Source organism: Henckelia pumila, chromosome 3 (genome assembly GCF_033568475.1).
Source record: "Henckelia pumila isolate YLH828 chromosome 3, ASM3356847v2, whole genome shotgun sequence".
NCBI classification, from domain to species: Eukaryota; Viridiplantae; Streptophyta; class Magnoliopsida; order Lamiales; family Gesneriaceae; genus Henckelia; species Henckelia pumila.
This window is the reverse complement of record NC_133122.1, coordinates 128,550,533-128,622,621: the sequence shown is the minus strand read 5'-3', so window position 1 is coordinate 128,622,621 and position 72,089 is coordinate 128,550,533. Positions and strand designations below refer to the sequence as shown.

General features: G+C 37.8%; 3 protein-coding genes across 8 annotated transcripts; 1 reads left to right on the top strand and 2 right to left on the bottom strand.

The window, feature by feature from the left end:
• Positions 1-31,368: 31,368 nt before the first annotated feature.
• On the bottom strand, positions 31,369-41,869 carry LOC140887785 (gamma-tubulin complex component 2-like). Of its 6 annotated transcripts, none has more exons than XM_073295261.1 (24): positions 41,671-41,869; positions 41,497-41,569; positions 39,981-40,086; positions 39,326-39,439; positions 39,104-39,162; positions 38,891-38,936; positions 38,254-38,388; positions 38,000-38,131; positions 37,325-37,408; positions 37,141-37,239; positions 36,919-37,010; positions 35,710-35,782; positions 35,485-35,637; positions 35,297-35,416; positions 35,150-35,203; positions 34,667-34,750; positions 34,460-34,534; positions 34,249-34,380; positions 33,593-33,718; positions 33,412-33,519; positions 33,231-33,293; positions 32,501-32,575; positions 31,863-32,050; positions 31,369-31,779 (listed from the first exon to the last, which is right to left on the bottom strand). In XM_073295261.1, the coding sequence occupies exons 4-24, from the start codon at positions 39,398-39,400 to the stop codon at positions 31,656-31,658; spliced, it is 2,097 nt and encodes a 698-aa protein (XP_073151362.1). In that variant the 5' UTR covers positions 39,401-39,439; positions 39,981-40,086; positions 41,497-41,569; positions 41,671-41,869; the 3' UTR covers positions 31,369-31,655. The 6 variants fall into 6 exon arrangements, with proteins under 6 accessions (XP_073151362.1, XP_073151363.1, XP_073151359.1 ...); XM_073295262.1 differs by having other exon boundaries at positions 39,981-40,034; XM_073295258.1 differs by having other exon boundaries at positions 39,326-39,456; positions 41,497-41,869.
• An 8,756-nt stretch (positions 41,870-50,625) lies between these two features.
• On the top strand, positions 50,626-52,463 carry LOC140886493 (GDSL esterase/lipase CPRD49-like). The gene is made up of 6 exons (XM_073293086.1): positions 50,626-50,739; positions 51,232-51,309; positions 51,386-51,526; positions 51,670-51,746; positions 51,851-52,000; positions 52,122-52,463. Exons 1-6 carry the CDS (start codon positions 50,629-50,631, stop codon positions 52,330-52,332), a joined length of 768 nt encoding a protein of 255 aa, XP_073149187.1. The 5' UTR covers positions 50,626-50,628; the 3' UTR covers positions 52,333-52,463.
• A 215-nt stretch (positions 52,464-52,678) lies between these two features.
• Positions 52,679-57,980, bottom strand: LOC140886494 (LIMR family protein At5g01460-like). The gene is made up of 15 exons (XM_073293087.1): positions 57,631-57,980; positions 57,445-57,530; positions 56,653-56,777; positions 56,468-56,578; positions 55,948-56,046; positions 55,711-55,833; positions 55,133-55,195; positions 54,906-54,981; positions 54,619-54,622; positions 54,434-54,543; positions 54,231-54,345; positions 54,066-54,131; positions 53,635-53,745; positions 53,487-53,553; positions 52,679-53,122 (listed from the first exon to the last, which is right to left on the bottom strand). The coding sequence occupies exons 1-15, from the start codon at positions 57,978-57,980 to the stop codon at positions 53,075-53,077; spliced, it is 1,554 nt and encodes a 517-aa protein (XP_073149188.1). The 3' UTR covers positions 52,679-53,074.
• Positions 57,981-72,089: the final 14,109 nt, after the last annotated feature.

The window sequence follows — 72,089 nt, the reverse complement described above, 5'->3', positions numbered from 1 at the left end:
CGTTAACAAGCCTACTCACCAACCCATTGAAACTTATGTTCAAACACATGGAAAAACATCAAAATCTCGAAAAAACGTTCACCCAAAAACATCAATCTTCAAAAGATTTGAAAAAAAACTTATAGTAAACCGACCAAATTTTCTAAAATAACATATGCGGAAAATTTTTTTTTTTTTTAAATACTAATTAAAATAAATGTATATACATGCCCATACATATATGCACAACAATAAACAGATTTTAAAATAACTTAAATAAAATGCAACATTTCATACTTAAATATCTGAGTCAAATTTAAATAAAATACTGTCAAAACAATTAACTTGAAAGTTTGCATGCAATAAAATTACTTAATAAAAATAGTATTAAAATTCGCCACTGAAAAGACTTAAAAGAAATAAATAAATAACAGAGTTTAAAATTCTTAAAAATATTCATAATGACTCAGACGACGGCCGCGGAGGTGTTGGAACACGGTCGTTCTCCGGATTGAAAAAGAAAGTGATACCCGGTGCAGCGGAAGTTTTAAATTTTTTTATATGGAACGATTCCATATGGGTATCAAATTCCTACGATTAAAATTGATAATATAAAATTTAAACAATATAAATTTTACCTTAAAATCTCGAAACGAGATTATGGACACCAACAGATTAAACTGCTCTTGTTGTATATCCCAGGAACTGATGAACGAACAATTCTTCAATCAGGTCCACGAACAGAAGTTTAATCCCTCTGATAGACTGCACTAGAAAGTCTATCAGAAGTTTCTACGAAGAGATAGAACAGATATGATCTGCTAATTTAGACTGCAAATTCGAAATTCGCAGACTGAAAATTCTCTAAGACAGATAGAGGGGGGCGGCCGAAATTTCTAGACTGGAGGCTAGGGTTTTCGAAAATCTGAGTGTAAGTTGTGTGTAATTTCTGTACTGCAATAACTTATTTATAATGTGGGCTGCTAATAGCTTAGGGCCCATTAGTCCTAAGTTCAAGCCTGACAAGCAAAGCCCGCATGTTCAGAAATTAATATAAAATTCATCGTGACTCAGATTGATAAATCAATTTCACCAATGTGCACAGAAACCATTTCTGCATCTTTTAAAGTCAAGATAAATTTTCTGAATCCGAATCAGTGGTTTCCAAAAATGTCCATCACTATGTCATTTTAGGAAATCTTACTCCCTCTACTCCTAAATAAGAAGTCCCACTTCTTTATTCACTAAATTTAACTCTTTAAATTTAATTATCTCAATGGGGATTAAAAATCCATTACTTGTGTGACCCTCAATGGTTCAGGGATACAGCTAGCCGTGGGCTCACAACTCCTTGTGACTCGGAACAACAATTTCCGACTTGCCCATCGAATCATGGTAAGAGCGCCTAGCAATATCGCCCCATGATTCCCTAGGTATCACTGATAGTGCCTGCAAGAACCAATAGATTTTGGTTAGCGTACAGTACGGTCCCTTCATCCAAATATCCCGATCGAATCAACAACCATTGGTAAATCGAGAGTCGTTCGAGATTCGATAACTATGCAATACATCTTGAAGATCAAATAGTGACATCGCATGTGCTACTAGGAAACCAAGTAACCTAAAACACATCATGTACTCTGGCCAGAGATTCGTCACACTAATATCTCCTCAGATTGCATAGGATATTCACACTAGCAAGTATGTGGTGAATCATTGACAACAAAGCATCGACTCCTATATGTGTCGTAACTGTACCCAATCCCGACACCTGATGACCCCAATAGAGTCGGTAAACGAGTCAAAGTACAGTACTAGCATATAGAGTCTCAATGATGTTTCAAGTAGTAAGGACTAATGGTGTACAACCAAAACCGCGGACTTTATCCACTCGATAAGTGATAACCACTTGGAAAGTCCGGATAGGGTAGTTCGATCATTCATCGTATGAATATCTATTTGCATGCTTTGAACATCTCTATGTTCCATACCAATGAAACGTGGTACTCGGCATCGCAAATGCTAGTCTCAATCTCGAGCGATCCTTATCCTTATTAACGGACGGCTCAATCGACTAAGAACTGTTTAGAATATACAGTGACTATAAGATGTGTTTCATGATAGCCATCCCCATGTGCCACCACATCTTACATACACTATAGTATATTCAAGGTCTTCATCTAAACATCTTATAGTATGTCACAACATAATAATATGATAAAAGATAAAGTAAATGTCATTATAAAAGTGTAAATTATATTAAACAAAAGATTGTTTATACATAGAGTCATAAAAGCCCTTAGCCACAAGTTGGCTCACCGGGCACCCACTCTTTCAATCTCCCACTTGCCCTAAAGCCAACTAGTCATATACGTAGTCCCATTGCTTCGCGATGTTTGTCAAATAATGGTCCTGGCAAGGGCTTAGTAAGTGGATCAGCGATATTGTCTGCAGAGGCCACTCTCTCGACAGTGATGTCTCCTCTTTCCACGATCTCCCAGATGATGTGGTATTTCCTCAGTACGTGTTTGGATCTTTGATGAGACCTTGGTTCTTTTGCCTGAGCAACGGAACCCGTGTTGTCACAGTACACCGGGACTGGACCAACAGCTTCAGGAATAAAGCCCAACTCTTGGACGAAATTCCTCATCCAAACGGCCTCTTTAGCAGCAGATGATGCCGCAATGTATTCTGCCTCAGTGGTGGAATCCGTTGTGGTGTCCTGCTTGGAACTCTTCCAAGAGACAGCACCGCCATTGAGCATGAACACAAATCCAGAGGTTGACTTCGAGTCATCAACGTCACTTTGGAAGCTAGAGTCAGTTCTCTTCCTCCATAAACCATGAATACATTCTTAGTTCTTCTCAAGTACTTAAGAATATCTTTCACGGCTTTCCAATGCATTTGACCGGGATTGGCTTGATATCTGCTCGTGACACTCAGAGCAAATGCCACATCCGGTCAGGTGGATATCATCCCATACATGATACTCCCTATGGCTGACGCATATGGTATGTGTGTCATTTTCTCTATCTCTTCGTCAGTCTTGGGACACATAGACTTGGATAGAGAGACTCCATGACACATAGGTAGATGTCCTTTCTTGGACTCATCCATTGAAAACCTTTTCAATATAGTGTCGATGTAGGTAGCTTGAGTAAGTCCTATCATTCTCTTAGATCTATCTCTATAGATCTGTATCCCTAAAATATAGGACGCCTCACCCAAATCCTTCATCGAGAATCTACCTGATAACCATATCTTAGTTGACTGCAACATCCCTACATCATTCCCAATGAGTAAGATGTCATCAACATAAAGTACTAAGAATGTCACAGCATCCTTAACTACTTTCTTGTACACGCACGGTTCCTCCGGGTTCTTGATGAAACCAAAATCCTTTATTGTTTCATCAAATTTCTGGTTCCAACTTCTTGATGCTTGTTTGAGACCATAGATCGATCTCTGAAGCTTGCATACCTTATGCTCGCTTCCCATGGATGTGAATCCCTCGGGCTGCATCATATAGATTTCTTCCTTAATGTTTCCATTAAGAAATGCAGTCTTCACATCCATTTTCCATATCTCATAGTCATACCATGCTGCTATGGCAATAAGAATTCTTATGGACTAGAACATTGCGACTGGTGAAAAAGTTTCATCATAGTCAACTCCTTGTCTTTGAGTATAACCTTTTGCCACCAATCGTGCCTTGTAGGTCAATACCTTTCCATCAGGCCCAAGTTTTCTCTTATAGATCCATTTACACCCTATTGGAACAATTCCATCGGGAGGATCTACTAAAGTCCAAACTTGGTTTGTATGCATCGAATCTATTTCTGACTGCATAGCTTCAAGCCATAAATTCGAATCTGCGTCAGAAATTGCTTCCTTGAAGTTTCTTGGATCACATCCAATGTCGGGTTCACTTTGATCCCCTTCAAGAAGAAAACCATATCTAATAGGAGGCCTATAAGTCCTCTCGGATCTTCTAGTAATAGGCGTGTCAATCAATGGTTCCTGAGGTGTAGGATCATTATTTTGTATCTTGGGTTCTTCTCGAATTTCTTCGAGTTCCATCATCTTGCCTTTCTTATCCAATAAGAACTCCTTCTCCAAGAAGGTGGCATTCCTTGAAACAAACACTTTTGTTTCAGTAGGATGATAGAAATAATATCCGATTGAATTCTTCGGATACCCTACAAAATAACATAAGGTGGATCGACTATCCAACTTATCTTCCACTGTCTGCTTCACGTAAGCAAGACATCCCCAAATCCTCAAGTACGAATACTTAGGAGCTTTGCCATTCCATAACTCGTATGGTGTTTTGTTCACTGCTTTAGTGTGAACGTTGTTCAACAACAATACCGCCGTTTCAAGAGCATAGCCCCAAAACGAAGGTGGGAGCTCAGTGAAGCTCATCATGGATCGAACCATGTCCAACAATGTTCGATTGCGACGCTCCAAAACACCATTAAGCTGAGGTGTCAGAGGAGGAGTCCACTGAGTAAGAATCCCATTCTCTTTTAGATAGCTCAAAAACTCGGTACTCAAGTATTCTCCACCTCGATCTGATCGAAGTGCTTTAATCCTCTTGCCTAGTTTGTTTTCTACTTCAGCCTTGAATTCTTTGAACTTTTCAAATGATTCAGACTTATATTTCATCAAATATAAGTACCCATACCTAGAATAATCATCAGTAAAGGTAATGAAGTAGGATGACCAAATTTTGTACCAATACTAAATGGTCCGCAAACATCCGTATGGATCAAATCCAATAGATTTTAACTACGCTCAGGTTTTCCTTTGAAAGGAGATTTAGTCATTTTTCCTTTCAAGCAGGACTCACAAGTAGGTAGAGAGTTAATATCAGACATATCAAACATGCCCTCTCCCACTAGCTTGTTCATCCTCCTTGATGAAATATGACCTAGCCTAGCATGCCAAAGTTTTGCCGGGTTTTGACTATCGATTTTCCTTTTGTTCGTTGTTACCGGTTTATCAACATAATTTATTGGAACGTCTTTTAATTTTAAGTTATATAGATCGTTTTCAAGTTGTCCATTTCCAATCAAACATTCATTCTTGTAAATATTGCAAATCCCATTCACAAAATTGCAAGAAAAACCATCTCTATCAAGCATAGAAACAGAAATAATGTTTTTAATCAAGTCTGGAACAAATAAAACATCTCTCAAAAGTAACTTAAAATCGTTCTGCGAAATTAAATAAACGTCTCCCACAGCTTTGGCTTCAACTCTAGAACCATTTCCGAGCCTCAGCTGGGTCTCACCCATTCTAAGCTTGCGACTTTTTGTCATCACCTGCAAATCATTGCAAATGTGAGATCCACATCCGGTATCCAATACCCAAGAAGTAGTATTAAGTGAAACATTTATTTCAATATAAAACATACCCTTCGCAGTTCGCAACTGCTCTAGATATTCCTTGCAGTTACGTTTCCAATGATCGGGTTTCTTGCAGTGATGGCAAACATCCTTGGACTTTTCCATGTTTGAAGCCTTTGTCTTGTTCTTCTTCTCGGGTCCGGTTTTCTTGGATGGGGCAGAACGTTTCTTACCCTTTGTACTTGGCTCCTTCTTAGCAGAAGAAGAGGAGCCCACCAAGAGAACCGGTTTATCCTTCTTTAAAGTGGCTTCATAAGTTACAAGCATATTGACCATCTCTTCAAGGGAGGCCTCTATCTTGTTCATATTGAAATTCACCACAAAACCGTCAAACGATGAAGGAAGAGAGAGAAGTAATAAGTCCACATTGAGTTCATGCTCCAATACCAATTAAAGCGTTACCAACTTCTGAATGAGCCAAATCACGCGTACCCCATGATCACGGACCGAAGTCCCTTCACGCATGCGACACGTCATTAACTCTTTTACAGTAGCGAACCTTTCAGCTCTCGATTGAGCCCCAAAAAGTTCTTTGAGTTGTACGTGAATGTCAGCAGCATTCACGGTATCCTCAAATCGCCTCTAGAGTTCATCAGACATCGAAGCTTGCATATAGCATTTGGCCTTGATATCATGGTCCCACCATTTATCAAGTTTGGCCAACTCTTCCGGAATTATATCAGCTGGTGCTTCCTTCGGAGGAGATTTTTCTAACACGTAGAACATCTTCTCCGAGGTCAAGACAATCTTCAACTTACGGAACCATTCCGTATAGTTTGCGCCAGTCAGTTTATTTTGTTCGAGAATAGAGAATAGTGGATTGCGCGAATTCATCTTAATAAAATACTGAAAAGAAACAGACAATAATCAGTGATTGTTTAATTAATTTACAAAGACTTATGCGAAATTTATTTTATGAATCTCACTTCCACTATTTTAACGATTTCACTACCCTCTAGTGAAAACGAGAAACATTTTCTTTAGTGGGAACTTGGAGTCCAATTGACAAACTATAGTCCCGAATAATATCAGCCAACCATAATTTTCAAAAGGTAGAGCCCAATTGCTTCCAAAGCAACCTCCATGTTTTTACCTCATGTCCAATAAGGGCCCAATAATATGACGCCGTTTATTGTGACATGTCAAGATGACCCATCAATATCAAGTTGTGATGGACTGTCGCCATGTGGATCCCCAATAATATGAGCCAATCCCATGGGAGTTCCATCCAACTTACAACATGTGTCGATCCAATGTACAGCTTTCCGACGAACGGGCCCCCCCAATAATATGAGCCGGACCGTATCCGCGGGTAGCATCTCATACATTGATAGTTGATGGAAGGTAGGAACATTTAAACAATATTTAAATTTCCTTTATTTATCTTGATATCAATTTTTAAATCATATTTAAAATGAGGGATTTTAATTTTGAAAATTTGTCTCATCATTTAAAATTTGTATGCTTGCGGGATTCATACAATTTAGTCTAAACATGCATACAATGATAATATCATATATTATATTTTAGGATGATCGATTCCATTACTAATCGACCCGTGGTTGCCAATCACGAGTCTAAGTCCAATCCTAGGTGATATGCAAGTATGCAATGCAATCCTATTACATTGTGCTTCCAATTTACATTTCTTCAGTCTTTATCATTGCTTGCTGGTCCCACCTCCATCTTCAAAATCTCCCACTATTTCTAGTGAATTTACAATAAATTACTATGACAAATAAAGGGATACATTATAGGGGTGGGAACGGGCCATAAACCAGGCCCATTTTTATTACAAATGATAAAATCAAATTTGGGCCATAAACCAGGCCCATTAATAAAACCCAACAATCAATAATAAAGCCAAATGTAAACAACCTAACATACACCTATAATATTGGTCATGGCAATCGATCATCCTTATCCAATAATATTTAATTCGAAAATTAATTTATTGGATATCATGCAATGGCAATAAATATAAATAGATAAAATCATATTTCATACATAAAATCTTATTTTATATATAAAATCATATTTTATCTAGTTTATCCATAAAATCATATTTTACATATAAAATCCAATTTTATACATAAAATCATATTTTATTATCAATTGTACCAAAATTAATAATTAAAGATTTAATTTATGGGATTAAATTTATAAATTTCCAAAATTCAAAATTTATCCAAAAATTAATTTTCTTAAAAATTTTGGGCTCAAACAATTTTGACCCATTGCCTCGTGGACCAACTGAAATAATTTTCAATCGGGCCAAAAATTGGGCCCAAAACCATTTTGGGCTAGAATTCATAATTCACGAAAAATTTTAATTTTTAATAAAAAAAAATTTCTGGGCAGCCCGGGACAATCCCGGGCTGCCCGCCCGTCGCTGGGCTGGACTCGTCCAGCCCAGCTGCGCGGGCTAGGGCAACGCTTGCCCTAGCTCGCGCAGGGCTGCACGCGGCGCTGCTCGCTGCCTTCGGGCAGCGGGCAGCCCCGAAAATATTTTTTTTTTTTCGTTTTATTTTTCTGAAAAATCGAGGCTTTGTACAATCGATAAAATTTTAATCGTAAAATCCGAGAACAGCCTGGCTCTGATACCACTGTTAGAACACGGTCGTTCTTCGGATTGAAAAAGAAAGTGATACCCGGTGCAGCGGAAGTTTTAAATTTTTTTATATGGAACGATTCCATATGGGTATCAAATTCCTACGATTAAAATTGATAATATAAAATTTAAACAATATAAATTTTACCTTAAAATCTCGAAACGAGATTATGGACACCAACAGATTAAACTGCTCTTGTTGTATATCCCAGGAACTGATGAACGAACAATTCTTCAATCAGGTCCACGAACAGAAGTTTAATCCCTCTGATAGACTGCACTAGAAAGTCTATCAGAAGTTTCTACGAAGAGATAGAACAGATATGATCTGCTAATTCAGACTGCAAATTCGAAATTCGCAGACTAAAAATTCTCTAAGACAGATAGAGGGGGGCGGCCGAAATTCCTAGTCTGGAGGCTAGGGTTTTCGAAAATCTGAGTGTAAGTTGTGTGTAATTTATGTACTGCAATAACTTATTTATAATGTGGGCTGCTAACAGCTTAGGGCCCATTAGTCCTAAGTTCAAGCAAAGCCCGCATGTTCAGAAATTAATATAAAATTCATCGTGACTCAGATTGATAAACCAATTTCACCAATGTGCACAGAAACCATTTCTGCATCTTTTAAAGTCAAGATAAATTTTCTGAATCCGAATTCAGTGGTTTCCAAAAATGTTCATCACTATGTCATTTTAGGAAATCTTACTCCCTCTACTCTTAAATAAGAAGTCCCACTTCTTTATTCACTAAATTTAACTCTTTAAATTTAATTATCTCAACGGGGATTAAAAATCCATTACTTGTGTGACCCTCAATGGTTCAGGGATACAGCTAGCCATGGGCTCACAACTCCTTGTGACTCGGAACAACAATTTCCGACTTGCCCATCGAATCATGGTAAGAGCGCCTAGCAACATCGCCCCATGATTCCCTAGGTATCACTGATAGTGCCTGCAAGAACCAATAGATTTTGGTTAGCGTACAGTACGGTCCCTTCATCCAAATATCCCGATCGAATCAACAACCATTGGTAAATCGAGAGTCGTTCGAGATTCGATAACTATGCAATACATCTTGAAGATCAAATAGTGACATCGCATGTGCTACTAGGAAACCAAGTAACCTAAATCACATCATGTACTCTGGCCAGAGATTCGTCACACTAATATCTCCTCAGATTGCATAGGATATCCACACTAGCAAGTATGTGGTGAATCCTTGACAACAAAGCATCGACTCCTATATGTGTCATAACTGTACCCATTCCCAACACCTGATGACCCCAATAGAGTCGGTAAACGAGTCAAAGTACAGTACTAGCATATAGAGTCTCAATGATGTTTCAAGTAGTAAGGACTAATGGTGTACAACCAAAACCGCGGACTTTATCCACTCGATAAGTGATAACCACTTGGAAAGTCCGAATAGGGTAGTTCGATCATTCATCGTATGAATATCCGTTTGCATGCTTTGAACATCTCTATGTTCCATACCAATGAAACGTGGTACTCGGCATCGCAAATGCTAGTCTCAATCTCGAGCGATCCTTATCCTTATTAACGGACGGCTCAATCGACTAGAAACTGTTTAGAATATACAGTGACTATAAGATGTGTTTCATGATAGCCATCGCCATGTGCCACCACATCTTACATACACTATAGTATATTCAAGGTATTCATCTAAACATCTTATAGTATGTCACAACATAATAATATGATAAAAGATAAAGTAAATGCCATTATAAAAGTGTAAATTATATTAAACAAAAGATTGTTTATACATAGAGTCATAAAAGCCCTTAGCCACAAGTTGGCTCACCGGGCACCCACTCTTTCAGGAGGATCACTGCCTGTCTGCTCATACGTCCTCACCGCCGGTAGGTACTACATCTTCCTCTACGTACTCACCTGCACCATATAAGTGTAGTGAGCCTAGAGGCCCAACATGCTAACATAACAAGGATTTAAAATAATTTAAATCACTGAAATACTAATACATAACATATACATTATTGGGCATGCTTAAAATAAATCATGAATCATAACTTAAAATCTTGCTTAAACTTGATCTTAAATATAATCATATAATACATACTTACACATCATTGAGCATAACATTTTTCTAACATCGCATGGTCATATCCATAGTGTAACCTTAAACTTAAATGGTTCGACTGATCAGTCTCTTAAAACCAACGTACACGGCGGTGACGAATCACCTCTTGCTGGTAGTAAACTACCCTTAAATTGACAGTAAACTGCCCTTAACATGTGGGGACTTGTCCCCCTTAAATTGTCGCACTACTTCAACTTCCAACATAAAATTATTTTCTTGCTCAACCTTAAACATGAAATCATGCCATAAAATTATTTCATAAATGCGTGTACTTAAATAAAATGTGTGTCCTTCATATATATTTAATTTAATTTTTATACTAACATATAAATACTAAAATAACTTTCATACATAAAATAATTAAATATATAATTAGTACACATGCAATTTCTCATGGTTTGTACTGAACTGCTGGCCCTAACACTCAAGCCCATTTTCTTAAATTCTGGCCTATTAACACTGAGACTGGTCCATTAACATACTTAAGCCCATTAACACATTTCTAAGCCCAATAAATCAATTAAAGCCCATTACAACACACTTGACCCAATAACAACTTAATATGGCCCAATGGGCCCAAAAACCCAAAGACTGGCCCAATAATTTCCATGGACTCCCAAGCCTATAAAATTATTGGGCTAACTTAATTTAATTTAATTAAGCCCAATAACAATTAAATTAATTAAATGGAACCCAATTAAATTTTTGGGATTTAGTTAGGCCCATTTAACACTTAATTAAACTTAAAACTTAAAAATAAAAATACCTGAGTTCGACTCACTTAACCCGGACCCGAACCCAACTAACATAACCCATGACTTTCCAGACCCGACCCGGACCCAACAACCCGACCCGGATCCACTCTAACCCTAAAACCCGATACCCTCTCTCTTGCGCAGCCCTCGGCCGCGAGCAGCAGCCACTCCATGGCTGCTGCCGGCCTGCTCCGGCCGCCCCTAGCCGGAGCTCCACCGCCCAGACGTAGCCCACGTCTGGGCGGTCCTAACCTGACCACAACCCCAGCCCCATGCAGCCCTAGCCACCTAGCCGATCACCCCTTCCTCTGAACCCTAAACTGCGTACAAAAGGGACCCGATCTTGCACCAGCCCTTACCTGGGCTCGTTTGGCTTGAACCACTCGAGCCAATTGAGTCCAGACCACCCTCACACAGCCTAGGAACCCTTGGCCAGCAGCTGGACGCACCCATGGCAAATAAAACGTGAGCATGATTCAACAAATACATGAACAAGGCGCATACATCCAAACCAATCTCGATTTCTCTGAAAATTCTTGAATAAAACTGATGCTTACACACACACGCGCATAAACACTGATATGGCATAAATAAAAACGAAAAGAAACATGCCTAGCACCGAAAGTTGAAGAGAAGTAGGCGTAGATAACGATTCCGGGACGACGGGACGATGATCAACCACCTTGGAAGCTTAAAATCGATCTTCTATGGGGTTTTCTGGGCTGGCACGATGAAGGAGGTGAAGAACAAGGGAGGAGGTGGCGGCTGAAAGCTTGAAGGCGTGTGTTTGGGTAGATTTAGGGTGTAATTTCAATAAAATAAGGTTTTGGATAATTAAAATATTAATAAGGGTTTTAAATATAAAATATATATAACTTAAAAACTCTAAGTAATAAGTAAGAATCTGATAACAAATTTAAAATCCCGAAATATAAATTTTAGGGGATTTTAAAGGTAATTAAAAGTCAATATTTTGGCTAAATTTGGATAAAAAGGGACTCCTAAAATTATATAAAGTCAAATACTGAAAATTTTGAGGAAATAAAACTCAAAATAATATTTTTGGGCTCTAAAAAGACTCATAAAATAATTTGGATAGAAAGTTGTCATCACGTCCGTCCACGGTCCCGTCTACGCGATAAAATAACTAAATTTCCATAAATCATGAAAAAAATCTCTAATTATGGGTTAAATGCTTCAAAATAACTTAAAACATGCACAAATAGTTTCACATAATTATTTAACCCAAAATCTAAAATTTTAAATAAATAAAATCCCTAATTATGCATGCGAATTTACGTACTAAAAATACTGGGTGTTACAATTCTCCCCCCCTTACTTTGAATTTCGTCCTCGAAATTAAAGTACTTACCCGAATAGCTCTTGGTAGCGAGTTCTCATGTCTGCCTCGGTCTCCCAAGTGGCTTCCTCTTTGGAGTGATTCAACCACTGGACTTTGACCATCGGTATGACCCACGTCCTCAATCTCCGCTCCTCTCTGGCTAAGATCCGAACGGGCCTCTCCTCAAATACTAGATCCGGTGCTAACCGCAAAGGCTCGTGATCTAGTACATGTGCCGGATTTGAGACGTATCTCCGCAGCATGGATACATGGAAGACGTCGTGCACTGCTGCAAGCCCCGGCGGTAGTGCTAATCGGTATGCCAAAGTGCCAACTCTCTCCAATATCTCAAATGGCCCTATATATCTAGGGTTAAGCTTGCCTCTCCGGCCAAATCGCACTACTCCCTTCATAGGTGACACCTTCAGGAATACGTGATCACCTACAGCAAACTCCAAATCTCGTCGTCGAGTATCTGCATAACTCTTCTGACGACTCTGAGCAGTCCTCATGCGATCCCGAATCTGAGTCACAATATCAGTAGTCTGCTGCACTATCTCAGGACCCAATAGAATCCTCTCTCCAACCTCATCCCAATGAATAGGAGATCCGCATCTCCTCCCATACAAAGCTGCGTAAGGAGTCATACCTATAGACGCTTGAAAAAGCTGTTGTTATAGGTAAACTCCACTAATGGCAATCTCGTCTCCCATGAGCCCTAAAAATCGATGACACAGGCTCTCAGTAAGTCCTCAAGAATCTGTATCACCCTCTCAGACTGACCATCTATCTGGGAATGAAAAGCTGTGCTGAACAGTAGTCGAGTCCCCAATGCTGTATGTAGACTCTTCCAAAACGCAGACGTAAATCTCGGATCTCTGTCTGACACAATCGACACTGGTATGCCATACAGTCTAACAATCTCCTTGATGTAAAGCTCCGCATACTATGTCAATGAGTAAGTAGTCCTCACTGGCAAGAAATGAGCTGACTTGGTGAGTCTATCCACGATCACCCAAATAGTTGTGCAACCTCTGGTACTCCTCGGTAAACCAACTACAAAGTCCATCGTAATGTTCTCCCATTTCCATTTCGGAATAGGAAGAGGTCTAAGAAGTCCTGCTGGACGCTGATGCTCTGCCTTGACCGGCTGACAAGTCAAGCACTCTGACACAACTCTCCCGATATCTCTCTTCATCCCGGGCCACCAATACAATAGCTGCGAATCTCGGTACATCTTCGTACTTCCGGGGTGAATGGAGTACGGAGATGTGTGAGCCTCTGCTAAAATCTCAGCTCTCAACTGATCGAAGTTCGGTACCCACATCCTACCACGGTACTGAACAATGCCATCCACAACTGTATAAAGAAGACCACCCTTGGCCTCATCTCTCTGCCTCCAACGCTGTAACTCCTCATCAGTAGGCTGTCCATCTCTGATCCGATCTCGTAGAATCGGCTGCACCGTCAACACTGACAAGCTCGGTGCATGACCACCCGAGTAAAACTCCAAATCAAACCTCTGAATCTCGCTCTGCAGTGGTAACTACACTGTCAAACACGATGCCATTGACGACTTCCGACTCAAAGCATCGGCCACTACATTAGCTTTACCTGGATGATAGCTAATGTCACAGTCGTAATCCTTCACCAACTCCAACCATCTCCGTTGCCTCATGTTCAACTCCTTCTGAGTGAAGAAGTACTTGAGGCTCTTATGATCAGTGAAAATCTTGCACTTCTCGCCATACAGATAGTGCCTCCAGATTTTCAAAGCGAAGACCACTGCTGCTAACTCCAAGTCATGTGTCGGGTAGTTCTGCTCATGAATATTCAACTGCCTCGACGCATAAGCAATAACCTTACCACCCTGCATAAGTACTGCACCTAAACCTAGCTTAGACGCGTCGGTGTACACCACTAACTCCTCGTGTGGTACTGTCATCGCCAAAACCGGTGCGGTAGTGAGTGCTTCCTTCAGCTGATCGAAGCTCTTCTGACAGTCTGAACTCCAAATAAACTTTGCATTCTTCTTGGTTAAGGAAGTCAAGGGTACTGCAATAGAGGAAAAACCCTTGATGAACTTCCTATAATATCCTGCCAAATCCAAGAAACTGCGAATCTCCGAAGCATTCCTCGGAATACCCCATTTTTGCACTGCCTCAACCTTCGACTGATCCACTGCAATCCCATCTCTCGAAATAATGTGGCCAAGAAATGCCACCTGCTCAAGCCAAAACTCGCACTTGCTGAACTTGGCATACAAACGTTGCTCCCTCAAAGTCTGCAAGGCTGTCTGTAGATGCTGCCTATGCTCCTCAATGCTCCTAGAGTAGATCAAGATATCATCAATGAAGACTATGATGAACTGATCAAGATACGGCTGAAATACCCGGTTCATGAGATCCATGAAAACCGCTGGAGCATTGGTCAGCCCAAATGGCATCACTAAGAACTCGTAATGCCCATAATATGTCCGGAAAGCAGTTTTGGACACATCTGCATCTCTAACTCGCAGCTGATGATAACCAGATCGCAGGTCGATCTTGGAGAACACCGAAGCTCCCTGCAACTGATCAAATAAGTCCTCTATCCTCGGCAGTGGGTACTTATTCTTCACTGTGACCCTATTGAGCTCTCGATAATCGATGCACAGTCTCATGCTGCCATCCTTCTTCTTCACAAATAACACTGGAGCTCCCCATGGAGAAAAACTAGGACGAACAAAGCCTTTCTCTAATAACTCCTGAATCTACTCCTTCAACTCTTTCATCTCGGTAGGAGCAAGTCGGTACGGTGCCTTTGAGATAGGCACGGTGTCTGGCACTAAGTCTATACTGAACTCCACATCTCTCACTGGTGGAATTCCTACAACAACCTTCGGAAAGACATCCGGAAAATCACGAACCACCTCTATCTCTGATAATGATCTGCTTGATGGTTCTGAGGCCGTGACAATACTCGCTAGAAAACCTCGGCAACCCCGTCTCAACAGCTTCCTCGCCTGAATATAAGATATCACCTGAGGAATATCACTGCTCTGAGATGCATGGAAAGTAAACGGATCGCCTTCCGACGGTTTCACTGACACTGTCCTCCGACGAAAATCAATCGAAGCTCCATTGACTGTCAACCAGTCCATACCCAATATCAAATCAAATCTGCTCAACGGCAAAACCACTACATCTGCGTGAATGGAGTGCCCCTGTAGCTCCAACTCCAGCTCTCGGATGACACTAGAGGTAGTAATAATCTGTCCTGACGGCATAGTGACATCATAACCATTGTCGGCAATCTCAGGGGTGATGCCTATCCGTCTGATAAACTCCAGGGAGATAAACGAATGTGTAGCCCCTAAATCTAGCAACGCAAACGTGGAGTTGCCTCCAACTAGAATTCTCCCTGCAAGCAGAAGAATCCCAACAATTTCATACTACTAACTAAACTTTCCCCCAAAGATGAGTCACTAATAACCCTTAATTCTAATCACAAGTAAAACATGCTTCTTATTCTAACATGCAGATAGGTAACCCAAATAACAAATTATTCCACAAACAAAAATCGAAAATCTTACCCAAATGAAGAAATCATAAAATGCTAGGGGTAAGATATACCGGTGATCAAGGAGGTATCTGGGTCTGCCTCCTCAGCATGCATCATGAACACTCTCCCTGTAGTGTTCTTCTTCCTCGGGCAATTGGCTATCTGGTGCCCTGGCTCTTTACAATGAAAATAGACGCCTGCTCCTAGAAGACATGGTCCCGGATGCATCTTCTGGCACTTCAGGCAAGTAGGATGTCCTCCAGTATTAGGGGCCCCGCCCCTAGGATGTTGTCTCTGGTGCTGTGGCTTCTGCTGGTTTGGGCCCTTAGACAGCCCAGTAAACTACTTCTTCGCAGGAGGCTGCGAAGATGGTCGCTGAAACCTGTTGGATAACGCGGCGATCATATCAATCAGAATTGATACCCGGTGCAGCGGAAGTTTAAAAATTTTATATGGAACGATTCCATATTGGGTATCAAAACTTTTACGATTAAATTGTGTGTGTAAAAATTAAATAACAATTATAAATTTTTACCTTCAATCTCGAATCGAGATTTTGGACACCAACAGATTGCTCTGCTCTTGTTGTATATCCCTGGAACTGATGGACGAACTGTTCTTCAATCAGGTCCACGAACGGATAATTAATCCCTCTGATAGATTGCACTAGAAAATCTATCAGAAGTTTCTACGAAGAGAATTAACGAATTTGATCCGTTAAACCAGACTGTAATTCAAAATTCACAGACTCGATTTTACCGAGCAGAGGGAAAGGGGGTCGGCCATTATCAGAGAAAATACTTAGGGTTTTTCGAAAATTTGTGACCTATTGTTTTTAATTTATGTACTGCAATAACTTATTTATAATGCAGGCCGCTAACAGCTTAGGGCCCATTAGTCATAAGTTCAAGCCCGACAAGCAAAGCCCGCATGTTCAGAAATTAATATAAAATTCATCATGACTCCGATTGATAAACTGATTTCACCAATGTGTACAGAAACCATTTCTGCACCTTTTAAAGTCCAGATAAATTTTTCTGAATCCGAATTCAGTGGTTTCCAAAAATGCCCATCCCAATGTCATTTTAGGAAATCTTACTCCTCTACTCTTAATTAAGAAGTCCAACTTCTTTGTTCATTAAATTTAACTCTTTAAATTTAACTATCTCAACGGGGATTAAAAATCCATTACTCTGTGTGACCCTCAATGGTTCAGGGATACATCTAGCCATGGGCTCACAACTCCTTGTGACTCGGAACAACAATTTCCGACTTGCCCATCGAATCATGGTAAGAGCGCCTAGCAACATCGCCCCATGATTCCCTAGGTATCACTGATAGTGCCTGCAAGAACCAATAGATTTTGGTTAGCGTACAGTACGGTCCCTTCATCCATATATCCCGATCGAATCAACAACCATTGGTATATCAAGAGTCGTTCGAGATTCAATAACTATGCAATACATCTTGAAGATCAAATAGTGACATCGCATGTGTTACTAAGAAACCATTTCTTAAAACACATCATGTACTCTGGCCAGAGATTCGTCACACTAATATCTCCTCAGATCGCATAGGATATCCACACTCGCAAGTATGTGGTGAATCCTTGACAACAAAGCATCGACTCCTATATGTGTTGTAACTGTACCCAATCCCGACACCTGATGACCCCAATAGAGTCGGTAAACGAGTCAAAGCACAGTACTAGCATATAGAGTCTCAATGATGTTTCAAGTAGTAAGGACTAATGGTGTACAACCAAAACCGCGGACTTTATCCACTCGATAAGTGATAACCACTTGGAAAGTCCGGATAGGATAGTTCGATCATTCATCGTATGAATATCCATTTGCATGCTTCGAACATCTCTATGTTCCTTACCAATGAAACGTGGTACTCTGCATCGCAAATGCTAGTCTCAAACTCGAGCGATCCTTATCCTTATTATCGGACGGCTCAATCGACTAGGAACAGTTTAGAATATACAGTGACTATAAAATGTGTTTCATGATAGACATCTCCATGTTCTACCACATCTTACATACACTATAGTATATTCAAGGTCTTTATCAAAACAACAATAGTATATCACAATATAACAATATGAAGAAAGATAAAGTCATTGCCATTAATAAAAGTGTAAATTATATTAAACAAAAGATTGTTTATACAAAGAGTCATCAAAGCCCTTAGCCACAAGTTGGCTCACCGGGCACCCACTTTTCAATCTCCCACTTGCCCTAAAGCCAACTAGTCATACTACGTAGACCCATTGCTTCGCGATGTTTGTCAAATAATGGTCCTGTCAAGGGCTTAGTAAGTGGATCAGCGATATTGTCTGCAGAGGCCACTCTTTCGACAGTGATGTCTCCTCTTTCCACAATCTCCCGGATGATGTGGTATTTCCTCAGTACGTATTTGGATCTTTGATGAGACCTTGGTTCCTTTGCCTGAGCAATGGCACCCGTGTTGTCACAGTACACCGGGACTGGACCAACAACTTCAGGAATGACGCCCAACTCTTAGACGAAATTCCTCATCCAAACGGACTCTTTAGCAGCAGCTTATGCTGCAATGTATTCTGCCTCAGTGGTGGAATCCGTTGTGGTGTCCTGCTTGGAACTCTTCCAAGAGACAGCACCGCCATTGAGTATGAACACAAATCCAGAGGTTGACTTCGAGTCATCCACGTCACTTTGGAAGCTAGAGTCGGTATAGCCTTCCAATTTTAGTTCTCTTCCTCCATATACCATGAACATATTCTTAGTCCTTCGTAAGTACTTAAGAATGTCCTTCACGGCTTTCCAATGCATTTGACCGGGATTAGCTTGATATCTGCTCGTGACACTCAGAGCAAATGCTACATCCGGTCTGGTAGATATCATCCCATACATGATACTACCTATGGCTGACGCATATGGTACATGTGTCATTTTCTCTATCTCTTCATCCGTCTTGGGACACATAGACTTGGACAGAGAAACTCCATGACACATGGGTAGATGTCCTCTCTTGGACCCATCCATTGAAAACCGTTTCAATATGGTGTCGATGTAGGTTGATTGAGTGAGTCCTATCATTCTCTTAGATCTATCTCTATAGATCTGTATCCCTAGAATATAGGATGTCTCACCCAAATCCTTCATTGAGAATCTACCTGATAACCATATCTTTGTTGACTGCAACATCCCTACGTCATTCCCAATGAGTAGGATGTCATCAACATAAAGTACTAAGAATGTCACAGCATCCTTAACTACTTTCTTGTACACGCATGGTTCCTCCGGGTTCTTGATGAAACCAAAATCCTTTATTGTTTCATCAAATTTCTGATTCCAACTTCTTGATGCTTGTTTTAGACCATAAATTGATCTCTGAAGCTTGCATACCTTATGCTCGCTTCCCATGGATGTGTACCCTCAGGCTGCTTCATATAGATTTCTTCCTTAATGTCTCCATTAAGAAAAGCAGTCTTCACATCCATTTGCCATATCTCATAGTCATACCAAGCAGCTATGGCAATAAGGATTCTTATGGACTTGAACATTGCAACTGGTGAAAAGGTTTCATCATAGTAAACTCCTTGTCTTTGAGTATAACCTTTCGCCACCAATCGCGCCTTGTAGGTCAATACCTTACCATCAGGCCCAAGCTTTCTCTTGTAGATCCATTTACACCCTATTGGAACAATTCCATCGGGAGGATCTACTAAAGACCAAACTTGGTTTGTATGCATCGAATCTATTTCCGACTTCATAGCTTCAAGCCATAAATTTGAATCCGCATCAGAAATTGCTTCCTTGAAGTTTCTTGGATCACATCCAACATCGGGTTCATCTTGATCCCCTTCAAGAAGAAGACCATATCGAATAGGAGGTCTAGAAGTCCTCTCGGATCTTCTAGGTATAGGCGTTTCCATCAATGGTTCCTGAGGTGTAGGATCATTATTTTGTATTTCGGGTTCTTCTCGAATTTCTTCGAGTTACATCATCTCGCCTTTCTTATCCGATAAGAACTCCTTCTCCAAGAAGGTGGCATTCCTTGAAACAAACACCTTTGTTTCAGCAGGATAATAGAAATAATATCCGATTGAATTCTTTGGATACCCTACAAAATAACATAAGGTAGATCGACTATCCAACTTATCTCCCACTGTCTGCTTCACGTAAGCAGGACATCCCCAAATCCTCAAGTACGAATACTTAGGAGCTTTGCCATTCCATAACTCGTATGGTGTTTTGTCCACTGCATTAGTGTGGACGTTGTTCAACAACAATACCGCTGTTTCAAGCGCATAGCCCCAAAACGAAGGTGGAAGCTCAGTGAAGCTCATCATGGATCGAACCATGTCCAAAAAAGTTCAATTACGACGCTCCGATACACCATTCAGCTGTGGTGTCATAGGAGGAGTCCACTGAGAGAGAATACCATTCTATTTCAGATAGTCCAAAAACTCGGTACTCAAGTATTCTCCACCTCGATCCGATCGAAGTGCTTTAATACTTTTACCTAGCTTGTTTTCTACTTCAGCCTTGAATTTTTTGAACTTTTCAAATGCTTCAGACTTATATTTCATTAAATATAAATACCCATACCTAGAATAATCATCAGTAAAGGTAATGAAGTAGGTGTGGCCATGTTGAGTACCAACTCTAAATGGACCACAAACATCTGTATGGATCAAATCCAACAGATTTTGACTACGCTCAGGTTTCCCCTTAAAAGGAGATTTAGTCATTTTTCCTTTCAGGCAGGATTCACAAGTAGGTAGAGAGTTAATATCAGACATATCAAACATGCCCTCTCCCACTAGCTTGTTCATCCTCCTTGAGGAAATATGACCTAGCCTAGCATGCCACAGGTTTGCCGGGTTTTGGCTATCGATTTTCCTTTTGTTTGTTGTTGCCGGTTTATCAACATAATTTATTGGAACGTCTTTTAGTTTTAAGTTATATAGATCATTTTCAAGTTGTCCATTTCCAATCAAACATTCATTCTTGTAAATATTGCAAATCTCATTCACAAAATTGCAAGAATAACCATCTCTATCAAGCATAGAAACAGAAATAATGTTTTTAATCAAATTCGAAACAAATAAAACATCTCTCAAAAGTAACTTAAAACCGTTCTGCAAAATTAAATAAATATCTCCCACAGCTTTAGCTTCAACTCTGGAACCATTTTCGAGCCTCAGCTGGGTCTCACCCATTCTAAGCCTGCTACTTCTTGTCATCACCTGCAAATCATTGCAAATGTGAGATCCACATCCGGTATCCAATACCCAAGAAGTAGTATTAAGTGAAACATTTATTTCAATATAGAACATACCCTTCGCAGTTCGCAACTGCTCTAGATATTCCTTGCAGTTACGCTTCCAATGACCGGGCTTCTTGCAGTAATGGCAAACATCCTTGGATTTTTCCATGTTTGAAGCCTTTGTCTTGTACTTCTTCCCGGGTTCGATTTTCTTGGGTGGGGCAGAACGTTTCTTACCCTTTGTACTTGGCCCCTTCTTAGCAGAAGAAGAGGAGCCCACCAAGAAAGCCGGTTTATCCTTCTTTAATGTGGATTCATATGTCACAAGCATATTGACCATCTCTTCAAGGGAGGCCTCTATCTTGTTCATATTGAAATTCACCAAAAATCCGTCAAACGAAGAAGGAAGAGATAGAAGTAGTAAGTCCACGTTGAGTTCATGCTCCAACACCAAATCAAGGGTTACCAACTTCTGTATGAGCCAAATCACTCGTACCCCATGATCACGGACCGAGGTCCCTTCACGCATGCGACACGTCATTAGCTCCTTTACAGTAGCGAATCTTTCAGGCCTCGATTGAGCCCCAAAAAGTTCCTTGAGTTGTACGTGAATGTCAGCAGCATTCACGGTGTCCTCAAATCGCCTCTGGAGTTCATCAGACATCGAGGCTTGCATATAGCATTTGGCCTTGATATCATGGTCCCACCATGTATCAAGTTTGGCTAACTCTTCCGGACTTATGTCAGCTGGTGCTTCCTTCGGAGGAGATTTTTCTAACACATAGAGCATCTTCTCCGAAGTCAAGACAATCTTCAACTTACGGAACCATTCCGTATAGTTTGCGCCAGTCAACTTATTTTGTTCGAGGATCGAGAAAAGTGGATTACGCGAATTCATCTTTATGAAATACTGAAAAGAAACAGACAAATATCAGTGATTGTTTAAGTAATTTACTAAGACATAAAATAGGCGAAATTTATTTTATGAATCTCACTCCCACTATTTTAATGATTTCACTACCCTCTAGTGAAAACGGGAAACTGTTTTTCTTAGTGAGAACATGGAGTCCAATTGACAAACTATGGTCCCGAATAATATCAGCCAACCATAATTTTCAAAAGGTAGAGCCCAATTGCTTCCAAAGCAACCTCCACGTTTTTACCTCATGTCCAATAAGGGCCCAATAATATGACGCCGTTTATTGTGACATGTCAAGATGACCCATCAATATTAAGTTGTGATGGACGGTCGTCATGTGGATCCCCCAATAATATGAGCCGATCCCATGGGAGTTCCACCCAACTTACAACATGTGTCGATCCAATGTACAGCTTTCCGACGAACGGGCCCCCCCAATAATATGAGCCGGACCGTATCCGCGGGTAGCATCTCATACATTGATCGTTGATGGAAGGTAGGAACATTTAAACAAATTTAAATTTCCTTTATTTATCTTGATATCAATTTTAAATCATATTTAAAATGAGGGATTTTAATTTTGAAAATTTGTCTCATCATTTTTTAAAATTTTGTATGCTTGCCGGATTCACACAATTTTGTCTAAAACATGCATACAACAATAATATCACATATTATATAGGATGATCGATTCCATTTCTAATCGACTCGTGGTTGCCAATCACGAGTCTTAGTCCAATCCTAGGTAATATGCAGTATGCAATGCAATCCTATTACATTGTGCTTCTAATTTATATTTCTTCTGTCTTTATTGTCTGCTGGGCCCACCACCGTCTTCAAATCTTCATCTCTCACTAAATCTAATGTATTTACAATAAATAACAATGACAAGTAGGGGATACATTTTTAAGGGGTGGGAACGGGCCATAAACCAAGCCCACTTTTATTACATATGACAATTCATATTTGGCCATAAACCAGGCCCATTAATAAATCCAACAACAATAAAAACAAATGTAAATTCCTAACATACACTTACAAAATTGGTCATGGCAATCGATCATCCTTATCCAATAACATTTAATTCAAAATTAATTTATTGGATAACATGCAATGGCAATTTAAATTTAAAAGGATAAAATCATATTTCATATATAAAATCTTATTTTACATACAAAATCATATTTTATCTTTTTATCAAATAAAATCATATTTTATCTATAAAATCCAATTTTATACATAAAATCATATTTTACTCAATATATCCATAAGATCATATCTTATCATCAATTGTACCAAAAATAATTAATTTCAAAATTCAATTTAACGGATAAAATATTTAAATTTTCCAAAAATTCAAATTTATCCAAAAATCAATTTTAAAATTTTCGGACTCGAACAATTCGATCCGACGCCTCGTGGACCAATCAAAAACAATTTTCGATCGGACCAAAAATAGAATTTTAACATATTAAAATTTAATTTAAAAATTAAAAAATTAATTTTTTTTTCGCGGGCCGCCCGGGACATTCCCGGGCTGCCCGCGCCCCAAAGGGCTCGGGCCGGGCAGCGACGATCGCTGCCCTGGGCAGCGATCACAACGCGTCCCTGCGCAGCGCCCTGCGCAGCGCCCTGCGCAGCGCTGAGCACGGCCCTGGGCAGCGTCGTGCGCTGCCCTGGGCAGCGACGATCGCTGCCCCCCCCCCCGGGCAGCGATCCAATCGCTGCCCGGGTTTTTGCCCGAAAAAAAAATTTTTATTTTCAATATTTATTTTGTTTCAAAAACCGAGGCTTAAAAAATTTTTGTACAATCGATTAATTTAATCGCTTGATCTGAGCAACCTGGCTCTGATACCACTGTTGGATAACGCGGCGATCATATCAATCAGAATTGATACCCGGTGCAGCGAAAGTTTAAAAATTTTATATGGAACGATTCCATATTGGGTATCAAAACTTTTACGATTAAATTGTGTGTGTAAAAATTAAATAACAATTATAAATTTTTACCTTCAATCTCGAATCGAGATTTTGGACACCAACAGATTGCTCTGCTCTTGTTGTATATCCCTGGAACTGATGGACGAACTGTTCTTCAATCAGGTCCACGAACGGATAATTAATCCCTCTGATAGATTGCACTAGAAAATCTATCAGAAGTTTCTACGAAGAGAATTAACGAATTTGATCCGTTAAACCAGACTGTAATTCAAAATTCACAGACTGGATTTTACCGAGCAGAGGGAAAGGGGGTCGGCCACTATCAGAGAAAATACTTAGGGTTTTTCGAAAATTTGTGACCTGTTGTTTTTAATTTCTGTACTGCAATAACTTATTTATAATGCAGGCCGCTAACAGCTTAGGGCCCATTAGTCATAAGTTCAAGCCCGACAAGCAAAGCCCGCATGTTCAGAAATTAATATAAAATTCATCATGACTCCGATTGATAAACTGATTTCACCAATGTGTACAGAAACCATTTATGCACCTTTTAAAGTCAAGATAAATTTTTCTGAATCCGAATTCAGTGGTTTCCAAAAATGCCCATCCCTATGTCATTTTAGGAAATCTTACTCCTCTACTCTTAATTAAGAAGTCCAACTTCTTTGTTCATTAAATTTAACTCTTTAAATTTAACTATCTCAACGGGGATTAAAAATCAATTACTCTGTGTGACCCTCAATGGTTCAGGGATACAGCTAGCCGTGGGCTCACAACTCCTTGTGACTCGGAACAACAATTTCCGACTTGCCCATCGAATCATGGTAAGAGCGCCTAGCAACATCGCCCCATGATTTCCTAGGTATCACTGATAGTGCCTGCAAGAACCAATAGATTTTGGTTAGCGTACAGTACGGTCCCTTCATCCATATATCCCGATCGAATCAACAACCATTGGTATATCAAGAGTCGTTCGAGATTCAATAACTATGCAATACATCTTGAAGATTAAATAGTGACATCGCATGTGTTACTAAGAAACCATTTCTTAAAACACATCATGTACTCTGGCCAGAGATTCGTCACACTAATATCTCCTCAGATCGCATAGGATATCCACACTCGCAAGTATGTGGTAAATCCTTGACAACAAAGCATCGACTCCTATATGTGTTGTAACTATACCCAATCCCGACACCTGATGACCCCAATAGAGTCGGTAAACGAGTCAAAGCACAGTACTAGCATATAGAGTCTCAATGATGTTTCAAGTAGTAAGGACTAATGGTGTACAACCAAAACCGCGGACTTTATCCACTCGATAAGTGATAACCACTTGGAAAGTCTGGATAGGGTAGTTCGATCATTCATCGTATGAATATCCATTTGCATGCTTCGAACATCTCTATGTTCCTTACCAATGAAACGTGGTACTCTGCATCGCAAATGCTAGTCTCAAACTCGAGCGATCCTTATCCTTATTATCGGACGGCTCAATCGACTAGGAACAGTTTAGAATATACAGTGACTATAAAATGTGTTTCATGATAGACATCTCTATGTTCTACCACATCTTACATACACTATAGTATATTCAAGGTCTTTATCAAAACAACAATAGTATATCACAATATAACAATATGAAGAAAGATAAAGTCATTGCCATTAATAAAAGTGTAAATTATATTAAACAAAAGATTGTTTATACAAAGAGTCATCAAAGCCCTTAGCCACAAGTTGGCTCACCGGGCACCCACTCTTTCAAAACCCAGACTGAAACTGCCTCTTACTCTGCTGTTCCCTCTGGATCTCTCCTACCCTCCTCAGAACGCAAGGCTCTACTGACTGCAGCCTCATAAGTAGGGACGTTCGACATGCGAACATCATGCTTGATTTCTTCCCTGAGCCCCTCAATAAACTGTCTCATCTTCTCAGGTGCACTCCCAGCAATCAACGGCACAAGGTGACAGCCCCTCTCAAACTGTCGGATGTACTCCACAACGGTCTTGTCCCCCTGTCGGAGACTCATGAACTCTCGACTCATGCGGCTGCGCACGTCCTTAGTGAAATACTTGGAGTAAAACATCCTTAGGAAGTCTGCCCATAGCATAGTAGTCAGATTCACTCCTCGTGATGCACTCTCCCACCATAAGTCTGCATCACCCTTCAGCATGTACACTGCGCATCTCACCTTGTCCGCATCATTCAACCCCATAATCAAAGATGTTCTCCAAAGAACGGATCCACCCCTCAGCAACGAGTGGATCTGTGGCACCTGTGAACTCCTTCGGTCCCTTCTTCTGGAACCTCTCAGCCACGTCCTCATCATGGGAAATTCTCGGACGTGCTGCCTGCTGCTCCAACAGAGCAGTAATCCCAGCCATCATGTTTGCATTGGCCTGCTCCAATGCTGAAAGAGGGTTCTGCGGAGGTGGGGATCCCCCACGCCTGTTAACTGGTTTCGGAGGCATTCTGCACCACCACATATTTCTTTACGTAAATCGTCATGCATAACTAAGTACTTAAAAATTTTCTGCTAACATAAATGCTTAAGTCTTAAACATGCTACTACTAAATCATACTAAAAGCAATTAAAAGTTACAGACCGGTAGCGTGGATTTCTGAGCTCGCATAGCAGTGATGACCCCTCCAAGAACGCGGCTTTGATACCAATTGAAACGACCAAATTTTCTAAAATAACATATGCGGAAAAAAAAATTTTAAATATTAAGTAAAATAAATGTACATACATGCCCATACATATATGCACAACAATAAACAGATTTTAAAATAACTTAAATAAAATGCAACATTTCATACTTAAATATCTGAGTCAAACTTAAATAAAATACTGTCAAAACAATTAACTTAAAAGTTTGCATGCAATAAAATTACTTAATAAAAATAGTATTAAAAATCGCCACTGAAAAGACTTAAAATAAATAAATAAATAACAGAGTTTAAAATTCTTAAAAATATTCATAATGACTCAGACGACGGCCGCGGGGGATCACTGCCTGTCTGCTCATACGTCCTCGCCGCCGGTAGGTACTACATCTTCCTCTACGTACTCACCTGCACCATATAAGTGTAGTGAGCCTAGAGGCCCAACATGCTAACATAACAAGGATTTAAAATAATTTAAATCACTGAAATACTAATACATAACATATACATGAATGGGCATGCTTAAAAAAAATCATGAATCATAACTTAAAATCTTGCTTAAACTTGATCTTAAATATAATCATATAATACATACTTACACATCGTTGAGCATAACATTTTTCTAACATCGCATGGTCATATCCATAGTGTAACCTTAAACTTAAATGGTTCGACTGATCAGTCTCTTAAAACCAACGTACACGGCGGTGACGAATCACCTCTTGCTGGTAGTAAACTACCCTTAAATTGACAGTAAACTGCCCTTAACATGTGGGGACTTGCCCCCCTTAAATTGTCACACTACTTCAACTTCCAACATAAAATTATTTTCTTGCTCAACCTTAAACATGAAATCATGCCATAAAATTATTTCATAAATGCGTGTACTTAAATAAAATGTGTGTCCTTCATATATATTTAATTTAATTTTTATACTAACATATAAATACTAAAATAACTTTCATGCATAAAATAATTAAATATATAATTAGGACACATGCAATTTCTTATGGTTTGTACTGAACTGCTGGCCCTAACACTCAACCCATTTTCTTAAATTTTGGCCCATTAACACTGAGACTGGCCCATTAACATATTTAAGCCCATTAACGCATTTCTAAGCCCAATAAATCAATTAAAGCCCATTAGCACACACTTGGCCCAATAACAACTTAATCTGGCCCAATGGGCCCAAAAACCCAAAGACTGGCCCAATAATTTCCATGGACTCCCAAGCCCATAAAATTATTGGGCTAACTTAATTTAATTTAATTAAGCCCAATAACAATTAAATTCAACCCAAATAATTAAATGGAACCCAATTAAATTTTTGGGATTTAGTTAGGCTCATTTAACACTTAATTAAACTTAAAACTTAAAAATAAAAATACCCGAGCCCGACTCACTTAACCCAAACCCGGACCCAACTAACATAACCCATGACTTTCCAGACCCGACGCGGACCCAACAACCCGACCCGGATCCACTCTAACCCTAAAACCCGATACCCCCTCTCTTGCGCAGGCCTCGGCCGCGAGCAGCAGCCACTCCATGGCTGCTGCCGGCCTGCTCCGGCCGCCCAGACGTAGCCCACGTCTGGGCGGTCCTAACCTGACCACAACCCCAGCCCCATGCAGCCCTAGCCACCTAGCCGATCACCCCTTCCTCTGAACCCTAAACTGCGTACAAAAGGGACCCGATCTTGCACCAGCCCTTACCTGGGCTCGTTTGGCTCGAACCACTCGAGCCACTCGAGTCCAGACCACCCTCACACAGTCTAGGAAGCCTTGGCCAGTAGCTGGACGCACCCATGGCAAATAAAACGTGAGCATGATTCAACAAATACATGAACAAGGCGCATACATCCAAACCAATCTCGATTTCTCTGAAAATTCTTGAATAAAACTGATTCTTACACACACACACGCATAAACACTGATATGGCATAAATAAAAACGAAAAAAAACATGCCTAGCACCGAAGGTTGAAGAGAAGTAGGCGTAGATGACGATTCCGAGACGACGGGACGATGATCAACCACCTTGGAAGCTTAAAATCGATCTCCTATGAGGTTTTCTGGGCTGGCACGATGAAGGAGGTGAAGAACAAGGGAGGGGGTGGCGGCTGAAAGCTTGAAGGCGTGTGTTTGGGTAGATTTAGGGTGTAATTTCAATAAAATAAGGTTTTGGATAATTAAAATATTAATAAGGGTTTTAAATATAAAATATATATAACTTAAAAACTCTAAATAATAAGTAAGAATCTGATAACAAATTTAAAATCCCGAAATATAAATTTTAGGGGATTTTAAAGGTAATTAAAAGTCAATATTTTGGCTAAATTTGGATAAAAAGGGACTCCTAAAATTATATAAAATCAAATACTAAAAATTTTGAGGAAATAAAACTCAAAATAATATTTTTGTGCTCTAAAAAGACTCATAAAATAATTTGGGTAGAAAGTTGTCATCTCGTCCGTCCACGGTCCCGTCTACGCGATAAAATAACTAAATTTCCATAAATCATGAAAAAAATCTCTAATTATGGGTTAAATGCTTCAAAATAACTTAAAACATGCACAAATAGTTTCACATAATTATTTAACCCAAAATCTAAAATTTTAAATAAATAAAATCCCTAATTATGCATGCGAATTTACGTACTAAAAATACTAGGTGTTACATATAGACACGCCAAAATTCTCAATTTCATTCATATTTTCTCATCAAATCTCAAAAATAGTTTTATGAAACGTTAAGAACAATACACGTATCACAATTCTATATCATGCTCTTAAAAACTCTCAAAATCATGCATAATACAATACATACACATCAATACACATGAAGTTTCATAGTAAAAATACCTATATTCTTGAATGATGGTTTCAAAACATTTAAAACTTGTCTGATTGTTGAATTTTGGATTTAAGTTGTACTTTGGGAGCGATCTAGCCTCGAACGGCAAAGAACTCGGCCTAGCTTTGGAACAAAGATTTGAACGTGTACGGGAAAAGGGAGAAAAGACGTAGGCGTACAAGGAGAGAAAAGCAATGAAAAACTTTGATGTTTAATCTGTTTGTGACTAATGAGCTTGGAAGTCGGCCCCTTATTCTCAAACAATAACTTTTAAAGTTTTTCTCCTCTCAACTTTTAAATTGTATTAAAGCATTAAACTTACATTACATAAAATATTTTCTTTTGACCTCGTTCGACGGCTAGTCTCGTTTTTCCAGTCCAGTATTAATCGCAAACTTGAAAACATTAAATTAACTTGAAAAACATTAAATATCAGGCATATTCATAGCATCACATAAATCAAACATAACTTTTAAATTTCTTAATAAAACGCATAAAATCATATAATTCATTTACAATTTTTGTGATTGAGCTAGTGGACTTTTGGACCTTACAACGTGACTTGACTTGTCCAGCCGTAATTTCATCCAGTTCAGCTTGTAGACTATTTAGCTCAGTTCAGTTTGGGACTTGAATCGTCCAGTTTAGATCTTTAGTTGCTTATGTAGACTAAGTCACTTTAATTCAGTCAAACTCAGTAAGTTTGTCAAACACCAAAACTTAAAAGCTTAATTTTCCAACATATTCTTCACAAACAAAGAAATAATATACAAGGAAAGAAATTTCTCCCCTAGCCACTGCTAGTATTCCTCACAAACAAGATGAATAAACATTTGAATGAATCACTAGTCTCACTCCTCCATCCCATTTTATTTATGGCTCCCTCATTTCTAGATTCTTCTAAAGCTCAAATAAGGCCCAATACTTTAAGCCAATAATAATATAAGTCTGTAACACCCTTCAAGCTGGGTTGCTTTTGATAAAAGAGCGTGTGTGCGTCATTTGCAAAATTTTACCATCTTCAGTTGCTAACACCATTTTGGAAGATTCAATATTGTGCTTAGGGCATCCACAGTGGGAGCTTTTTCAAGCTCCCACTATGCCACTTGGCATAGATGAAAAAGCTCCTCCGATTGGAGGAGGAGCTTTTTCAACTGTCAGACAAAAGGCGCTCTTAAATTCAAAAGTATCCTTTGTTTTTTTTTTATTATTAAAAAATGTTGTTTTTTATTATTTAATGATAAGCTTGCCGGCCTTTTTTTTTTTTTCCTTTTTTTGTTTTTTTTTCATTTTCATTTATAACGTTATTTTTCTTTTGTTTTTTTGTGTTTTTTTTTAAATTATATGTTTAGTTTAGTGGTTGTAATTTTATCCTCTAAATACACATCAAATTTTTAAAAATATATATATAAATTTCAACTAATAAAAATAATAGTTATTTTTTATTAAGTATAATTAATGAATATTATAAATATATCCATGATAAATTATGTATACAAAAATATATTAAATGTATATATTGATAGTGTAAGTTAATAGTGTGTTTCATTAAATAATAGTTGAGATGTTTGAAATAAGTGTGGGGTTCATAAAAGAGTTGTTTGATGTTTTTATTATAGTGGATAGTTAAATGATATTTTTTGTTTTTGATGTGGCGACGTTGATGTGACGGAGTGAAGACCACAAAAGAGTGGTGGTGGGAGGTTTACCATTGTGGATGCCCTTAAAAAGCTTATACAGTTATTCTCATTTTCATGCATCGAGTTAGAACTGTTTTTATTTTGGGTTTGTGCAGTTTAGTAACTATATTTTATTTCTTTGATAGTTAAGTTTTTATTTGTTGATAACAGAAAAAAGGACCCCTTGAAAGTTATTGCAAATATGATATATGGAAGATTTCTCTAAGAAAAACAAAACAAAATAAAATCTGATATAAGGAAGTTGATTGGTAGAGGCCTTAATTCACTGAAAGAAAATGCCTTACCGGACCGAAGGCATACCCACAAATTTGATTGATAAATTCTGAAAACCCAAATAAGTTCATGTGATTACATAATTTACAATTAGCTCGGATGGGTTAGTTATCATGTTGATACCAAAAACGGAGTCTACACGGACCAAAGATAAGATGTTACAAAGCGAGCTTCGCATTGAAAGAAAAAAATAAATAAGGGCTCGAACATTAAAAGCATCATGTATGCGGCGTTTCCTAATTTGGTTACACCCGAGCTCTCTGTACTACAACGTAAATTACTAATCCCTTCCAACACCAAGAAGCAACTGCACAAGATGTGTCAAATACGGCTCTGCACTAGAGCTGCTGTTCAATATTGGCCCTAAGCTCCGAAGCTCAGCCGAGAATTCCCTTTCAAACTTCCTGCAGATCATGCATTGAACAACATCAGATAACACGCACGGAAAGAGATGTTGCGGTTCAGGGAAAATTGTCTAACAACATACAGAATTGAATCAATGACAGTTGCATTATCAGACACCACTTTCTGTGCCTGAGATTGGGTCCTTAGTTTCAATTTATTGTATTTTTCTACATCAAGTGCATCTGTTTCGGGAGTGTCGACTGAATAAGTGATCAATCGTGGAGCTGCTGCTGCATACTGAAGGCACATCATTTTCATTTTCTCCAGTTTCTGCAATGAAGGCAGTCATTGAGTGAGGAGAGTAGCATCTTCATCGAATTAAATTGCCATATTAAATCAAGGTTGTGCTATTCACAAGCTAGAAACAAGTTTAATACTTTACTGAAAAACAAAATAAATGTTATTTAGATATATAGCATGTGTTACTGCTATACCAATGGGAGTTGGTTACCTGGCACAAGCAAAAAATACAAGATGGGATTTCTAGACATCAGGTTTTACTCAATGGCAAATGGCTTCCGAAAAACATATTCTTCAAAAGGCTACCATTTAAAATGACTTGCCAAACAAGAAAGATACTGTTCGGCAATTTGCACACCAAATAATTAGAGCAGAAAATTGTGTGATTTTACTGATATAAAAAAGTGAGTTGTATCTGATAATGATTACCAGTTATTCACAAAGGCAAAATATAAACCAATGATGAAACAGATAGCATACCTGGAGAAGAATGGGAGAAAGGAGCAAGCATTCTCGCAAACACTTATCCAGAAAAAAATCATGGTACTCAATAACCTGGATCATAGAATTCAAAGAGCTAGTTCAAAAAATTTCAGGGTTTGCATAACGATGAGAATTTCATCAAACTTAAGATTTGTTCACTACCAGAATCACTACCTTCATCCCTATTATATAAGTCATATTATCTTTTCCGTGGTCCCAAATATATAGACATGTATCTATGTTTAGCAATATTTCTTTTATTCTCTTCCTAATGTACCCCTATTTAATTAGGGTCTTGTAATTAAGTAACTATTGGAAAGATGACAAGCCAATTATATAAACACTCATTATATAATGGTACAAGTACAACTTGAAAGTTGTTTGTATTATTGTCGATATATTAGGCCTGATTTGATTAGATTAAATATGTTACGATTTTATTTGTTTAAAATAAATTTAGGAAGGTAAATATTAGGACGAGAATATTTCCTTATTTGTGAGATTTGGACTTGTACGCTTTCTTCTATTTAACGTTGTATTGAGATCTGAATAAAATAACAGATTTCAGTTTTTCTCCTTCACTTTCTTTCAGTGCATTATATACAATTATTGATATTTTCAATAAATATATTAATCTCTGTGACAAAAGAATCAAACATATAAAATTGGGACGGAGGCAGTAAAAGGTTTCAATAAAGAGGTCTGATAATTAAGAATATCCACTTACGTCATCAATACTCTTTGCAGTTTGAAGTTTATTATGCATCACATGCCAATTTGGCTCAAGAACCTGAAAGAAGAAAGGGAAAAAAAAGAAAAGATAAAATGTTCAGAATATCTAGCAGGAATCGTGTGAGCTATCAGCATGTGAAATTAACAAAGGAAAACGAGAGGGTTGAGTGATATGCCTCAAACGTCAAATAATGCAGAAGGCTGTTGATAAATTTAAGCATATTACGGCACAACAAAGAAGAGACAGAAATTGCTATCCCTTGCATGTCGAGTTTGCGAAGACCCTACACAATACACATCTCAAATAAGTTATTTGAAAGGACTAAGGGGATAGTCACATGGTATCAAGCACCATACTTGATATAGTTGCCATGTCCCACAAAGCTGTCGATTCACATGTTTGCAGTGAAAGAGAAAGCGAAATATGAGCTGGTATTTTGTTAAAGCTTTTCTTGAGATCACAAGTGACAATGGCCAACAAACCTGAAACAGAGAAGACAGAATTGCATAACATTATAATGGAACCGTAATTTGAACTAGATAATCAAAAGAAATTTTAAAACTTAAATAATTTTCTTTCATTGATAAATTAAGGCATTTTTACAAGTTTCAATCTTAGCATACTTCCTGATTGGTAAACTGGTTAAATCACCTAGGACCATCTAATAAATAAACCGAAAACCAATTTTGTATTTGATTAAGAGGTGCTGAAACTTAGCTGAATTTTGGTTGCATGCCATTTACAACATCTAAGTTATCTATCCGTTGTTCTAACAGAAGTAATGACACAGATAAACAAAACATTAAAAGCAACAAAATGCATACCGCAAAATAAACACCCCAAAGTTACCACATGGGAATTAATTCACACTCACTTCTAGGCACCTCATTAATAAAGCTCAAAACAAAGATATCTTGCATGGTGGATTGGAACACTGAATTTGAAGTTGATTTACAGGGACCCAGAGCAAAAAACATAAAGAACAGAGAAAGAACTGCAAATGAATGTCGACCTTAAAACCCAAGGCAAACGTTTCCAAGCCTGTTATGTTCACAGGTTCTTCTAAGTCACCATGGCTAGAAACAATCTGGTTCATTTGAAGATCTGCGAGCACACTCAACCGTTTCCACAGCGTGGTTGTTTCCTGGAATAAAATTAAAGAACTTCCTGAAGTTGATGCAGATACAGTTCCATACCACACAGGTATAGCTCTTGGAACTCACCACACAACATGTTAAGTCCTCATGGTATGAATCTGCCACAGCAGCTGTGGATCGCAATGCAAGATCCAAGAGTGACTGGATAGAACAGAAATAAAGTCATACCCCTACTATTATTGAATTCAACAACTTGTTTTCTCATACAATTATTGTTATACAAAATTTAGTCTTTACTTTTCTAATGCACAAAATATATATTTGCCAACACACCTGTAGCTTCTCAGTAGAAATATCATCTGGTTTTTTCATGAGCTCCTCCCGAGCTATATCCATGAAGTGAACCAAAAAATCTCCCTGCAAGTTTGGTTAAAAAAGTGTGAAAAGACTATTTAATTGACTCAATGAACCTCTGATGTTTTAAACTACAACCCCACATGGAAAGCCACCAGCAAATATCAGTCACAAAATCACATGTGGTAACAGGAAAAACCATTCTACTCCGCAGCCAAAGAAACATAAAGTTTCTTATCACAGCTTGGAGAAAAACCAATATCTCTGCTGTCTGTATAGGAAATTAAAGAGTACTTAGCATCCTTTGATCACTCGTAGACCAAAAATTGACCTAAATGATCCATGGGTGAAAAATGTTTGTAGGATTATTACTTCACAATAACTCATCCCTTGTACACACGACTGCAAAATCTCAATCTAAACTGAAACATGAATCACTGTAAATGCAAAAACCAGTAATACCTGATCAAGAAGAAGATAGTGTTTGATCGATCTCAGTTTTCCCATTAAGTCATACTGCAAACAAGACATAATATTTGTCAAAAAAGGAATTTTACAAGGCAAGGGAGAGCAATAAATGAGGATAGGGAAGGCGTGGTTTGAGCAGACCTTTTCTTTAATGAGATTTAATAGTTCCCCACTAGCGAAATCATAAGCCGCTTTAATGAGCTCGTGATAACGATGATTAGACCCTACACTTGTTAACTTTGAATCTTCGGCAACAGGAACCTGTTCAAACCAATTTGACTCGAAGATTGAAGACAGTAATCATAGACCCACAAGTTCAAGATATTAACCTGAATATTATGTCCACACTCTCTCATGACATTTAAATATTTTCCAGTTGTCAAAATTGTTTCAGCAGCATTTGCAAGGAAACTAGGTATGTCATCTTTCAGGCTGTAGCGTTGTTGCCAATACTTTGCATCATAATCTAGCGTGAGACTTTCCTGTTAAAAGTAAGATCAGACGGTTCCTAAAAGCCAAGTCCGGCAGCATTTATTTTTAAATGGAAAAAAAACCTTTTTAAAAGACTTATTCTCAGCAATGAAAAATTCACCATATGGATCAGTAATCACTCCCTCGTAGACCCACCTGTAATTGTTTCAATTCAGCAGTAAATATAACAAATTTGTATAAAGATAAGCGCAAAAGAGAAGAAACAGCACTCCATCACACATCTGCATATTACCATACTCGCTCTGCACTGACATCAGTCTCTCAAGCTGAAGTTAAAACTTCTTATCAAGAAAAACGTATTTTTACAACATAAAACAGTTCATTAATTTCAAGGGATGCGCTGAAAAAAGAAAATCACAATGCTTATAAAAGAGAAGCCCAAAGCAGCAGTGGAACCAAGATACTGTTTGTACATTTATTTACTAATAAATATGCTAGACAGGGCAATTCAAAATTTTTAGGGGTCTGAAATGCAAAATTTAAGAGGGTAAATTGGATTTTTTCGGTGCTAAATGAAAATTTTAAAGGGGAAACTTTTAGGGGGAAGGGGACAATCAAATTTTTAAGGCCAGAGTATTTCTAGGAGAGACAGTAAAAATTTTCAAGAAGGGAATGAAATGTTATTCCATATTTCTATCTAAACTACCACTAAAAGATTGAAAAATATGAGCATAGTAGCTCCCCCCGCCCTAGGCCCAAAATCCCCAAAATTGTACTTTTACTAATAAATATGCTAGACAGGGCAATTCAAAATTTTTAGGGGTCTGAAATGCAAAATTTAAGAGGGTAAATTGGATTTTTTCGGTGCTAAATGAAAAATTTTAAAGGGGAAACTTTTAGGGGGAAAGGGGACAATCAAAGTTTTAAGGCCAGAGTATTTCTAGGAGAGAGAGTAAAAATTTTCAAGAAGGGAATGAAATGTTATTCCATATTTCTATCTAAACCACCACTAAAGGATTGAAAAATATGAGCATAGTAGCTCCCCCCGCACCTAGGCCCAAAATCCCCAAAATTGTACTAAGCCTCAAAATTACAAGTGCTATAATTAGAACCGGGTGCTAGTCCCTTGAGTAGATGCTTTGATTTGTTAAACTCACTGGTTAGCTTTCTTCAGGTTCGAAGGCAAAATGCATTTCCTTCACCCTGCTACAACTAATTTTTCCACCGTTTAGGTTTTTCAAATCTATAGTGCATATGAAAAGTTAGACATTTAAACTACTGTTACATGAAGACCCTACTGTATGCAACCCTAAGGCATCAACTGATAGTACCTTTCTAATATACCAAGGTATGCTTGGCTTGCACTATGGGACATCATTTCCAACAAAGACCTCACGACATGGTCACCAGCCATGGCCTTAGCCTGAAAGGAAAGGTTATTCCGCCAATTTGAGAATGTCACCAAAAAACTTAGCCCAGGAAATGTAAATCATAAACTACAACTTTTAATCTGAAATAACCTTCAAGTATGTTTAAAATGCACAATGTCAAACCTGACTCTGCAAGAGGTTGAGAACAGAGGAACCAGTAAACTTATTAGCCGAAGACTTCTTTATCACTATGGATAAAGCTTGCATTGACCCCATCATTGGCTGTGAGATGTTAGAAACAAACATCAAGTAAATTCCTCAATAATAAAAGGTTATATACAAAAAAATTAGGTTTTACCAATCAAACCTGGCAATAAAACCAGAATCCTTGAATAGAAAGTTTTCCTAATCGAAATTGATGTTCAAGCTGAGCCACCATAGCTTGGTAATCCTAAATACACATTCATCTGAAGGTATTAGTTCTTTTTTCATAATAATCCAGGTATGTATACCAAGTCAGGTATCTCCACCTCTCCGACAACTTGCGCATGATTAAAAAAAAGATGAGAATCAGGTTTTGATTTAGTTTGACAAACAAATGTGTTCAACAATCTTATGTTACAAGCAGAGGTAGAGAAACAGATCACAATCGTATTTAGTCTTGATGGAAATGAGACCAAAAAGGTTGTCCTGGAACAGTTGACATCCCTTTTTCAAAATCAAACTTTGCGATAGTTAAATTCTATTTATAGACCCACAAGTAACATATATCTTTATATTTGATTGAAAATCGGGCAATCCACTAATAGACTAATAGCAGGCACTAGGTAGAGAGAGCATTCTACTGCAATTTCTCCATGGCACACATTTTCCCACATGCTAAGATGCCAACTGTCATATGCTTGCTTACAGCTATGTGAATCACATATAGGATTATTGCGGGCTTATCTTCCCACCAGAGACATGGAGCATTGTGTAATTGGAAGAACAAAGAGTGACGCAGAAAACATATTACAGGACAACAAAACAACAAATAGCATACAAGAAGCAGTGATCTGAGTGCAGCTGCAAATGCATGATTTACAAGACCGGACTTGAACTGGGACCTCGATTCAACAAACTGATTGATTAGTAAGTAGCTCTCGCACAGAGGGAATATCCGTTTTGCAGACTCCTGAAATTATGTAAATATTTTGTGTAGGTTAAAAAAAATCAAAGTGACTGATATTTATGAGAAAAATGTAATGGACACATGCATTTTAGACCGAACACAGAAGGCATATGAAATATGCTTACTTGAAGTGCCAAATCCATAGATGCATCAACTTGGAAAGTTACATTATCATCCTTCCCAAGAACTCTGCGGATTGAAGTATATCGGCCCTCAATACCAACTAAAGCGGAGAGCAAATCATCAATAACAATCAATTCCTGCAAAATATAATAAACAGAGGATACTAATTTTTTTTTATCAAAGGCTAGAGATTTTGAGGCTTAAAACATAATCCATTATTTTTCATGCTAGTATCAAACTCTATAGTTAGAGCTACAAATATCTTAAATGCCGACAAGTTATTTTACATACCACTACAATTGAGAACAAAACCATTAACACATCCCCAGCTCAGTTCAATGCAAAATTCATCATCTACATTGAATTCTTTCCATCACATAATACAAGTCGCAATTGAGCCAATTTTGTTTGAATGGGATCATAAAGCAACTCAAATGTGCATTTAGTAGTGACTGAAACACATTCAAAAAAGAAGGTTTATTTTAGTGTCATCTAAATCTGCGGTGGAGCCAGAGCCCAGAAATATGACGGTAGGTTGTTAAACATAATTTTTAAAAACTTTTCAAAATTTGAGAGAAAAAATTACATTTTTCTCTTACTTAGTAGAGGGGTGGGGGGCTAACTGCCCAATACACTTACCTGAACTGCAGCATGGTAGCAACCTATAGGTTTGTCCACTCCAGGACTGCACAAAATAATGCATGGTCATCAACATTATGATATAAAAATACTCTACGAAAAATTATCGGGCTATTGTAAAAGAAATATGGAAGTACAAATTGACGGGAAATATAAACATAAAAAGGAAAATCATAGGATCTGTGAATTCTCAAATTAAAAACTGCCCATAACCTGAAAAATTCCAAGGAAAAAACCTTTGCTTCAGTAGCTCGAGATGTAGATTGTGTTTCCTGCACAAACCACTTCTTGAATAATTGGAAATCTCCTCATGTTCAAACCCCAAAATCGAAAATAAAAATGAAGATAAAATGAAACTTCATTTCAAGTTAAACTTGCAAGAAATACAGGATATCAAAACTAAGAAATAAATCTCTACATATGGAAAATTGGGACCTGGAGGAACCGGCCGGTGAGGAAAGGTCGATCGACATTCCACTTGGGTGTGGAGAGGGTTGGAGTGTAATCCATCGAACGAATTTGATGATAAAAATTAAACCCCTGATTGATCTAAATCCAAGAACACGCTGAATCTTCTTATATATTAGATTCGATATCAAAAAAAATCGTAGATGGAAGTTCAAAATTTGTTTAGTAGTGGGAACCAATCGTCATATTCAAGGGAGAAATGCAATTGGGTACAAGAGACCCCAAAAGAAAAGGACCAAAATTTGAACTTCCAACGACGAATCGACAAATTGATATATATAATATAATATAATTGAATTTTTTTAAAAAAAAAACTAATATAATTGATATTAAGAGTGTGCAAAAAATTGCTATTTATATAAAATAGTATGCATTTATCCTAATTTGTGAACCATGTAAAATTATTATTTTTACATTTAACTAAAATAATATAATATGAAATAAAATATTTACGATAGTATTAAACATTGGATTATTTGTATTGTTATGGTTAGTTATTATTAATTAGAAAATAGCACATATGGATGATTTTATAATTAGTTTTATTTTAAAATACAAATAAGGTTTTTTAACAGTCAAATTCTTAAACCAATATAAAACATGGAAGCAAGAAAAGGCAAACCTGATGATGAGATGGTTGCTACAAACAATTCACTTGCAACCAGTATACTTTAACCTACATGTGTAGCCCAGACTTCAAAATACTGATTATTTCCATCTTCCATACTCTCCACATAAATTGCACAAAAAGCAGATAGTTAATAAGAAAAATCATGAAAATCCATTATAACCTGAAAACCACTCGGGTAAATAGAAGAAGGAAAATGGTATAAAAATCAATGGCTTCAACTTTTGGTCGGTCATGAAGAGACTTGCGATTTCAAGTCTGGACGATTTTTTCTTGTATGTTTCCCTCATGATTACATTGCAATCATATCATTCACGTAATGCATAAAGTATGTTGTCATTCATGACAAGATACTTAAAGCCATCACATATCATTATAGGCGTCGTAATGAAACAGTTCATACGTACTTCGACTGATACTTAATTTATCATATAAATATCTTAAGCATTTCTTGAAAAATCCAATCCTGTGGCAAATCATGTATCTCATATCACTTTTTAGTTCTTAAATAATCCAAGAATTATCGAACTAGTTCCAACAATCGAAATAAAGATTCCATATCCATATTTCACATAGTAACGTCCTAATGAAGTAATGATATCCAGATAGTGAATACACGACTCTTAAAAATCGAAATACCCAATCTAAAACAATCTGAATTTTTTGAAAATTCCTACAAATTTCAAAAATGCGCATTTATATTTTCTAGAGCGTCTAACATCCAATTAATGAATAATCAACACTAAAATTCGAAAATCCCCTATCTTAAAAATCTGAAAATTCGAAATTAATTCCAAATAAATTCTGAAAAATTAGCAATACCTCCAATCGGCTTAAATATGGCACCTAAAATTAATATAATATCAAATATCAATCACTAGAATTCAAATGGATCGAAATTTCCAAAATTAGAAACCCTAGTTTCTGAGATATACATTTTACAACTTGAATTCTAACTCAAAGCTTAAGATAGAGCTCCAAGAAACTAAGAATATCCTTTTGATATCCTCCATGTCCGATTCATTATCAATTTTCAATAGTATTTTTTTGATATTCTTACGTCAATTTAATTTTATGCCCTTACTTTACCCCTCCTTCCAAAAAATTCATATTCATCTTCCTCACTTTTCCCACTTCTTTCTTCGAAAAATTCCTTTTCATCTTCCCTCTCATTTTCCAGCGGGAAACATTGGCGCGCCTCTGATTTTTGGAAAACAAAGTACGAGTTCATTATAAATACAACCATCAAAGAATATATGGAGTTATAAAACTATCTAAATCTGGAAGGTGATTTCTTATTTCTTTTCTGGTTTGTTCATAATGAAGTGGAATGAAAGAAAAATGATATTTTATTGTCTTAATTTCGCCATTTTCATCCCAGAAACAACAAACAAATAAAATCAACTCATAATCTAGCAAAAAACAGTGTGGTCATTCAAGATTTTAAGAGCATATAAAAAGAAAATACAAATTAATTTTGTGTATTTGCATGTTTGGTATTTTGGAGTACCTTCAAACGGAATTATGTCACATTTGAGTACCAAAACCCAACACCTATACTGCGTGTTCTTCTCAAGATGGCTCTGCCAATAAAATAAAGTTAAACAAATTTTCATGACATTCTGAATGAAAAGCCCATTCAATTAGCTCTGATGAAAAGTCCAATTCTTCCACCAAAGGCAACCTATTGAATCTTCGTGAAAAATTTATTCGTTCAAACCTAACTGCAAATCAAAACCTTCAAAAGAGAATGTTGGAAAATTAATAGAAATTCAATGGGAAGAATCTATAAAAAAAAAAAATTCATTGGTGATGCATCGCCTATTGTAGAATAAATCTTCTTCGTCTTTAGGCTTTACTGGGGACAAGATCATCTACCAGGTTCTTTCGTCTCTCGATCAAGATAGTAAGCGAAATCCAATTAATTTTTTTTGTTTTATTATGCAGGGGTAATTAAGGTATTTCATTGATATGAATATTATAATCCATCTTTTTTATCATCAAAACAAACACAATATTATTTATCACCTAACTTTTAATACTTTAAATCCAAATAAACTATCTTTCTCTATCTATCCTCATTTATCCTATCGTGGACTTCAAACGATACCTTAATGTGTTATAACTCAACACTTAGCACAATATGATCTTCAATACACATATATGTGTGCTTGTGTTCAATGAATCTTTAATGTAAATGTTGAAGTAAGCTTTTTTTCTTTCATTGACTGAATGTGTTAGTAAACTGAAGATGCTCATTTTACCTCAGACAATGAAAGAATATGTGCGAGTACTATTCTAAGAACCCTGATGATTCTCAAGGGCTCATGTTTATGTGTCGAGTACTTTTCTAAGAACCACCATGATTATCAAGTGCCCCTGTTTACGTGTATTTATCCTTGGCGGACAACGGTTCTTTCAAATTCAAATCACAGTAGTTATCTTGTATTTTCCGCAGACATTCTCTGAGAACATCGTACACTGTTGTGCTCTGTTTATGCGGCGTCTTATCTGTACGAAAAAGTCTATCCAAAAGAGTAGGGTTGATTCACTCTAGGTCAAGTGTACTCTGGATGATTCAGTCTAGCGTTGTTGGAGCAGTTTGCCTTTTGAGGAACTCATTCAGTTTAGCTTCCTAAACTGAATGCAGTTTGTCATGTGAAGATAATTCATTTGCTCGACTGCTCGATGACACTTGATGACTTTGATGGTTTTAGTTTAGCTTTGATCAATTGTCACAATATAGCTTAAGTGAGATTGATTCAGTTTAGCTCTCTAAGCTTAATACAGTCCATATATTTTGCTTTGGTTGACCTTTGGTCAACGGTCAATTCAGTTGATGTCTTCAGTTTGGCTCCAAGACTTGACTATTCTTCTACTTTGGTTTTGCTTGTTGAGCGAGTACAGTTTAGTACTGGTTTTGCTTGATTAGTTTCGTAAATATCAAAACTATGCAAAGTTCCAACAAAGTTGAAATATCTAATAAGGGGAAATTGAATACATAACCCCTGTTAAATATCAAGATTTCTAAAAATCTCTTATGAATTAAAAGAATTATCTATTAGCTCCCTATATTTTTTTTAATATTGAGTATATACATCCCTATATTTTCAAAAATTAACCACTCAACTCTTTGTCAGTGCGTGTTTCCAGGGGTATTTGTGCGCATAATTTGAAAACACAAGGGGTTAATAATCGAATAGGGCTTTTAGCAATCTTATGATTTCACAAGGGTAGTATATGCAATAATCACTTTATTAAAGATACAAAAATGTAACAACCCAAAAAAATTGAAATATTTAGTTATATATTGACTTAATTTGCTATATTTATCTTTACATATATGAGTTTTTTCAACATGAATGTCATTTTGAATTCAATCAGATGTCTAATTTATCACAAATAAAATGTTTCCACGTGCAAAGCACATGTTCTTTTCTAGTAATAATAAACAAATGAATGTTTAAAGAAATACTTAAGGTAAAAGATTTTGAGTTGCAACGTTACCACCAACTATAACTTTTGGTAATATGACAAGCACTCGGTCCAACACTAACTTGTGAAGATCTTAAATCATTAACTCAAAGTCTCAACCTATATATAACATTGATCTGCATAAACGTAGAATCAAAAATTTTCATTTCTTATTGAGAAACAAAGGATACATAACCAAATTTTATGGAAACGGGATTTTTATTTTTATTTTTTAAGATGAAACGGGATTTAAATGAAAATAAAGCACCCATTTGTATCAGAATTCTCCATGTGACGATTTTGGAAATCATCGAAGCAATTCTTTGCTGCATTAATTGTGGAAAAATTAAAACAATAGTATCAATTGTTGAAATATTGTCTCACATCGGTAGGATAGAGTTTATGAGAGCTCTTAATATAGACAAGGGCAATCCTCACCTCTTGAGCTAGCTTTTGAGGTGAGTTAGGTGCAAGTCAATTTCAAACATGGTATCAAAGTCCAGACCCTCCATGTATGTTGGACCGCCCATAATTGGGCTGCCTACCAACGCTCCAGATGTTCATTCCTGGGGGTGTTGAAATATTATCGCACATCGGTAGGATAGAGTTTTTGGGAATCCTTAATATAGACAAAGACAACCCTCATCTATTGCGTTAGCTTTTGAGGTGAGTTAGGTCCAACTAAACTAAGCAAATTCCATTTTTTTTTAAAACAAAGATATATTATTAAGAAGACAAGTCTGGGGAAATTACATTCAAAAGAATAGTAGGATGTGGATCAATCCTTCCTACAAGATCAGGCATAGAAGTAGTCGCTCTAGCCAAAGCGTGAGCGGCTTGATTCGCTGATCTACGGGTAAAAACAAAAGTACAAGATGCAACTCCTTGAGCAAGGAGTTTACAATCTTCAATGAGAAGACCAAAGGAGAACGATCCGCAACAGAGTGGTTGAGAGCGTCGATAACGACTAGAGAATCAGATTCCACAATGATAGAGAAGAAATTAAAATTCTTCAACCAACTAAGAGCCTCTCGTATGGCAAGAGCTTCACCTGTTGCTGGGTCTTGCAAACCGTAAATTCTTCCTTGGGATGATGTAATAACAATACCATGATGGTCTCTGAGTATACTGCCGAAGCCAACATGAGGAGGATTTGGAAGAATAGCTGCATCAACATTACATTTGAGAATGTTCCTTGTAGGTTTATGCCAAAAGCGCTCTGTGATTGGAGTATGAACTGACTGAAGGAGATGAGCAGTATGCCATTGGGAATGAAGATCCAAAGCCGAGAAATATAAACGAATTGCAGGAGAACATTGCCCATTCAAAATCACATTATTTCTATTCTGCCAGATGCTCCACATGACTGATACTGTAATCTCAATATCTTTTGGCTCCTGATTGATGGCAATAGAGTTCCACCAATCAATAATTGACACAGCTGCTATGGAACTCCTTAAGGATGTGATACTCCACACTGCACGGGCCAAAGGGCATGATACTAAAGCATGAAAGTCATCTTCTGGCATATTGTGGCAAAGTGGGCAAGTAACCTGAAGGTCAACTCGCTTTGATTGTAAGACCATCAAAGTAGGGAGACAAGATGAAAGCGCCCTCCAGACAAAATTAATCACTTTAACAGGTATACGCAGCTTCCAAAGAAGATTCCAGTTGGTAATTCCGACGAAGGGTGATGAATCCCGAGAATGAAGTTGAGACTTATACCCGCTCTTGATCGAGAAAACACCATTCTTTTCATACATCCAAATCCATTTATCTTCAGTTAATTATGCGACGAATTCCAAGTCATGTTGCATTATATAACTTAAATAATGTCTCATTTATAAACCTTTTTAAACACATTCTCATTCCTAACAAAATGGGTTAAACTGAACAAACCTAAGCTTTAATTGCTTATATTAACTTTTATTAGATTATTCCCCAAAAAAAAATTGTTAATTTGGATACAAATAAAATGATCTATTTTAATTTGGCTTGTTTTAATTTAATTTTTGAATTATACCCATTTTACTATCATTTTGGTTTAACTGATTTTAAATATGATTACTATCAATTTATTTCATATGCTTTATAATTATCATTATTATTATTAAGATGTTTTCTTTATTAAAATAATGAAAACTAATAAATTTATCGAAGTTGAAAAAAATAAAAAAAATATAGCGAGGGGACCCGTGTGGCCGTGGCTGTCTTTCTATTTGTCTTTATGTCGATCGATGTCAACGTCGGTCGAAATCCAATCACACAAAGTTTGTATTAATTATGATTTCATGAGGCTGGAAAAATTGTTTGCGCATATATAATTTTTTAATTGTAAATTTTTAAAGCTCAAAATAAATTAAGTTTCAAGGTTTGTAATCTACATAAGTATTGTAATTAATAAGAAAAGATGTAAATCAAGATGTACACTAAATTTTATATATATAATGAATTGGGCTGGCCCAATTCATTCTTGCTCTCATGTTCTTCTCCCCCCTGGTGGGGAGTTTTTTGCCCTCCCCAGGATTCGAACCTTGCACTCCAGGTCATAAATGCAATGTTCCCTCAATCCTGGGGAGGGCAAAAAACTCCCCACCAGGGGGGAGAAGATCACGAGAGCAAGAATGAATTGGACCAACCCAATTCATTACAAAAAAGTATATATATATATATATATATATATATATATATATAGCATTACTTTATAATAATAATCCTAAAAGTTCTTTAACGTCAAAAATGGTCTCTCATATTCCTTTATTAACATGTTAGGACATTGAAGTTTTGATGTTTGACAAAACAACAGCAGAAGCAGTAGCTGATCTATCCAAAGGAACAGTTCAGTAGAACGTATCAGCAGAGAAAATCAGTAGAAGCAGAAGCAGCAGAGTAGATGTTCTCAGTAACTAGTATAAGCCATTAACCTCTGGACAAAGTCTCAAGTACACTGGTACAATCAGAATTTCTCAGTCGCAGTAATGTACCTTCTTATAGAGAACTAAAAGACAAGAAAACAACTATAACACAACGGATGTATTTGAATCAAAGATGATTTATCTTGTACCTATAATAAGAGACCACAACCAGAAGGAAAAACATCCAGCTCTCAAGAACTCACAATCACTCATATCATGTCCAAGAACAATTGAACATGTTCAGTTGTTCACATAAGCACTAGAGGAGTTCAAAGCTTTCATTACAGATCATATCAGAGCTGAAGAACACTCAGCACACGCCTCAAATAAATCAAATCATTTAGGATCATATTGTGTTCAGTGTTAAACTATAAACTTTGTATTCTATAGTTGAGGTGCTGCAAACCTCTGTAACTTGTTTTTAGTAGAGTGCTGAAACCAGTAGATTGTCTAGGAGTCTCAGCAAAAGGCAGTAGGGTAAGTCCTAGCTGAGATGGGGTGTTGCAAAAGGTTGTAATACTTAAAGAATTCGTTTGGCTTACATGATTAGTGGAGGATTGAAAACCTAACCAGCGTTTGTCTGGATTTTTGGACTTCTCTCCCACTTGGAGCCCCGGTATTAAACACTGTTCAGAATGGAAAATAGATCCCGAGCTGGCCCAGGGTTTATGAGTCCACTTTCATACAGTGTTATGGATTAGGAGATAAAATTACCAAGTTGTTCCTGGATATTTATTTCAACCTCATTAACGTGGCGTAGATCTCAGATCTAAAGCAGGATGTAGAGACGAGAGAATGGATTCAGCCTGAGACACTCACCGTTGCAGCAGAGGATTCCGTTCAACTAGCACGGTGCGAGAAGAATAAATCGTAAACATGTATGCAAGATCTTCACCCATATTTTTGAGAAATTCGTGTATGAAGATTACAGACTTTTCCAAATCACACTACGGCGAACAGTGAATCGTTCCATGGCATGGGAAGGATTAATTACAAGAAATGGTCGCATCAAAGACTAACAACACCACCATTACTATCAGCAACAAAATGAGATTTTAGCTCAAATCACAGAAACACTTTGAAAAGTATTTTGTTACTTAATGTGGGAGTATAACTGAACCAAACATCAAACATATTCAAAAACCCAAATGAGATATACAAATCACTGTAAACAACCAATGTCACAATTAATCCATCTACCAAACAAATTCTATCTTTTGATAATTGGTAATCACTGCACGAGAGACGTCTCAATTGTGTACATCAAAATATTTATCTCCAAAAACCACCTAACGTCAAATGGATCTTGATATATAAATTTTGACGAGCTAATTAGAGAGAAATTCATGTTAATTAGCCAAATTGTATGAATAAATTGTAATTTATTATCTTTCGAAACAAGTAAAGGAGGCAAGGAGCGAGATAAAGATTGACGTTGTTATGCCCAAATCTACGATGCACGAAATGGGTGTAGGATTTCAGAATTCATCGGAACTTCATTTGGGTTAAGAGGGTGGGTGTTTTGACGTGATAAAAAAAAGGATGAGATTTTGTGGTTGAGAAATAAGTATGCAGTATATATCTTTTGCAGATCGGATGGAGGGGCATTATCGGAGTTGAAAAATTGAATGTATTGATCCATTCAATTATCCAATCAAAATAAATAAGTAATCAGTCATACAAAACAAGGTCTCTTGTATCCACATTTTTTTTAATAATCCATACATTATCCACATAATTATCAATCCATCAATTATCCTATCACGACAACTAAACACACCCAAAGTCTTCTAGAGTGTTACCTTCTGAAGAACAGAAGAAGGGGTGGCGTAGAAGTTTAAGCTCCGAACATTCAGAAACAAATACTTGTGTTGATTATTTTCTGTTAAACTCACATACATCCAGTAGAGCCCCACTTGATGCATGCTTAATTTCTCAGTTGACCTTATTTCGCACATTCTTATTTGTTGGTCAATTGATACTGATATTCAGGAGAAAGGAGAGTTCAGTGGCTAATACTACTGAACTCAATAACAGTAGCAACTCACTACTGACTGAACAAAAGGGATCTCATCCAGTTGAGAATTGATCCAGTTTAGTAGATTGTTTTTCGATCCTGACATAACATATACAATCTTCAAATAGCAAAGACTACGTTTCTTTGCCTTTTTTTTAATAACGTATGAGATGAGTTTTCGGTATACCTTACCACAATACTGGTATGAAAAAAATTCATACCGGTATCGATACCGAAATTTCAAAATTTTGGTATGAAAAAAATCCACACTGATACCGTACAAAACCGAAAAAAAATTCGGTATACTGAAAAAATTTCTGTATATCGAAAATAGTTCGATACAATATCCCGATAATTAGATATTTTGATACGTACGTCAGCCCTACGTACGAATCCACAATCACTATCATTCAATTCGTTATATATTAGGTAAATCTTTGGGATAATGTAGCGGTCTATAAATCATGCTATTTATTTATATATATAGGAGTACTGCATCGACAAACTTACGTGAAAAGATATTAGCCTGAAAAATCGAGATCGATATCACTAATGAAACATATATGTACGTACTCCACCAATATTGTTTATTGCAATATCAGTGGCCATATTCTTCCTTTCTTTACCTTAGTCTATATATTAAAAAAGAAGCAACCCACTATAGCAGATTTAAAAATGGCCTCTCTCCCTACAGAATATTCGAAAGCCTTGTCACTCTACTCTCCGTCCAATTTTTTTTTTTTTTTTTGATCTATTCTTTACTTAATTAGTTCGACAAATGTTTATGAATGTTTTCATAATCGGATCGGTGATCGAATCAGTTTACTTTAAAAAAATAATTCAACTGGTCGAATCGTTTTAACCGGACGGTCGAACCGGAAAACCGTTTATATAATATAATATAATTAATAATATATTTTAAATTTTTAAAACTAAAAAGATGTATATAAATAGAAAAATATATAGATTTATTATAGTTTGAAAACTAAATAACCATATAAATATATTCAAAATATTAATTTTAGTTATATATTTTTTAAAAATAAATAAATAAATTAAAAATGTAATATTACTAAAATAATATTTTTAATGAAGTCCAAATTTCAAATAATGTTGTATATATATATATATATTAAAATATTAAATTAAGGTTTTAAAATTAAAAATATATTTTTTTTAAAAAAATAAAAAAATTCGAAAAACCGGTTGAACCGGTTCTTGACCGGTTCGACCGGTTATTGATCGGTTTTGATATGTTCTGATCGTAAATACGATTTTTAGGAGCAATCCAAACCGGACCAGTGACCGGTTTCCGGTCGAACCGGCCGATCTGGTCCGATTTAAAAACATGGTGTTTATCCAATTTCCTATGTACTAGATAATAAGATAATGTCTTGTTCATGACGTTGTCTATTATATTTGGGTTTTATCTTGGTATCTTTTGAACCAATATCATCAATAATGTACATATCAACTGTTGCTTGTGCGCGTGCACGCGCGCGCGCACACACACACACACACACACATATATATATATATATATATATATATATCCGTCGTTATTTTTATGTGTATATATTGAATAAAACACAAGTTAATGCATACAAATTAACCACATAAACCAAGTAAATCACATTGGACGACCAATATACGACAGCTTGCCCAAAAAAATGTTGCAAAAGCTCATCTATTCTACCAATTCCGTGAATGAGTACAACATTCTGCACTATATTATTAATTTTGTTATTACTACTAGGGAAAAATACAAACACAAGAAGAAGTTTATTTATTTTTTTAAAATCAAAATATAAAGTGAGTTGAAAGTTTTTAGTGGTTAGTTGATAGAAAAAGATAAATATTGAATAAATAAATTTGGTGTTCTTAAAATAGTTACTATAATAGCCATATTTTTTTATATAACAGTATAGATTATATAAGGACAATACTTGTACAAAAGAAGACGAGACTTTCTTTAATCTGATCTTCACGGAACAATCATCATTCATTCATTCATTCATCCAAGAGGGACCATATATTAGAGCAAAAAAGGCCTTGAAAAGGACAGAAACAATTTGAAGCAAATGATTTATTTCTTTGCAGGCTCCTTCCCCGTCTTCTGAGGGTCTCATTTTGTTGTCTTCTGTTTGTATTGGTCTTCCATTGAGGTATATTTTTGCTTCACCGAGACACAGAATCTGGAGAGGCTCTCACAGGTTGCCATTGATCAGTGGGGCAAATGGTGGGTCCGAGTCGGCCCCAGATTGTTCTGTTCGGGTCGTCCATTGTGCAGATGAGCTTCAACGTCGGAGGCTGGGGAGCCATTCTTGCTGACCTCTATAATAGGAAGGTATTCATGCCTTTCATCTTCTCCGATTCTCATCCCTCTTTTCTTTTGCAAAAAAGTTCAATTTTTTCAGTTTCCTTCAGCTTCGATTTACCCCATAAATTTGATGTCCTATGGGACATTTGGAGACCTTGTCTAATAAGCCTTATCGAAATCGAGGTGGGTTCGCCACTAATTATAGCCCAGAATATATGGAAAAATCGGAAGAAAAGAAAAGGTCATTCAGAAGTAGTAGTGTCTTGATATCGAATCAAATCGATTAATGTTAATCTTAACATTTATTTGATTGAGTCTATGGATAGCCTAAAACTGAGATGATAGTTAGCAATCAATAAGGCTTTTGGTTGTTATATCAGGTGCATGTCACATTGCAAATGCTGTGGAGATTCTTACTTTTTATCCAAATGGACATTTGGATCCAAAAGTGTTCAAACTGTATAAAAGATTCGTGCCTAAAGATTGATGTTTTTTTTTTGTTGTCAACTTATTCTTTAGGCAGACGTAGTATTGCGAGGATACGCTGGGTGGAATTCGAGGAACGCCCTTCAAGTTTTGAATCAGGTCTTCCCGCAGGTATACACTGCAGAAAAGTATGAGCCTTTGTATTTTCATTGCCACCATAATATGACTCTACTTGTATCAAATCCAGGATGCAGCTGTTCATCCTTCTCTGGTTATAGTATATTATGGTGGTAACGATGCGATGCATGCTCACCCGAGTGGATTAGGCCCTCATGTTCCTCTTCTCGAATACGTTGAAAACATGAAGAAAATCACCCTTCTTCTCAAGGTACCATATTATTCGAGGTGATCTCATCATCTCATCTGTTTATTATTTGATCTTGGTTGATTATTACTATCCATTATCAAAATGTGTTCTTCAAGATTATGACGATGACGATTCTCTTCTTGCAATTTTTGGACAATTTGCAGAGTAACTGTGAGGATACCAGGATCATTTTTCTTACTTCTCCCCCTGTGCACGAGGCGATGATCTACGATTATTACGGGTGATCACTGACCCGAATTTAAATCAAGGTTTCGTATTAGCTTCCCATGTAAACGTTTTTCCATGACACCTAAAATGTTTAACCCATGCATGTCCCAAATCCAGTGATACATTCGTTAGCCAAGCCCGATCAAATGAAACCTGCCGCACATATGCTGAAGCCTTGCTCGGACTGGGCAAACATTTGGATATCAAAGTCATCAATCTTTGGACCGCGCTTCAGAACAGAGACGACTGGGGAAAGACTTACTTATTGTGAGTACATAACATAATATAAAATATTACCTGTCCAAAATGTTTTTACCCATCCGGGTTATTAGTTTAGATCTAACCAATTTGATTTCCGAGGTTTCTGAATGTTGTTGTTTTTGCGTAGGGATGGAATCCATCTGAGCTCTGAAGGAAGCCAGATAGTAGTGAAGGAGGTTTTGAAGGTACTCCAAGAGGCTCAATGGGAACCAAGCTTATATTGGAGGTCTATGCCAGATGAATTTTCAGACTACATGGATGATCTTCGTGCAAAAACTAGCCAAGACTGTGTCGTCTTGAACAGGATTTCCGGCTCGAAGATGGGGTGGAGTAATTAAAATGGATCATAGATCCGATAATTTCCGAACTTGCAAGTACTATATATTGTAGTGAAGAAACAAATATTGAAACCTATCAATAAAATTTTCAAGTAATCAAGCTACACAAGTTGGGTGTAAAATAATCAAGTTTGTTACACCCAGTGAGGCAATAGCTCTTGGATCAATGGACTATACATGATTTCATTCATGTGAGGCGTATGTTAATCCAAGGGCTGAGTTATACCTCAAATTTTAATGTGGGGACCATGTTAATACTATGGCTGAGCTATACTAGGTGTAGCATAGCATCTGCTGCTACACAAACAATCATTTCATTAAAAATTCATATAGAAGCACAATTCGTTTCCTCGCTTACATTTGTAAGTCGAAAAGCAGAAATTCAATTCTTGAATCAAAGAATGTATACATTTTTGAGGTCATGGTCTAATTTACACTCGCCAACTATATTACATCATCGAAGATAATTCACAAAACGTTCAACTCTCTCTCATACAGTTAAGTACAAGCGCATACAATTTTATAACATGATTAAACAAGCGATACACACACTGGGCGGGGAACAAGTGAAAGGAGCAGTAACAGGAGCAGCAGCAAGACTACCATGGCCGGAGAAATTTCATGTTCTCCAGCTGTGTTAGTCTTTCCAGCCGCCAAATTAAAGAAAACGGAGCGATTCACAGCAATGAATTAAGAGTAGAGCTATAAATGAATCCACAACTCCCTGTTCGTGGCTATATTTTTATGTGGAGAGTTGGAACCTGCCACTGGGCCTTTTTCTTCTCCATCCCTGGAAAGTGAAAGGAAAGAGATATTTTAGCTCAGCCTTCATGGACAAAACTAAACTTGTGGTTGGAGCACACTCGATAAGCATGTGCATTCAATTTTAATTGATAGAACAGAAAAAAGATATCCATTGATAGAACTGAAAAAAGATATCCAATTACATTTTGTTATGTAACTTTTTTTTTAAATATGCGATCAGTCGTTCACTTGATGCTGAGTGCAAAAAATAGGTAAATAATCAAGGTATTTGAAAGTCTTGGAGAAGGTCATGTAGCTAAAAGAATAAAAATAATGACATTGAAGATTCTCAGAATAAGAAAGGAATAAAGAAAAAAATTAAGGTGAAATTTAAAAAGTGGAGAACTTACAAAGGCAGCATAATAAATAAATGTGAGCCCCGCGAGAACAATGAATGCAATTTGGAACACATTGTACCTGCGACAATAAAAGTAATGTTAAAACCACGAGACTTGGATACTTCATGGACTAACCACAATATGGGAACTGGAAACTAACTTATATAAGTATTTGATTCCCCGAAGTGATTGCAAGGTGTGACCAAAAATTTCTTGAGCTGCAGTAGCTTGGGCATAATATCCAAATGCAGTGGCACAGAACTGAATTACACTGCATCAAAACAACAAAAAATGATCATTTCAAAAGTTATCACAGGCGTTCAGTTTTTCAAATGTAAGCATTCAATCACTCAAAATTCTGCAAACAATAAAAAATGGTGATACTTTACTACCATATAACAACATTTACTAATTTCGCATATAGTTCATCATGAAGAAGAGGATAATAGGATCATCATGCATTAAAGGTCAATTCTGGACAAACATAATTGAAGGATGATTATAGAACCCATGGTCGTCCCATTGAGTTGTTTGCATGCACACCTCAAGCATTGCTTACAAAGCTGAAGAACAAAAGTTTATGATAATTACCTGATTGAGCTAAGAAGAATGAGTCCCACGTTAAAAAGAAATGAGTTCATAAGTGTGGCACCCCACCTACAAAAACAGGTCAAAATATTAGGGAATAACCATCGCTTGCAACGAGAGTGAGAGGCAGATATTGAAAAGGAAAAAAAAAGTGATAGCTAAGCATACTTCATAGGATGGATCGTAATGAACACTAATTTCATGCCAAGCATCATTGCCCCAGCAACCACGGATATTAAGAGATAGAAGCAAAAAAATGCGAATGCTGCAGTTCCCAGAAGACCTAAAAGTAGTAAACAATATTCAAACAATTAACAGTAGTAATTAAAAGAAAATACACAGATACAATGCAAAGAAAAATCTTGGTGTACCCCAAACATCATCCAACTTGATGAAGACCTCATTGAGAAACGGGGAAAGAGGAGGATCAATCAGCAAATATATCACAATATGTGCAATCCAAGCCACTGAAACAATCAACCTGTACAAGGAAATAAAACATTTCAATAATATTTTTCAATGCTTGGGTGAAACTACAACATCTGAAAATGAAAACCCAACTCAAAGATTTAGGAAGTGTCGTGGTGATTCATAGCGAGCAATAATTTTGGTATCTTCTTTAAAATATTGCTGAGAATTGTAGGAAAACAAAGCAGCAATCTAGAAAATGCCAAGCCAGGTAAAAAGAAAAAAACATTTGATAGTTGAGTAAAATACTAGAAAGTATGGTATAATGCATATAAACATCAAGCATGAGATAAGGGAGTGATTCAAAGATCATAAGTACCAACTTTCTTATAATTGGAATTCGAAGCAAACACAAAGATCAGGAAGTTTAGTAACTGGAACGAACCCTAAAAACACCAAGTACCAGCTTGGCAAGGTAGCCAAGAACAGTCAAAGCCCAAGATGCCTCAGCCTGCATAGATTTGGGGAAAAAAATGCTTTAGCTCTACTGCCTTTTAGGGAAGGAGGTGGTGACCAATAAAATACCCACGAGAAAAATAAAGATGGATTACAACTGATATATATATATATATATATACACATATATAATTTTCATTTATCACCTTTTCTCCTTGAGGATACATCTCTTCCAAAGCCTTCACATCTTCTTCCAAAAGAAGTAACTCCTGCAAAGCAAGATGACACAAGGAAACTTACTGGATAATGCCACAAACCCAATAGATTACACCACTATCCAATTTACAGCAGATATCTTCACTGACAAAGATAGAGAAAGGAAAAAAAATACCAGAAGAAAAATTCAACTGGAGAAGCTACAAAATATTATGACACAAAAATATCAATCAACAAGCAATAGCAGAAAAAATCACAGGCTTCTTCAAAAAAACATCACAGGATTTCCCAATAAAGTATATAGAAACAATGAACTGTGTCCGATAAAGATCTCACAAATAATGATCAGTTGTCATCAAGAATATCGAAGGACGAACACCTATCCTATAACCTAAAAGTCTTCCTCTGAAGCCATTGCTAGAGCGAGAACAGACAGTCAAAAAAAGGTCTTCTGACAGAAGTTTCAAGGTCCACAGTCAAAGAAACTTCATGCAAAACCTTAGAAATTTTAATTTAACATCTAAAGATAATAACAATACAGGTAAACTGCAATACCAGTACAACAAACCTTTTCTACTGTCTTAACATTTTTGCGCCATTTTCTTCCCTTCTCACCGCTCCTTTCCTCCTGATGAAGAGCATCAGCTGCTTTTTTCAGTTCTCTTGCTTTTTTTCCCATTTCAGTCGCTTCCTACATGAGATGCAAACAAGTATCAGAATGAAACTGTACATAGAACCCAAATTCTACAAGATTGAGATATCCTTTTGGATCCAAAAGGAAACACACCAATGAAAAAAAACATACCTTGATATACTGTGAACGAGTGATAACAGCCTTTGGACGCCGGAAGAAGGAAAATATAAGTCCTAATGGAAGGCAAGCAATGCCAACACCACCAAAAATCTGGAGTGCAGTACGCAAAAAACCTTAAACAAGAGATTTGAAAATGATGCAGAAATATATTTTTGAATACGTTCATAATATACATATATATACACACACATATAATTGACGAAAAGATGGCTCAAAATGATCCAATAATCATGCTTCATGTCCTAGTGAACCACAGTAAGTTTACTTTAATCAGTATTGTTAAATAAGACTAGGGCTAATTATGATCCTAGATAAAAATCAACAAGAGTGCCTATGTGACTTTCAGAACAACCGAATACACATACATGGAAACAGAGCTATGCATGCACTATAGAATCACATCATGATAAAGAAATCAAGTTAGCAAGTCTACATGCAAGAAAAAATAGAGAACATCTAATTCCTTCTGAAGTTTACCACTGTAGCAACAAACGAACAATGAGGGACATACAGTAAAGAGCACTGATCCAACAATTGTAGCGAGAGCAACCACATATTCTGGGAAGGTAGTGCGCATAGTCCATGTTGTCTCAGATGAAGCGCTGGCTAAATAAGCGGCACACTGAAAATGAGCAAGAGAGAAGTTGTAAGAACAAGGCCTTAACCAATACTTAACACCTAAACAGTATTTCAAACCTGTCTCGCTCCTCCACCAATACACTGTTGACCACTGGAAAAGTCCCATGAAGAAGGAGAAGATGGAAAGGGTCCAGTTGCTGAGGAGAGATGCCTGACAGTAAAATCCACCTTTCCAGCAAGCCCTAGGACACAATCAGTAAGAAAATTTTACACAAGTGTGTCTCAATGGAATTTCTTGCCCAGTGCCCTTATAATCCTCCCAGTTTTCTCAATAGTGAGGATAAATACAAAATTTTATCAGTTGGCAAAAAAATCTATTTGAGAAAATAACCAATCCATATGAATGCCAACCACATAACGCAAAGATGAAGCAAAACAGAAACCATTCTTTTTGCATAATTTTAGAACACTTCGCATTCCTAAGAAACAATAGCTAAAAGATCTATTCTCAATGCACAATCATTCTATCAAGTTGTGAAAATTAGAACACAAATAACATTAATGACAGTCAGTACAACGACCTCGGGAATACACATGCGGTACATATAATTTGAAACCCAAATCAACTAAAGAACTTAAAAAATCATAGATGAGCTATGCACTTGAGCACGAGAGTTTATCACAGTTTTCGCCAATAACTACCACAACAAAAGTCAAGCAACGGGAAAACTATATATGACTTTCCTTTACTCAACATCAGAGCAGTTAAATTTAATGTGGTTTCAAAAACTTAATCGTCAAATTTTCATAATTCAATGCCCACTTAAAAAGGTACGTTTTTCCTACCCAAAAAAAAAGGAAGAAGAAGAAGAAGAAGAAGAAGCAGGAACTCTACTGATACAACATTACCGTATAAAATCCCCAGAACAAGAGCACAAACAACAGCTGTCACGATCACCCAAACCAGTGCACTTTTCAACCGCTTAAACAAACTCCTGAAAAATCCACAAAACAACCAGAAGAAAAACATCAAAACCCACCCAAAGAAAAAAGCAACTAAACAACGCACAAAGTTAAAAAAAAAAAAAACCCAACTTGTCTTGATCGCCTTCGTAATAAAACATAGCGAACGGAATGACGAAGAAAACAAGAATGGCATCCACAATGTAGACAGCGAGCCACAAATCCTTCATCGGGAGGGTCAGAGCACACGCTCCATTATAAATCGAGCGGCGGCAGGCCTGCCTGTTGGCCACGTCAGCTGGGAGCATGAGAATGGAGATAGCAGCAACGGAGAGGCCCAGAACGACCACGAATTTGGGGAAATAGGCTTGGTTGGCGTCATCGGGGTGCTGGTAGTTAACGAGGAGGTACAGGTTGAAAATGAACACCACGATGCAAACAACTTTGGCCACAATAAATAGGGCTAAATTGAAATCCCCCATTAGAGGCGATTCACGCGATCCAAATCAACCTGCTTTCTTAAATCCTTCTTCAAGGGTTTGATTGATCAAAATGTAATTTCAATTTCAAAGTTGAGTAGATCTTGGAATGAAAGCCTCTCTCTTTGCGTTCGAAAATGGGGGACAAGAGTTGCTCCGGCGACGGTTTGACCCGGGAATGACTGGACCGGTTGGGCTTGAAATCACAGTTTTTTCTTTTTACCTTTGTTGGTTGTCTCTTGAACCGAACCGAAAATTAGACCACACGGTTATGGTGAACCTTTATCTCAGTTTTCTTTTGATGAACCTTTCCATTATTAAAAAAATTATTTAATTCTTGATAAAAAAAAAATTATTAAATTCTAAATCCAGTTGCAATTTCAAATTAAAATTTAAAATCAATTTCAAATCTCATTTTTATGTTTTTCAGACAGTATTAGTGTTGTAACGCCCCATTTTTATCTTAAATGAGTTTATTGAGTTAATCGGAGATTGCAGAATTCACGAGCCGACTTGATTTTGATCAAAGTCTATTTTGCAAATTTTGGAAATTTCAGGGACTAAAACGCAAATATTGAAATTGTTATATTATCTACACTTGTAGACTTAGTCCACTCTCACCATCACCTTCCCCAACTCGTTATCCTCCATTAGAGCCGCCCCCTTCTCATTCCAAGCTTCCAGATTTCTGTCCGAGCTCGATCCGGCCGTTGAAATTTATTTCTGAAGGCAGTTTAGCGATCACTGCAACGAGAGCTCCGTTATACCGTAAGTATTTCTCCGATCAGATACGTTTTGTTTTTCAGATGTAGTTAGAATCGATTGAGATTCGAGTATGTTGTTCTTGACAGAATTCTGATAGTTTATTATATGTCGGTTTTGAAATAGAGCGACGTTCGGAATTGTTATGATTTTTTTGGTAGCCATTTTCGAAAAAGAGGTTTTGAGATTTGTTGGAATTGCCTTGTTATTGGTGTATTAGCATTGATTCGAGTTGTTATCGATATTGAACTGTTGTCTGCGTTTTTGGTTTGATCATTTATAGTCGTTATGCCGCCGGTTTGAGTTTTGAGGATTTTGAACCATGTTTGAGTTGTAGAACTTTGGACATTGGGTTTGTTCGTTGTTGTTGATCATATTTTGTCTCCGTACAGATTCGTTTGGAGTTGTCGAGACAGAGAAGCATCAGTCGATCGTCTAGAGTTTGACGAAGAATCGGTAAAGAGATTACCTTGAGCCGATATTGTTGTTAGGTTGTATAGTTTCTGATATAACTTTTTTATTGTAGCTTATCCAGAGTTGGAACTACTTGCATTGAAAGGTAAAAGCAGTCATCGTTAGCGGGATAGCATATTCGGGACAGTTGGTTCTCGAGTTTCCCTTAAAATCACATATTGCATCGATACTTGTTCTAGCATGTAGGACTTGTATTTTGTTGATTATTTGATTGTATTTTATGGCTAAATGCCTTATGCTTTCATATGCATTCATATTGAGCCAACACTATTGTTTCAACGGGCAGAACAACCCTTTTGTTAGACGTTTAGGAGCTATAGTAGAGTGGCCTAGGACGTAGTTGTTGCGCCTAGTGCTAGCATACTCATTATAGTTGCTCAAAGTCTAGAGGAGTGGGATACGTGGCACCACCTCGATTGGGAGGGTCGGTGGGTTGTTTACGTGATCTCGTCCTTGGGATCCCAAAGCAGAGCAGCAACCCCTTGTTTATCAGAGTTAATATACCTGTTTTAAAGAAATGCATATCTTTTGTTTTGTGTTGATTCTGTTGTTTTGAAAGCATGTGGTTGACTTATTACATGTATTACTTGTTATGTTTTTTTTACTCGGAATATCTTTCTCACCGGAGTTATCCGGCTGTTGCTTTGTTTTTGTGTATGTACTTGGCAACAGGTGGGGCATGATCAAGTCAGAAGAGGCATGTTTAGCTTCGAGGGCAAGAAGTAGAAGTGAGACTCAGTTTAGAAGTCAAATCAGCATGCCAATCTAGTTTATGTTTCATAGCATGTTTAGATTCGAACTCGCCGTTTCTGTTATATCGATCCTGCGAGTATCGTGGATTGGAGGTTGTCGTTACATGTATTATGAACCATGTTATGTTTGAATGTCATTTTGGTCATGTATGCATGTTGAGAATGGATCGGTTTTATATTGGATTGGTTGAGCTAATTGCTGTTTTTTTTACTCAGTTTTGGTCTCGCTCGAGCGGCAGTTGGTGCTCGCTCGAGCGAGCGTTTTTCTGTGTGCGAGACAGAACCCTGCTTGCTCGAGCGAGGGTGCTTCCCCGCTCGAGCGAGAGTTCTCTTGGCAGGCGGGCAGAACATTGCTCGCTCGAGCGGACGTGTCTTGCCGCTCGAGCGAGGATCTTTAAAAAAAAAAAAAATTCATTACTTTTAAATCTTGGATCTTGTTTACTTATTTTATTGTTCAATCCGAGTTTAGTTTGATGTTTAGAACCGAGGTCTCACATTAAGTGGTATCAGAGCGTTAAGATTCTTGGTTGAACTAGAGTGAGCGGGGTAGTTCGAGTCCGCATGTATTGGCTTCTCGCATGTGTTTGAGTTCTGTAATTGTTTAATTAATACCATGCGAGCATGCTTTATTATTTAAGAATTAATTGAATTACAGGATGTTGTGATTTAATTTATAAAACATGAACTACTTGAGATATAACTGTTTTTGTTATCGGCGGATATCCAGTATTTCAAGCGGTTGTAAGGGCACCGAATTGTAGCGATTGAGATATCTTGTGTCCTAACCTTTGATTATCAGATGGGTCCTCATCGAGTGATAAACAGAAACCCACCGCCAGTTATTCCTACGACTGAGCAAGCTAGTACTGAAGTTGATCAGTTGGATGCTACAGCGACTCCGATGGAAACCTTGCTGAAGAGGTTTCAGTCGTTTTAATCCGCCTTTGTTGATGGGTACTGAGAATCCAGTTGACTGTGAGAGTTGGTTGGATGACATTGATCAGCTGTTCGATTCCCTTGATTATTGTAGTAGCCCGTACCCGAAATTAGTGATTAAGTGTTAATCAAATTCATTAATCCTACTAGTTAAGAGTAAACGTGATTAAAGGAACTCTTAATGGGTTAACGGAGTCCGGAATTGGATTCAAAACACTTGAAAATGGTTTGAGGGTCATCGAGTTCGGAAGATCTGACGTCAAGGTTCGGACGGTCCGAAGTCAGGTTCGGACGATCCGAAGAGTGGTTCGGACGCTCCGAACGTGCTGCCGATAGTTGTCATGGATGACGTCATCATGCTGATGTAAGCAATGACATAATATCGGGTTCGGACGACCCGAAGCCCAGTTCGAACGACCCAAAGGTGTTCGGACGACCCGAAGTCCAGTTCGGACGATCCGAACTCCGTCTATAAATAGGGGGTGCCGAGCTCATTTTTGAAGTGCACCAATCACCTCTTCTCTCTCGATTCCTTAGCCTTCTAACTCAGATGAATTCTAGGCGTCCCGTGGGGAATCCGGAAGTGGCATAGCGATCCAGGCATTGTAGCGAAGCTGTGACCTAGTTTTGAGGCACTCGACAGCAAAGGGCTAACGATGGACGAAGGTATAGCTTTTGCTTCCTATAAATATTTAGGAGTATGTAATAGCTTATTTAAGGCTTTTAGAGCACTTTAATGATAGTAGTATCATTTGGCAGTGTAGAGCAGACTATAGGCGTGGATCTAGAGTTGGTAGAGCTCGCACTGATTTGAGGTACGGAAGTACTGTTCGAGATATCCTGACTGAGTATGCATGTATTATGTGACTGCATGGTTTATATGTCATTGATTTATGCTGCATTCATTTGCATACTGAGCTATCTCCTTTGAGATGTCTGTTAGTAGGGTTTTTCCCTATCCTGTTAGTGGTTGGACTTTTATCGATTTGGGTCCGGCATATCCACTGGTATTATGGTATGGGAGCCACCTCCTGAAGCGACGGCACATCGTGCTACATACCAGGGCCCGGTCTGTCTCTGTTATCTGATCTTTGACCTCGAGTTTATAGGGAGTTCACTTTGCATGCATGTATACTCATACTCTCCGTACTGAGCGTTTTATGCTTACATCTCGTACTCTGTGTTTCTGGACACCCTATTCCATGGGGCAGGTTTGCGATTGGATGAGGCGGGTGGATCCAAGAGGGGCTAGGCAGTGGTTGGTCAGCTGGAGCTTCGCCTAGATTTTATTTCTGTTGTCTTTGGATTGATACAGCTATTCGATTTGGTTGTATTATTTTTGGGTATTTACAGATTCCTTGCCTTGTGATTGTAATTTTAGTAATGTTTCCGCAGTTTAGTCTGATATCTGTTTATTAAGTTAATTGCATGCCTAAGTTCTGTTTAGTAGGTGATCCGGGTAAGGGTCACTACAATTATACAGATGACCGCCGAACCAGGTTAGTCATTCATCAGCTGCGTGGTGTTGCCAAGAACTGGTGGATCACGACCAAGAGATCCATGGAGAACAGAGGTACAGTTGTTGATTGGTCTCTTTTCAAAACTGAGTTTTATAAGCGGTTTTTCCCTGTTTCGTACCGAAAGGACAAGAGAGCCGAGTTTGCCAATCTGAGCCAAGGGAATCTAAACATTGAGGAGTACGTAGCCAAGTTTGACAGCTTGTTGCGTTTTGCCCCGCACATTGCCGACAGTGAAGAAGCCAAAGCCGATCAGTTTATCAACGGCTTGAATCCCGACATCTTCACGTTGGTGAACACTGCCAGGCCAGATAACTTTGTGGATGCCATGAATCACGCAAAGGGAGCAGAAGCAGGCTTGTGGAGGCAGAGAGGTAATCAGATGGTGTCTCAGCAGCAGAGGCAATTTCAGAACCAACCATCTCAGCATCAGAATCAGCCACCTCAGTTTCAGAACCAACAACAGAGGTATGAAGGTGGAAACAGTGGGGAAAACAAAAGGGATCAGTACAAAGCAAAAGGGAAACAGTTCAAGAGGTAAGGGAACAGTTCTTCTAGTTCCAGTGGTTTCAAGCAGTTCGGTTCAGGACAGAGTTCTGGATCATCTTCTTTGTATTGTAGCAAGTGTGGAGGTAGGCACTCACCAGATTAGTGTGTGGGAGTCTTTGGTAACTGCAACACCTGTCAGCAACCGGGATACTTTTCTAAGGTGTGCCCTCAGCGTAACAGAGATCGAGCTCAGAGTGGAAGTTCATCTCGACCTACAGCTCAGCCTGAGAGGCAGTGTTCTGCAGTGCACTCTTTCCAACCTCAGCAGCAGAACCGACAGGGAGGTAACTCTAGTGCGAACCAGCCTCCGAGACAACAAGCACGAGTCTTTGCTTTGACAGAGGATCAGGCTCAGGCAACACCAGATGATGTTATAGCAGGTAACTGTTCGATTTTCGGTTATTTTGCTCATGTTTTGATAGATACAGGTGCTTCTCATTCCTTTATCTCTGAGAAATTTGTGTTATTGCATGATTTGCCTACTGAGTTGTTACCTACTGAAGTAGCTGTTACTTTACCTTTGGGTGGAGGAATTGTTTCTGTCAGAATAGTCAAGAACTGTGAACTCTGTTTTGAGGGGAATTTTTTAGAGTTCGACTGTATTCTGCTTGGACTGTCAGATTTTGATTGTATAGTCGATATAGATGCTTTAACCAAGTACAGGGCAACAGTCGATTATTTTCTGAAAGTTGTCAGGTTCAGACCTGAAATGGAAGACGAGTGGAAATTCTTTGGTAAGGATTCTCGATCTAGAATTTCTTTGATTTCAGTGTTATCCATGACTCGTTTGTTGCAGAGAGGTGGCAGAAGGATTTTTGGTGTATGCAGTTGATGTACTGAAATCTAGCCCTGAGTTGGTTGATTTACCAGTGGTTAGAGATTTTGCAGATGTGTTCGCGGAAGATGTTTCCTGGATTGCCGCCTATTCGAGAGATTGAATTCAGCATTGACTTAGTGCCAGGTACTCAAACTATTTCCAAAGCTCCTTATCATATGACACCTATTGAACTGAGAGAGTTGAAGGAGCAGCTTGAGGACTTGATTTTCAAGGGATAAATCAGACCTAGTGTATCGCCTTGGGGTGCTCCTGTTCTTTTTGTTCGAAAGGAGGATGGTTCTATGCAGCTCTGTATCGACTATCGTCAGCTGAATCAGGCTACAGTCAAGAAACATGTAATCCTTTACCCCGATTAGATGACCTTTTTGACCAGCTGTAGGGTTCTTCTGTCTACTCGAAGATTGATCTGAGATCAGGTTTATCACCAGCTGAGAGTGCGAGAGGAAGATGTTCCTAAGACCGCATTCAGAACAAGGTATGGTCATTTTCGAGTTTATAGTCATGGCCGTTTGGTTTTGACTAACGCTCCAGCGGTTTTTTATGGGTTTGATGAACCGTATCTTTCAGCGTTATTTAGATGAGTTTGTCATTATCTTCATCGATGATATTCTTATCTATTCAAAGAACCGTACTTACCATGCAGAACACTTGAGAATCGTCTTGCAGATTTTGCGAGTTGAGAAGTTGTTTGCCAAACTATCTAAATGTGAATTCTGGTTGGATCGAGTTGTCTTTCTCGGTCATATTATTTCTGGAGATGGGATTTTTGTTGATCCCAACAAGATTGAAGCGGTTATGAATTGTCCTAGACCGACATCAGTACCTGAGATCCGAAGCTTTATGGGTTTAGCTGGTTATTATCGCCGATTCATCAAGGGTTTCTCATCTATTTCCAAGACGATTACCCAGCTGACACAGAAGAATGTGCCTTTTAGCTGGACTGCAAATTGTGAGACTAGCTTTGTTGATCTGAAGAGGAGACTGACCAGTGCTCCGATTCTTTCTATTCCAAAAGGTACTGGAGGTTTTACATTCTATTGTGATGCTTCTAACCGAGGCTTGGGTTGTGTTCTTATGCAGCATAAGCATGTGATAGCGTATGCATCGAGGCAGCTGAAGCCGCACGAGACTCGTTATCCGGTTCATGATCTTGAACTAGCTGCGATCGTCTTTGCTCTGAAGATCTGGCGTCACTATCTTCATGGTGAGTCTTTCGAGATTTTTTCTGACCATAAGAGTCTTAAGTACTTGTTTTCACAGGCAGAGCTGAATATGAGACAGAGAAGATGGTTAGATCTGTTGAAAGATTTCGACTGCGAAATCAAGTATTATCCGGAAAAGTCGAATGCAGTTGCAGATGCCTTGAACCAAAAGCTTTGTTCTTTATCTCTTTCTACTATTGGTGTTTCTCAGTTGATCGATGATTGTTGCACTTCTGGTTTAGAGTTTGAAACAGATTGGGAGACTATCAGAGTGTTGCAATTCAAGCCGAGCCGGAGTTGTTTATTGCGATCAAAGAAGCACAGAAGACTGATCCGAGCATTCAAGTTTCAGTGGAGAAAGTCAGATTTGGGCATCAGTCTGAATTCCAGGTTAGAGATGACGTTTTGTTTGTGAATAACCGTATTGTTGTGCTTGATATTTCGGAGTTGAGGCAGCGTATTCTCCGAGAGGCTCATTGCAGTCGGTTCAGTGTTCATCCTGGAGGCCGTAAGATGTATAACGATATGAAGAATCAGTTCTGGTGGAAGAAAATAAAGAGCGATGTTGCGAGGTTTGTATCTCGATGTTTGAACTGCCAGCAAGTGAAAGCAGAACGGAGGCGATCCGGTGGTCTGTTGCACAGTCTATATGTTCCTGAATGGAATTGGGATCACATTTCTATGGATTTCGTCACGAAGCTACCGCGATCTGTTCGGGTATGCAATGCTGTTTGGGTAGTGATCGACCGATTGACGAAGTCTGCTTGTTTTATTCCGTACAGGATGACGTATCGTCATGATCAGATGACTGAGTTGTATGTTAGCAATGTTATGAGATTACATGGGGTGCCAAAGTCGATCGTTTCAGACAGAGACCCTAGATTTACGTCGCACTTTTGGCACAGTCTTCAGGAGGCACTTGGCACTCGATTGCATCTGAGTACAACTTATCATCCTCAGACCGATGGACAGTCAGAACGGACTATCCAGACGTTAGAGGATATGCTTCGAGCGGTAGTGCTAGACTTTGGCACTAGTTGGCAAGATTCTTTGCCTCTTGTCGAGTTTTCTTACAACAACAGCTTCCAAGCGAGTATCGGTATGGCACCTTTTGAGGCTTTGTACGGCAAGAAGTGCTGATCTCTTTTGTTTTGGGATGATTTTTCCGAGTCACCTGATTTGGGACCGGATATGCTTAGAGATATGGCAGAGCAAGTTAAGATCATTCAGTATAGAATGAAGTCAGCTCAGGATAGACATGCGAAGTATGCTAATGTCAGACGCAGACCTCTGAGTTTCGATCAGGGAGACCGAGTCTTTCTGAAGATTTCACCTTTCAGAGGCACCGTTAGATTTGGGAAGAGAGGAAAGTTATCTCCGAGATTCATCGGGCCGTACGAGATTCTCGAGAAGATAGGTGATCTTGCCTACAGACTTGCACTTCCTCCGTCTTTATCTGGCATTCATGACGTTTTCACGTCTCTATGCTGCGGAAGTATCATCCAGATCCTTCTCATATTCTTCAGCCTGACGAAGCCGAGTTAGATGAGACTCTGAGCTACTTTAAGCGACCGATTCAGATCCTTGATCGGAAGGAGAAGCAACTCAGAACCAAGTTGATTCCGTTGGTGAAAGTGCAGTGGAGCCATCACGGCATCGAGGAAGCAACTTGGGAGACAGAATCCGACATGAGACAGCATTTTTCTGAGTTATTCGGATGACGTGAGTTCTTCTTACTGTCCTTAGTTCTTTATTCTAGCTTATAAGTTATGATTCTTATTGATTTCGAGGACGAAATCTCTTCTTAGTGGGGGAGAATTGTAACGCTCCATTTTTATATTAAATGAGTTTATTGAGTTAATCGGAGATTGCAGAATTCACGAGCCGACTTGATTTTGATCAGGGTATATTTTGCAAATTTTGGAAATTTTAGGGACTAAAATGCAAATATTGAAATTGTTATATTATCTACACTTGTAGACTTAGTCCACTCTCACCATCACCTTCCCCAACTCGTTATCCTCCATTAGAGCCGCCCCCTTCTCATTCCAAGCTTTCAGATTTCTGTCCGAGCTCGATCCGGCCGTTGGAATTTATTTCTGAAGGCAGTTTAGCGATCACTGCAACGAGAGCTCCGTTATACCATAAGTATTTCTCCGATCAGATACGTTTTGTTTTTCGAATGTTGTTAGAATCGATTGAGATTCGAGTATGTTGTTCTTGACAGAGTTCTGATAGTTTATTATCTGTCGGTTTTTAAATAGAGCGACGTTCGGAATTTTTATGATTTTTGGTAGCCATTTTCAAAAAAGAGGTTTTGAGATTTGTTGAAATTGCCTTGTTATTGTTGTATTAGCATTGATTCGAGTTGTTATCGATATTGAACTGCTGTCTGCGTTTCCGGTTTGATCATTTATAGTCGTTATGCCGCCGGTTTGAGTTTTGAGGATTTTGAACCGTGTTTGAGTTGTAGAACTTTGGGCATTGGGTTTGTTCGTTGTTGTTGATCATCTTTTGTCTCCGTACAGATTTGTTTGGAGTTGTCGAGACAGAGAAGCAACAGTCGATCGTCTAGAGTTTGACGAAGAATCGGTAAAGAGATTACCTTAAGCCGATATTGTTGTTAGGTTGTATAGTTTCTAATATAACCTTTTTATTGTAGCTTATCCAGAGTTGAAACTACTTGCATTGAAAGGTAAAAGCAGTCATCGTTAGCGGGATAGCATACTCGGGACAGTTGGTTCTCGAGTTTCCCTTAAAATCACATATTGCATCGATACTTGTTCTAGCATGTGGGACTTGTATTTTGTTGATTATTTGATTGTATTTTATGGCTAAATGCCTTATGCTTTCATATGCATTCATATTGAGCCAGCACTATCGTTTCAACGGGCAGAAACAACTCTTTTGTTAGACGTTTGGGAGCTATAGTAGAGTGCCTAGGACGTAGTTGTTGCGCCTAGTGCTAGCATACTCATTATAGTTGCTCAAAGTTTAGAGGAGTGGGATACGTGGCACCATCTCGATTGGGAGGGTCGGTGGGTTGTTTACGTGATCTCGTCCTCGGGATCCCAAAGCAGAGCAGCAACCCCTTGTTTATCAGAGTTGATATACCTGTTTTAAAGACATGCATATCTTTTGTTTTGTGTTGATTCTGTTGTTTTGAAAGTATGTGGTTGACTTATTACATGTATTACTTGTTTATGTTGTTTTCACTGGGAATATCTTTCTCACCGGAGTTATCCGACTGTTGCTTTATTTTTGTGTGTGTACTTGGCAACAGGTGGGGCATGATCAAGTCAGAAGAGGCATGGTTAGCTTTGAGGGCAAGAAGTAGAAGTGAGACTCGGTTTAGAAGTCAAATCAGCATGCCAATCTAGTTTATGTTTCATAGCATGTTTAGATTCGAACTCGTTTTTTCTGTTGTATCGATCCTGCGAGTATCGTGGACTGAAGGTTGTCGTTACATGTATTATGAACCATGTTATGTTCGAATGTCGTTTTGGTCATGTATGCATGTTGAGAATGGATCGGTTTTATATTGGATTGGTTGAGCTAATTGTTATTTTATTTTTACTCAGTTTTGGTATCGCTCGAGCGACAGTTGGTGCTCGCTCGAGCGAGCATTTTTTTGTGTGCGAGACAGAACCCTGCTCGCTCGAGCGAGAGTTCTCTTGGCAGGCGGGCAGAACATTGCTCGCTCGAGCGGGCGTGTCTTGCCGCTCGAGCGAGAATCTTTAAAAAAAATAAAATAAAATTTCATTACTTTTAAATCTTGGATCTGGTTTGCTTATTTGATTGTTAAATCCGAGTTTAGTTTGATGTTTAGAACCGATGTCTCACAAGTGTGATCAAATAGTAGAGTAGTTGAGTATTTGACTAATATTTATTGACTAAGTTTTTTCAGTCAATAGTTTCTTGAAGTAGTCTATTGTACAAGATTTATTCAGTACGATTTACTTTTTATTCATTTACTTTGTTAATGTGATTTGCATGTTACTAAGTTCATAGGTGAATCTAATTATAAATTTAATACAATAATTATATATTATTACCAAAAAATAGTTTTGTTATGTTGTCCACCAACCGTGCCAACCTCTGTGCCCATCAAGTACAATATTGAATGTGTTATAGATGGTGGGCATAGAGACTGACACGGTTGGTGGGCAGCATAACAAAACTCTACCAAAAAAATATCTTAAATTTATACCATTTATTTTGAAACTCGTTTGTAATTTCAAGATTTTGGAATAGTAAGACGATAACTACGATTTGAAATTAATTTTCAATTTTTTCCAACTTTTATTTATAATTCATTTTGATCCAATGTTGAATAATTGATCAAAATTAACAAAGTAAATTTTCAATATTCAAGAATTGTGATTTTAATCTCTCAATCATGAAAAGTACTCTCACTTTTTAATATATTCACGTCACACAACGATTACAATAATAAAAAAACATGGAATGAAGCTGATTTTGTGTGCGTACTTATACTTGAGACTTGAGAATCCAAAGTCACGAGGCTAAATATCAACGCATATACAAAGATAAAAATTTTACAAAAATAGTTTTAGAAAAAATTGAAGTCAAATTTTTTTATTATTTTGGGTCTGAATTATATAAGGTAAAAAAAAGGTAGGACTTAATATGTAACATATTTTTTAAGATATTATATTTAACAACGTGTTTAAATAATTTAAATTAATTAAATCCATTACGTAACATATGTATAATTATTACAAACATCGATTGCAAGTATCTTCGTAGCGATGTGTAAAAGGGTGTCTATACAAGTTGGGCCCGGTTTCTCGGTCTTAGTCTTAATTGGGCCACAGTCATTGCTATTGGACTTCTAATCTCAATCCGGAAGAGTCCAGCTTAGTAGTCGTTAGTTGGTTAAACGGTTGAGGAGATATAGATCTCAGCTCAGGGATTCAGTTGGGGAATCGAGGTAATTGAAAAACTAAGAGATTCCAGATAGCAGGGAGAAGTGTGAGCTCAAATCAAGAAGCACAAGAAACACTAGGATTCAGGGGTGATCATCCGAAGAATCAAGAAGAAGGAAGAATATCAAAAGCTGCATTAGATTGGAGAGAACTCAAGGATTGAAACTTGAGCTGTAATTCTTCTTTTCTGTATTTGATTTGTAATCGGATCTTCATTGAATCTTGATAATAAAGAGGTGGCTGGTTTTTCCGTGGATGTAGATCTCTCAAAGGGATCGAACCATGTAATTGCATTGTGTTTTTTATTGGTTTGTGTTGTGTTATTTCTTAACAGATGTTGGTGCTTGATGCTCATGAGTTCAGAGTTAGATTGGTGAATTGTTGTTGTTTTGTTTCCTGATTATATCTTAACAACTGATCGCATTTTTGGGAAATGAGAAGGGGAAAACAAAACAAATGGGAACCATGAAGTTCGACATTGAGAAATTCACAGGAAGCAATGATTTTGGGTTATGGAGAATCAAGATGCGTGCAATCTTGATCCAACAGGGACTTCTTGAAGTTCTGGAAAGTGACGAAGCTTTGAAAGGGGATGACAAGGAAAAAACTCAAATCATGTTGAAAGCTCATAGTGCAATCATACTTTGCTTGATAGATAAACCACTTAGGAGAATCTCGAAGAAAACATCGACTGCAGGGATTTGGTCCAAGTTGGAAAATCTGTATATGATAAAATCCTTGGAAAACAGACTTTATATGAAACAAATATTGTATTCATTCAAGATTTCTGATCACAAGGGGATCACTGAGCAGATTGATGAGATTGTCAAGATATTAGATGATCTAGAGAACATTGAAATCAAGTTGGAAGAGGAGTATAATGCCCCTGATTCTATTGAACTCATTGCATCTCTCCTATGAGAATTTTCGTGATGCTTTGCTCTATGACAAGGATCAAACTTTAACCTTAGATTAAGTTCAATCTGCTATCAAGGTCAAAGAGTTACAAAGAAAGCTTCAGACACACTCTCAACCCCAAGGTGAGAGCCTTATGACAATAGCAGACATGAGAAGAGATTTCATGAGGGAAATATGGGTAAGTCTATATCCAGAAGCAAGTCAAGACCACCTTTTAAGCTAAGATGTTTCATCTGCCAGGGGAATTTTAAAATGTATTTTCCCGAGAGGAAGAAAAGCTCATCAGAAAGGAGTAAAGAAACTGCAGAGGCCTCACCGGTATCTAATTCATATGACTCAGCAGAAGCTTTGACCATTACAAATCAAAACTCAGTAAATGAATGGATACTTGACTCAGGGTGATCTTTCGACTTTCAACATGTCTCTAAATAAATCATGGTTTGAACACCTTCAAGAAAATGATCAAAGAGTGGTTTTTTTGGGAAATGATAACTCATGCAAAGTCAAGGGAAATGGCTTAATAAGACTGAGAATGCACAATGGCATTGATAGAGTCCTGCATCAAGTAAGATATGTCCCTAAATTGAAGAGAACTTAATCTCTTTGGAAACTTTGGACACTGATGGCTATTCTTTTAAGTCAGAAAGTGAAAACTTGAAGGTGTCAAAGGGATCTATGGATCGGATCTTTCGACTTTCAACATGTCTCTAAATAAATCATGGTTTGAACACCTTCAAGAAAATGATCAAAGAGTGGTTTTTTTGGGAAATGATAACTCATGCAAAGTCAAGGGAAATGGCTCAATAAGACTAAGAATGCATAATGGCATTGACAGAGTCCTGCATCAAGTAAGATATGTCACTAAATTGAAAAGGAACTTAATCTCTTTGGAAACTCTGGACATTGATGGCTATTCTTTTAAGTCAGAAAGTGAAAACTTGAGGGTGTCAAAGGGATCTATGGCTCGGATCTTTCGACTTTCAACATGTCTCTAAATAAATCATGGTTTGAACACCTTCAAGAAAATGATCAAAGAGTGGTTTTTTTGGGAAATGATAACTCATGCAAATTCAAGGGAAATGGCTCAATAAGACTGAGAATGCACAATGGCATTGACAGAGTCCTGCATCAAGTAAGATATGTCCCTAAATTGAAGAGGAACTTAATCTCTTTGGAAACTCTGAACACTGATGGCTATTATTTTAAGTCAGAAAG

Bases quoted from the DNA above. Each gene is read 5' to 3' on its own strand.
- LOC140887785 (XM_073295258.1), bottom strand. From the start codon at position 39,400: ATGGATTACACTCCAACCCTCTCCACACCCAAGTGGAATGTCGATCGA. The intron at 34,381-34,459 runs GTGAGTTCCAAG...ATTTTATTCCAG, and splicing joins AGGACTTAACATGTTGTGTG to GAAACAACCACGCTGTGGAA. The intron at 33,294-33,411 runs GCATATCACTCA...TTCTTCTTTCAG, and splicing joins TGCATTATTTGACGTTTGAG to GTTCTTGAGCCAAATTGGCA.
- LOC140886493 (XM_073293086.1), top strand. From the start codon at position 50,629: ATGGTGGGTCCGAGTCGGCCCCAGATTGTTCTGTTCGGGTCGTCCATT. The intron at 51,310-51,385 runs GTATACACTGCA...TATCAAATCCAG, and splicing joins TGAATCAGGTCTTCCCGCAG to GATGCAGCTGTTCATCCTTC. The intron at 52,001-52,121 runs GTGAGTACATAA...GTTTTTGCGTAG, and splicing joins TGGGGAAAGACTTACTTATT to GGATGGAATCCATCTGAGCT.
- LOC140886494 (XM_073293087.1), bottom strand. From the start codon at position 57,980: ATGGGGGATTTCAATTTAGCCCTATTTATTGTGGCCAAAGTTGTTTGC. The intron at 56,778-57,444 runs GTAATGTTGTAT...ATTGTGTCCTAG, and splicing joins TGTTCTGGGGATTTTATACG to GGCTTGCTGGAAAGGTGGAT. The intron at 53,746-54,065 runs GTAATTATCATA...GTTTTGATGCAG, and splicing joins ATTCTTCTTAGCTCAATCAG to TGTAATTCAGTTCTGTGCCA.